The 72089-nt window shown below is 45.3% G+C and overlaps 1 protein-coding gene across 2 annotated transcripts; it reads left to right on the top strand.

Annotated features, from left to right (window-relative positions):
- The first annotated feature begins 15451 nt into the window (after positions 1-15451).
- Positions 15452-54073, top strand: VSTM2B (V-set and transmembrane domain containing 2B). Of its 2 annotated transcripts, none has more exons than XM_082233015.1 (6): positions 15452-15879; positions 16746-17590; positions 18614-18798; positions 26388-26417; positions 31351-31837; positions 53305-54073. In XM_082233015.1, the coding sequence occupies exons 2-6, from the start codon at positions 17518-17520 to the stop codon at positions 53391-53393; spliced, it is 864 nt and encodes a 287-aa protein (XP_082089141.1). In that variant the 5' UTR covers positions 15452-15879; positions 16746-17517; the 3' UTR covers positions 53394-54073. The 2 variants fall into 2 exon arrangements, with proteins under 2 accessions (XP_082089141.1, XP_082089140.1); XM_082233014.1 differs by lacking the exon at positions 15452-15879 and adding an exon at positions 15987-16203.
- The last annotated feature ends 18016 nt before the right edge of the window (positions 54074-72089 follow it).

Raw genomic sequence — 72089 nt, forward strand, 5'->3', positions numbered from 1 at the left:
TGTAGGATTTTTTATTTTAAAAAACCTTTAAGCTTTTAACTTTTTTAAAAAATTCTTCTGCTGTGCTTTAACAACAACAACATCCAGAGAGCTCTTCAGTGTGTTGCAGCCAATATTTTGGACAGCCTCACTTCTTGAAAAGTCCACGGATCTTGAAAAATATAGAGATATACAAGAAAGCATAGAGCTGTGCATGGCACAAGAATAAAGAAGCAGAACAACATAATTTGAAGCCAGAACACACTCAGCTTTCCCCTGTGAATTTCAGGGGAAGACTGGTTGCAGCAACCAAGCTCATTGTCTCATTGAAAAGTCCTGATGGGCTTCCAATGAATCCCAGAGTTTCCCAGAACATAGTCTGAAAGTCACCAGTTGAGAGTAACATAAGCTTTCACACAGCATTCTCTGGTTCTGCTACCTGCTCAAGCAAAGGACACTGCAGCAGGAATATTCAATAGATCTTTATTTTTTTCCTGTGTTGGGCTTCTGTGTAAATTGATAGAAGTAAAATGTTAGCAGAAAAGAAGCAGGGATCTCCACGGCCATAACACAAATACTCATTTTGCACAGTCAGAAACCTCTGATAACTCGCCTCTTTCGATTTCCGCATGTCGAGTTCACCTGCTGAATAATATCACAACCACTGGGTTAATTCTGGTTATCTTAGCTGTCAGTGTCTTCATCAACTACATTCTGGTTTTCTCCTCTTGTCTTCACTCCCGAACAACTGTACCACAGTCACTGCAGGATGTACCCCTGAGCAACATCAGGAGTAGCAACGGCTCAGTAGAAGAAAAATGTACATCTGCCAAGCTACGCCATTCCCACATTTTAGTGCAGGTTAATTTGCTACACCCTGATTCCCCTGGGAATCATCATATCTTTATGATAATGTAAATGGATGTTTGCTTGATCCTATGAAATGGATTTGCCAGTGTGTGTAGATCAGCCTCTCTCAACCTGGTTCCCTCCAGATATTTTGGATTACAAATCCCATAATACCCACAATTGGCTGTGCTGGCTGGAGCTAATGGGAGTTGAAGTCCAAAAGATCTGGAGGGTCCCATTCTGGTTACCCCTGCCTTAGGCAGAGACATTTTAGCCAAAGATATCCAGTGAGCGCACAGCAAAGTCATGGATTTTGAATGCAGATTTTCATCCAAGAAGTCATCAACATTACAAATAGGATGCTGTTTTATATCCCGTCCATCTAGCCCAGGGGTCTGCAACCTTTAAGACAAAAAGAGCCACTTGGACCCGTTTCCGAAGGAAAAAAAACATGGGAGCCGCAAAACCATTGCGACATTTAAAACAAATATATCTCCAGAGCCGCGATCTGACAGCGGGCAGGAAGGTGACGTCGGGACTAACGCACGCACTGCCCCCATGCGACGTCACAGCCAGTACAGCGCCCGCCACAGTGGGGAGTGTCGGGGTGCACAATGCGCCTCCTCCCCTCGCTACTATCCGCCCCGGAGCCGCGGCAAAGGTGTAAAAGAGCCACATGCGGCTCCGGAGCCACGGGTTGCAGACCCCTGATCTAGCCCATTGTGTGAGGCAGGAATGCTTTTGAATACCAGTTGCTGGAAGCCACAAGAGGGAAGAGGGCTCTTGTGCTCAGGCCCTGCTTGTAGGTTTCCAAGAGGCATCTGGTTGGCACATAGAGGACACCTTTAGAAGAGTGGCTATCATAATGCCATTATACGAATCTATAGTGCGACTTGGTTTAGAATACTGTGCATAGTTCTGGTCACCTCACCGCAAAAAGGATATTGTCAAGTTGGAGAAGGTTCAAAAATGGGCAACAATGAGACCAGGGCCCTGCAGGATTTCACTTCCTTCCGCAGGGCCTGTAAGACAGAGTTATTCTGCCTGGCTTCAATTTGAACTTAGCCTGATCTTTTATTCCCCTTCCTTCCTTCCCTCCCCCTTCCCTTTTTATAAAGATTACCCGCTCTGGGATCCCACAGCTAATTCTCCCCTGGTCTCCTCGCTGGCCCAAATAGGACTAATTTAGCCAGCTAGCCCTGGTGGTCATCTAATGTTTATTGGATAGATTTCCCCTCTAAACTGATTTTTGAATTCTGAATTTATTCTTATTCATATTTTAAACTGTATTTTATGCTTTTTTTGTTGCATCAATTAAGTGTTTTAAATTTGTTGTTAACTGCCCTGAGCCCGGTTTTCTGAACCAGGAAGGGTGGGGTGTAAATAAAAAAAAAATATTATTTATTTATTATAACAAAAATGATGAAGGGGATGGAGCAACTCCCCTGTGAGGAAAGGTGGCGGTATTCTGGACTTGTCAGTGTAGAGAAAAGGCCAGTAAGAGGTGGCATGATAGAAGTTTATAAAATTAAGCATGCTGTGGAGAAAGTAGACAAAGGAAGGTCTTTCTCTCTCTCCCATATCACAAGAACTTGGGGACATCCAACAAAACTGAAGACTCAGAACAGATAAAAGAAAGTACTTTTTCATGCAATGCATAGTTTAACTATGGACCTTGCTCCTGCAGGAGTCAGTAATCACCACCAATGCTTTGAAAGAGGATGGAGCTGGGCCTCCAGCAAAGTTGATGGAATGAGCCTTCTGCTTCCCATCTTCCCCACTGATGGAATGGCTGCCCCCAGGTGACAGCCGAGGGGAGAAGAGGCCTGGTGGAGATGCCTTCTCAGATCGCATGCACATGCTGGCCGATTGAACAGTTGGCACATGCTGTCTGATTGCGCCATTTCCGAAGCCATGCTTCACCTGGATGACATCAGTGCTGTAAGATTCCTCTTTAAGGGATTCTCCCCCCCTCACTTTCCTACTCTTGCTGTCTCTGCCGCTACCCCCAGAGACAAGCAGCAGCATTAATTAAGACATTGCCATGCTAATGCTCAGCCACAGGCTTTGCCGTATACTCAAATCCCAAAATAGACCATGGTTGCAATAATCCCCATGCATTTACATTGTGTGTGTGTGTGTTTTCCCCAAACCGCTCTCAGCCCCACCATCACTCACGCTGCATTTATTTAAGGCACATTAAAAATTAAAGGACAAGGAATGGTAGAAAGACCACTGGAAACCTCCAAGGCACTCCAGAGGGTTGTGAGGCTTTGATAGGAGAACAGAAAAAAGAAAAGGCAAGCACACACCACCTGTAGGCCAGAAATCTAAGACATGCAACCACTGCTGATGAAGGTGCTTCATACTGTCAATTTTATGGCTTAGCCAGAATCCTTATGATGGCAACTGTATCATAGAATAAGAGCTGGAAGGGACCCTGAGGATCATCTAGTCCAGCCCCCTGCTCTAGTCAGACCTCACCTGGAGTACTGTGTCCAATTCTGGGCACTTGTCAAGAAGGACACTGACAACCTGGAACGTGTCCAGAGGAGGGCAACCAAAATGGTCAAAGGCCTGGAAACGATGCCTTATGAGGAACGGCTAAGGGACCTGGGCATGTTTAGCCTGGAGAAGAGGAGGTTAAGGGGTGATATGATAGCCATGTTCAAATATATAAAAGGATGTCACATAGAGGAGGGAGAAAGGTTGTTTTCTGCTGCTCCAGAGAAGTGGACACAGAGCAATGGATCCAAACTACAAGAAAGAAGATTCCACCTAAACATTAGGAAGAACTTCCTGACAGTAAGAGCTGTTCGACAGTGGAATTTGCTGCCAAGGAGTGTGGTGGAGTCTCCTTCTTTGGAGGTCTTTAAGCAGAGGCTTGACAACCATATGTCAGGAGTGCTCTGATGGTGTTTCCTGCTTGGCAGGGGGTTGGACTTGATGGCCCTTGTGGTCTCTTCCAACTCTATGATTCTATGATTCTATGATTCTATGAACACAGGTATATGCAGCTTCCCATACGGGGATTAAGCCTGCAAACTTGGCATTATCAGCACCATGTTCTAACCAACTGAGCTATCTGGGCTGAGTAGTTCAGACTAGTTCAGAGACATCAAGGGCCTGGAAACCAAGCCTTATGAGGAACAATTGAGGGAGCTGGATTTGTTTAGCCTGGAGAAGAAATGACTGAAATGAGATATGATAGCCATTTTAAAATACCTAAAGGGCTGTCCCGTGAAAGATGGAGGAATCTTGTTTTCTGCTGTTCTGGAGGGCGGGACCCAATGGAGTCAAACAACAAGAAAGGGGATTCCAACTAAACATTAGAAAGAACTTTCTGACGGTAAGAGCTATTCAATAGTAGAACAGACAATCTTGGCAGTGGTGGACTCTCCTTCATTAGATATTTTTAAACAGAGGCTGGATAGCCACCTGCCAGGGAATCTTTAGCTGTGCTTCCTGCAGTGCAGGGGGTCGAACTGGATTGCCCTCAGTCCCTTCCAGCGCCACAATTCTATGATTCTACAATCCTTCTCAGTCCACAGAGACGTCCCCTTCTATTGCCTGCAAACAGCAGTGAGAGGAAGAATGAGGGATGGGGAGGGGAGTGTATATTAAAAACAACGGTGACCCTTTTGAACTTCCTGCATTGATGACCTTTTACCAGCTTCTTATGGGAATACAAATACCCCCATCACACTGGTTTGGGCTTGATTGGAATTGAAATCCCCCAGAAGGGTGGGGAAAGATGGTGATGCAATAAAACCTCCCAATTTCATGTTAAACCACTGACATTTTAGAAAGAGAACTAAACTGACACTTGCCAGTCTATTGTTGTGAGCTACACTGAAGCAGAAACTCCTTGGTGAAGGTCGCAGTGCAGGCAGCAAAGATGGGTCTTTTAGCAACGCCTGGCATGATCTTTTTTTCTGTCCAAGGGCCACATTGCTTCATGAACAAACTCCCAGAGACCAGAATGCCAGCAGTGGGCGGGGCGGGACCAGAGGAAAAAGTGGGCAGAGCAACAGACATGAATCTTACCTGGGGACAGTGGTCTGCATTCCAATCACACACAAGTCAAAGGTTTCTACATGTGCACACGCACCTCTCTCCATCCAGGTAAGCAAGAGACATGAACATGTATTCAAAGATAGCACTCAATAAGAAAATCATTGAACATAGACTCATAGAGGTGGGATGGATTTGGATGCCCCCCCCCCGCCACTTAATAGATCCAAATGGTTTCCAGAGAGTGGTAGGGGGTCCTTTATCCCATGTTGATGGCCTTTCAGCCGATTCCCTGGTGGCCCGCTGGAATGTGGAGTTAACCAGGGCTATTGACTGTTTTGCTCCGAAGTGTCCTCTCCAATTGCATGGAGCCTGGACAGCCTCGTGGTTTTCCATGGATCTGAGGGCAATGAAACAATCGCTGAAACGGCTAAAGTGCCAGTGGTGGATAACTCATTCTGAAGCTGACCGGACACGGGTTAGAGTTCAGTGTCGAGCCTACCAAGTGGCAGTAGTGACGGCGAAGAAGACTTTCTTCACCACATCTATTACATCTGCAGAAAACAGCAACAGGAGACTCTTTCAGGTGGTTTGCAATTTAGCGGAACCACCTACTCCATCGGGGCCCAGTACAGGCCACATGATCTCCTGCAATGATTTTGCAAAGTTTTTTGCAGATAAAGTCGCTCAGATTCGGGAAGAGGTAGACTCCACTGTGGGAGCAGGGCCGGGGCGGGAGAGTGCTAGAGTCCTGTCTAGTCAGGTTGCGTGGGATCAGTTCCAATCTATTACCACCGAGGATGTGGACAGGCTGCTTGGACAAGTGAAACCAATCACCTGTCTCCTTGATCCTTGCCCATCCTGGCTTATAAAAGCTAGCCAGGAAGGGCTGGGCGATGGGCTTCGCAGGGTGGTGAATGCTTCTCTCTGTGAGGGAGCCTTCCCAGACCCACTGAAAGAGGCGGTTATCAGCCTTGCAGGGTTGCTGTGTGGTTTGAGAGGATGGGGAGAACCACATACACCACTTTGAGCTCCTTGGAGAAAAGGTTCGGGGTATAAATGCAATAATTCAATAAATTGGTAGATTTGCTTTTAAATGCAAACTGAATTGCATTTCTTCCCAGTCTCTAGCAGGTGCCATTTTGCCTTTTGCCTCAGGCAGCGGAATGCCTTGAGCTAACTTCCCAGTTTTCACATGCACCCTGGAATTTTTCTCTGCTCTAACTTGCAAAGGCAAAGGTTTTGGTCTGAAAACTTCCAGTTCAGTCAAGTTCATAACCGAAAGCATGCCTTAATCTGCCGGTGCTTGTTAATCTGCCTGCTGACTCTTGCTTGACCGCAGTAACTCCCCTCCTTTTAAACCTGACAGAGCCAGCCTGTTGGCCACAAACCTGCACCTCAGCATTTTCTTGCTTGACAGCCAGGCTCTGATATTTATGGAGATGCTCTCAAGTAGCTGCGTTCCCCCTGTTACTCCATGCTTGAAGGGTTATTTTTGCATAGCTGCTAGTCAATACATTCCCCTCTGGTGATATAGTAAGTATAAAGAAGCAAATAACTACAGACGAGTGCCTATAATAACTTGGGTAATGACAATATCTTTGGCTAAAACAAAACAAAAAACCCACCTCTAGCCTGGAGCGTATTGCTTAACTGCTGCTGTTAAGCAAAGAAGAAGAAGGATTTCCACAGTGCTAAGATCAGACCCACATTTCTAATTAAATTGCTGAGAACAGGAAGGGATGAACTTGATGGGACGTGGGGCATGGAACAGAATGGGCTGGCGACAACAGGCTAAAATACAAAACAAAACTCTGTCCAAGAGAGAGGCGGTGGAGGGGATTTTATTTTATGGAGCATCCAGAGAAGGTGAAAGTTGGAAGATCCAAGACAGATGAAAGGAAGTAATCCTTCACACGGCACATCGTTAAACTATGGAACTCACTCCCACAGGAGGCATCAATGGCCACCAACCTGGGAGGCTGTAAAAGAGGATCAGATGAATTCATGGAGGAGAGGGCAATCACCAATGAGTTGCCGTGATGGCTATGCTTTGTCTCCATGGTTGAAGGTGGTATCCTTCTGAACACAAGTTGTGGGAGAGTGCTCTTGTGTTTGGGTCCTACTCCAGACAGACCTAGAATCAGCTGGAAGGAACCCTAACCCCCTGCAGTGCAGGCATATGCAACTGTCCCTTATGGGAATCGAACCTGTGACCTTGGCGTTATCAGCACCACGCTCTAACCAACAGAGCTATCCATACTTGTGGGTTTCCCACAGGCATCTGGCAAGCCACTGTGAGAACAGAATACTGGACTAGACAGGCAGATCCAGCAGACTCTTCTTACGCATGCTCTTACTTGTGCTCACAATTTTATCAGGGTGGTTATACGTATATACAATTACACTTTCAATGACATTTGTGCCTACAAAACAGGCATCCTACTTCATTTGGAATAGGTGTGCATCCCATGCATTGCAAGGAATGCATAGCATAATCTATGTATTTTCCTCCTCACCTCCTACAGCTTCCACCCGAAGCCACAACCAGGACATGAACACCATAGGAGCCAACTCCTAGGGGTTGAGGGGGCTTTGGCCCCCACAATAAAATATTTGAGGGGGCTGGGCCCCCGCAAAATTGATGGGTATTCCCATTCAAATGGTGTGTGTGAACTGTGACATGTGATCAGTTATGCAGGGTGGGGCTTACCTGGGCCCCCACAATATTTTATTCAAGTTGGCATCCCTGATGAGTACAATAGGCTTCTCTCACTCTTGTTCCCCAGTGACTGACGTTCAGAGGCAAAACTACCCCTCATCCTAGAGATAGCATATACCCATTATGACTTCTTATTTATTTAATGGGGAACCTATGGCCCTCCAGATGTTGTTGGATTACAACTCCCATCTGCCTCAGCCAGCAAGGCCAATGGTCAGGGATGATGGGAGTTGTAGTCCAGATTATTATCATCTTTATCATCATTATTTATTGAATTTATATACCGCCCTATACCCAGAGGTCTCAGGGCAATTCACAGAACAAAATATAAAACCACAAAATATATAATCAAAATAAAAACAACAACCCAGTAACACCCCCCAATGCATGTGACAGGCCATAATTTCCCCTTCCCAGGTTTAACAGACATGTTCTGTTTTTCTGTATGTCACCCAAAGTGGTTTATAAACTCTCTGTGTGTGTGTCTCAGTGCACATAAGAGAAATCAAATATTTAAGCCATTGTAAAGAACAGTCCTAAGGGGCAAACACAGCAATGGCCTCAGAGCATATGGCTGCCTTCCTTGTAAGATTCTCAAAATAACAACAACAACAACAACAACAACAACAACAACAACAGGGTTGGGACATTCTGTTTTGCTATTGAGGCAGAATGGGAAGTGCTGCTTTGCCCATTGCCACCATGTGTCCTGACACTGGTGGAGAAACACCACCACTACTGGTGCCAATTTGGGGCACACTAGCACCAATTTCAGGAAAGGACAGGGCAGGCAGGGCACCCAGGAAGCTTGGGAAGCTTCTGCCGCCTGTAGCAGTGACCTCATCCTGCCTAATGGCTGGGCCGGTTCTGTAAAGGGCCATAATTTATTCTGAGAGCAGAATTTATATTTGCTGTTGCCCGGGTTAAAATTTATTTACTTAACACTCTGCTTAGCGGGTATCACACAGCAATTGCTCTCTCGGAGACACAAAAACATAATTGAATTCACTTTAACACCACTAGTGCACATCCGTCAACTTTTCTGCACAACAGTGCAATCAGAGAAAAATCACAAATCATAGCAAGCATTAATTAATCCAGGAAAGCTGAAAAGAAAGAAAAGAAAAACCCATCAGGTGAGCAGTCCCATTAAAGACACATCAAAAAGCTAGATATTAGGGGCATGTAATTAAGAATAGACAAAAGGTCTTGACGCTAGGTGACAATGGGTAGTATGCGCTCTAACAGACGACACTGTTGTTACTGCTCTCCAAAAAAGTCCTGGAGCTGTGCTCCCCTGCGCCTCTAGCTCCAAGGAACCTCAGGTTACCACTCTTGCAGCCATACCAGAGCTTCTGGGCCATCTCTGGTGGTTGTTAGATTAATGTTACCAGACATCCCTGTTTCCCAGGGACAGTCCCCAGATTTACAAATCAGTCCCCTGACAAAATCCATTGAAGTTGAAAAGTGTCCCTGGATTCATTGAAAAAAATCTGGTAACCTTATGTTAGATTAGGGCATGGGTAGGCAAACTAAGGCCCAAGGGCCAGATCCGGCCCAATCACCTTCTCAATCTGGCCCGCAGATGGTCCAGGAATCAGCATGGTTTACATGAGTAGAATGTGCCCTTTTATTTAAAATGCATCTCCCGGTTATTTGTGGGGCATATGAATTCGTTCATTTTTTTTCTTCAAAATATAGTCCGCCCCACACAAGGTCTGAGGGACAGTGGACTGGCCCGCTGCTGAAAAAGTTTGCTGACCCCTGGATTAGGGTCATTGAAGCCCAGCTACCTCCATCCAAGTAGGCTTGGGGTATCAGCACCCCACAGAGAACTCTTATGCCTCTGATGACAAAGATGGGTCATTGAGCACGCCTAATTACAAACCTGATTCTTTGGGACAGGTGTGTGAAAGCTTTGGACCTCCAGATGTGGCTCCCATCATGCTCCCCGGTGCTGATCAGAGTTGTAGACCAGCAAAATCTGGAGTTGCAAATGGACCCGCAGCCCTGTTTTTTTTGGGGGGGGGAGCACAAGGCTCTCCAGAACAGGTTGAAAGCCCACTCTCCCGAACAGATGAGCCACCCGCTCTCAACACTTCCATCTGGGTCTGGACTGAGTTTCCGTGTGTTGGCCCTCATCCAGCCCGTTACTGCAGCCAGGCACTGTTGCAATGGAACATATGGAGAGCATTTGTTGATCCGACACAAGGCGTAAAGCAGGATTGAGGAGAAAGAATGCACCGCGCGCGCGCACCGTCTCTGCATTACCCCCTTTTGATTCATTCACAATTTGTGGCACTTATTGCCGACTATAAACTCGGAGGTGAAGACGTTTTCCTTTTCCCTCCCCTTCTCCCAGAAAAGCATCAGAACTGCAGACTTAAGCAAGTGGTGTTTTAAGCCGACTGCAGCAACATAATATACAAACTACACAGCCTAAGAACATGTAGCGGAGCGAGGGGCGGGGGGGGAGAGAGAGAGAGAGAGAGAGAGAGAGAGAGAGAGAGAGAGAGAGAGAGAGAGAGAAATCCCTAACATGGAATCTTTACAGTGTGTGAAAATATTCTTTTGTCTCTCCCTCGGCCAATCTCCTTGCAAAAGCGTCTTTTGCCCCATCTCGGTGGCTGGGAGGATCTTAGTTAAAGAAACATCACTAACTCCCGTTGGAGCCCGTTGGGGTCCACTGCACTTTATGAAAAGCACAGGGAATCACATAATGAACAACACAAGCAGCAACCGGCAGCATCCCTCCCGCGCTTTCATTTACCTGCCCCAAGGCCAGTGAAATATAAGCTCCGTGCAAGGACGTGCTCAGGGTACCAATGGCTGAGATGCCGAACGTGACATGATGGGGCATAGGGGAACTGCCAGAGGAAAAGCCATCAAGGGCCCGCTCCCTCCGTGCGGAGCAGCCATCCATTGCTGGAGTTAATGAAAACTCCCACGCAGATCCGGCTCCGTCGCATCGTGTGCGCGACTGGTCCTTGTTGGCAGTTCCCCCGGGGGGCCAAGCCAGAGGCAGTTCCCCACGTGCAGCTTGCCAGCTGGGTTCTGAGGCCCTGACTTGGTTGCGTGCACTGGGCAGGGGCTGTAAAAGCACCCGAGATCTTTGCTGCCTCTTCTGAATTGCAGCCTGGCAGTTCCTTTCAGGAGAAAGTGAAGGGGGGGTGACGTGTCAGCCGGCTGAACCTGTGTTGTGCACCTCCTGTGAACACCCCCCCACACACACACACACACATGAGCATTGATTTGTGAAAGCTAGGGGGCAACTATACAGGAGGATCAAGTCTTAAGGTCGCAGGGTTTGGAACTTTTTTTAGCTTAGGACAGGTTGGTTGGCATCCATCTGTCTCTGGAGAAAATGGAAGAGTGTGTCTTTGAGGGTGAAGTCAAACTGTTGGAAGGTTACAGCATCTGTTGTGGAGAGTGATATGGGAGAGACATGTTTTGTTGCAGCTGGAGCAGATGAAGGCATCCGTTATGCTGGTGATGATGCACCATGGCGTCTCCTCTCTCTGCACTCTTCAGAACAGTCCTTCCTCCTCTGGCCACTGCTGTGGATACAGGACTGTGTCTCCAGGCACTGTGATCATCTGCAAGGGATTCCCACCTGGCGGGGTTGCTGTTGCCAGCCTTCATGTCACGTGTGCAGACATCATTGTGACACAAAGTTGGTCTTCCAATGGGCCTAGTGCCTGAAGCTTATTCCCTGCAGAACACCTTGGGGTGTTCTCAAAACAGGGAGAGGCAAAATATGCTTTCCAGGTGTTTTGGATTATTATCATCTTCATCATTAGCATCTATACCCCACCTTTTCTCCAAAGAGCTCAAGCTGGCATGCAAGGTTCTCTTCTTCCCCTTTCTTTTTTCTCCACAACAACCCTGCGAAGTAGGTCAGAGGTTACATGGACCATGGGCCTGATCCACTTTTGAAGCCACCCAGGTTGGTGGCCATCACTGCCTCCTGTGGGAGTGAGTTCCACAGTTTAACAATGTGCTGCATGTAGACATGTTTTTCTTTCTCTCTCAGACAAAAGTACTCTTTCATACAGCATAAGGGGTGCCCAAAGAGGGCCATTTGATGAAGTGAACATGAGTGAGGGCTGACCGAAGTTCTTCAGCTTTTTTTTAGGATTGTTGTTGAGCTTTTTTTACAATTTTACCCCAGAGTTGTTGAGCTTTATTAGGATTGAAGTTGATGAGGTTTTTTTAGGATTTTACCCCAGTACATATACTACCACAGGGGCCGTGTTAAATTGACCAGCAGGCTGGATTAGGCCCCTGAAATGGACTTTGGACATGCCTGGGCCATAAACTATGGAATTCACTGCTACAGGGGGATCCCACAAATTCATGGAGAATAAGTTATCTGTTGCTAATAGTTCAGTGATGGTCATGTTGCCTCCAGAGGCAAAGGCAGTATGCCTCTGGATATTAGTTGCTGGAGGTCAGATAAAAGACAGCCCCGTCGTGCTCATACCCTCCTTGTGAGTCTCCCATATGCATCCGGTTGGCCACTGTGAGCAGCGAATGCTGGACTAGATGCGTCAAGGGATCTAAATCCAGCAGGGTGTTTCTTATGCTCTTATGTTCACAATGTTAAGAGGCAAAGCACGTTTTGCACGCAGAAGGTCCCAAGATTAATCCTCAGCATCTCCAATTTAAAGAGGATCTCAGGTACCAGAGCTGGAAAGCAATCCAGAGGCCAACTTCTCTAATAAAACAAAACAAAATAGTAAAACAAACTCAGCAAGTACACAGGCTGCAGGTTTTAGTTGTTTGTTTATTTGTTTGTTTGTTTGTTTGTTTCAGAATTTATAAACTCTCAAGCAGTGTACACAAAACTAAAAAAAACCAACAAGAGTTTAAAACTGCAGAAATAAAGTAGAAAACCTTTGGGAAGGTTTTCAAGAAAAGAAATTAAAAGGTGGATAATAAGACTCCGAAAACCTAGAAATCTTGGGTTACGTTCAATGTAAGTTCTACTCATTGAGTAGACCCACTGAAATAAATGGACATTACTCACTTAGGTCCATTAATGTAAATGGGTCTACTCTGAGTAGAACTTAGTTGGATGCTGCCTGCTGTCTTCTTGTCCTCCCGCATCACAATCTGGTGTGGCATGTCTAAGACAAGCAACCACAAGCTGTCAGCCTAAAGTGGCTGAAGTCTACAGGACTATTATTATTATTAGCATTTATTTACCGCTTGGTCATTAGCATTTCTAAGCCGTGTGCATAAAAAATAAACTATGCAGAAAACGAAGTAATCAAAATTCATCATAAAACCATTGGAAACCCAAACACTGCCTTAAAATGAGAAGAAATTATTGGCCGTGTACCTGAAGTTCAGCTAGGAAGACAGCCTGTCCAAAACTCAGTACGGTGGTACCTCGGGTTAAGTACAGTACTTAATTTGTTCTGGAGGTCCGTTCTTAACCTGAAACTGTTCTTAACCTGAAGCACCACTTTAGCTAATGGGGCCTCCTGCTGCCGCCGCGCCGCTGGAGCACGGTTTCTGTTCTCATCCTGAAGCAAAGTTCTTAACCAGAGGTACTATTTCTGGGTTAGCGGAGTCTGTAACCTGAGGCGTCTGTAACCCAAGGTACAGAGAGGGTTCCACAGGTTTCTATGGCTATGCTGTTGTAAGGCTCCGTTTATGAGGGGTGGTCAGCAAAATGTCATCGGGATCTGCACCCCCATCATATTTTTGCCCTCCCCCCAAATTAGCGTTTATGGTCAGGGTGAGCAGCAGGCAGGTGCCATACATCAGCCACTGCATCAGGTGGCTGTGAGCCAACTGCCTTTTAAATTACCCATCATGCCCCAACAACAGGATCTCTCTGGGACTCCAGGTGAGACTTTAAACCAGGGATAAGCAAACTTTTTCAGCAGGGGGCCGGTCCACTATTCCCCCTCAGACCTTGTGGGGGGCTGGACTATATTTTGGAAGAAAAGAATGAACGAATTCCTATGCCCCACAAATAGCCCAGAGATGCATTTTAAATAAAAGGGCACATTCTACTCATTTAAAAACATGCTGATTCCCGCACCGTCTGCCGGCCGGATTTAGAAGGCGATTGGCCCGGATCCAGCCCCTGGGCCTTAGTTTGCCTACCCATGCTTTAAACAGCAGGTGGATTGGCAGGCCTATTGGCCACAGCCATAAACATGCAGCTAGGAGTGCCCAGAATTGGTCCAGTGAACACACCAAGGGAGCCTGGGCTCCAGCAGGTACCCAGGGGGTGATGGGTTCTGCAGCTGTGATCCCTGCATAGCAGGGGCTTGGACTGAATGACCATTCCAACTCTACAATAGTAATTCTGATAGCACTGCCATTGATTGCTGCTTCTTTAGAAGCAGGGATTGGATGTGAAATTATGTGAAGATTTCCAAATGCCATTATCAGTGTTTAGAATGATTCTTCTACTGATGGTGACTGTGACCTATTTGTATGCGTGTACAACTGAGTTTTTGCTTTGCTGCATTGTGTTGTATGCATATGTTTATTTATTTGCTTATTTGTTTCTTTCTTTGTTTATTCTAAGTGTTGGTGCCTTGCTCTTCAGTGGAAAAGTCTCCCAGGATGGCTTACATAGAAGACAATCTCTGCCCGCAGGCTTCCAATCTAAAAAATAAAAATAAAATAAAAAGACACACAAGGGAAAGGGGACATGGAGGGAAGAGGAAAATCAAAATCAAAACTCAGGCACTGATTTATAAACAGTTGTTCCTTCTGACCAGCTGGCACGCAGACATGCCTGATGTTGTTCATGTTTTTGGTTTATTGTTTATGGTCTGTAGACCAAATAAACTGAGACTGACTGATCAGTAGATAGACAGATAGATAGAAGATAGATCTGCATACATCCGAACCACAATTTGGACCCAAACACACTCAAACTGTTGCACAACATATTTAACGCACAACAGAATTTACCATAAAATAAAATGTCACCAGTTAATCATCAATCAAAATGATATAAGACTGTGAAATAACATCATGGAGGAAGGAAGCCTTCACATACTTGAGGATTAAAAAGTGCTGTCACCAGCCCTACATTTCTTGTACTTAAGGACTAGAAACCTGAACAGACCATGAGAAATTATGTTTTGCTTTAAAACAGCTTATCTCAGTAAATGTGCTCTCACGTGATGAAACAAACTGGCCCCCACCCCCGCAATATTTCTCATTGTTCAGGTTTCTAGTCCCTAAATGTATGGAATGCAGGAACTAGAAACCTGAGCAGACAATGTGAAATGCAGTACTAAACAACTTCCAATACAAATCCCTGCTTATTTTTCATTCGTGGAGATCCGGGTTGCGGGGGGGGGGGGAATGTGAGGGGTGCACAGAAGGGGGAAAGCGCATTTTGGGGGAGGGGCGAGCTTCACCTGTTGGAATTCCGAGAGCAATCCCGTCAAGGCATCTCGCCTTCTCCCTCCCCGTCCTGAAGACCCTTTCTTCTCGGAAGCCCTCCTCGTTTCGAAGCGGTTAGTTTCCGTAGGAATCCGCGCCGCTCAGCCAAGCGCAACCCCCATCCCGAGCTGAGGATGCAGCGCCTTCCCTCCGAGGAACCGGCCATGTGGGCGGTGGGGGGGGGTGAACTATTGGGGGGAGACCTGCCAGGACTCCCCCACATCCCTCCAACAGGCACCACCCCTATCCGGAATCGAGGCAGGAGGAGGGAAGCATAAAGCTTGTGTTTCTGACACACAGACCCCCGCTCCCTTTACAGAGGATGGGCACCGCACGCTCTAACCGCAACACACACACACAGCGGCCCACCCCCAATCCCAAACCGGAAATCGAACTCGCTCTGAATCAACTAGTCTGTCCCCAGCTCCCCCTCCCCCTCTGGTCCCCTCCCCCGCCACCACATCTGCCCCTGCATCCAGTCCAGGCACCTGCCGGCTCTCGCGCGCCCCATCGCTCTCGCGCGCCCCTCCCTTTCGACATCACTTCTTCACGGTCTCCATTGCGGACTTTTAGCCGGGAGGGGGCTTTCCCCCCCCCCATCACTGTCTATTTGCAAGGGACGCCTCTCCCCCCCCCCCCACCATTTTTCTCTCTAAGGACTCTGGCTGGCGTGTTGCTTTTTTTAAGGGAGGGAGCTCATCATCTCCCTAGATTTTATTTCCTTTTAAATCCGAACGCCTCTCCTCCTTTTCGACCAGCGCCGGTCTTCTTCCTTTTCTTCTTCTTCTTCTTCTTCTTCTTCTTCTTCTTCTTCTTCTTCTTCTTCCTCCTCCTCCTCCTCCTCCTCCTCCTCCTCCTCCTCCTCCTCAGAAAGGCTGGACAGAAGAACCAAGGTAAGATATTTGGGAAAGTGAGACTTCCAGACCGGGGGCTGTGGTGGCTTCCGAGTGGGCTGTGTGTGTGCGCGCAGTCAGAATCGTTTTGCGGCTGGGGGGGGGGGAGAGGGCGAGAGAGAAGGACTGTTTCCACGCCCTGTGGACGCCGCCGGAATGTTAAACGCGGTGCGTGTGCGAGTGTGTGTGTGGGATTCGAATCCAGCTCTTGGCTCGGGGACAGCAGCGTCTCACTTCCTGGGCACTTGGAAGCCCAGCTGCGCGTTTGCGGGGAAGTGGGGACCAGCTGGAGACGGCGCCAGCCTCTGTCTGTCTGTTTAGGATGTGAGTAAATTTCCCTTAAGAAGAAGAAAAACTCGATGGGAAGGGAACTAGTTTCGGGAAACGATGTGGAGGCGGCTTTCTCCCTCCCTCCCACCCTCCCTCCCCCCAATCTCTGCCACCCCCTCCACCCCCTCTCTCTCTCTTTCTGCCACCCATTCTCTGTCTCTCTCGCTCTACCATCCCCTTCTCTCACCCCGCCCCAGTCCCCCAGTTTGGGAAATATCGGTCGCGATGAACGAGGGGAATTGCACTTTGGGGGACTTAAGTCTGTCATAGAAGGCGTTCTTCCTCTCCCAGACGCGCAAGCAAACGCCTTCAAAGCAGATAGCAATTGACAACGTGCCTCCTCTGCTTGGGCGACTTGCTCCGTCCTCTGCCTGTCTGCGTGTGTGCAGCTTTAAAATCCAACCATTTGATCTCAGGGAAACACAACTTAATTTTTCCTCTCTCTCTCTCTCTGTCTCTCTCTCGGTCCCTCCCTCCCTCCCTCCGTCTCCTGGACTGGTCTCTCTCCCACCGCTGCCTCCTCGCCGGAACGTCAGATGGTGAAATTTCCTCTTATAGGTTGAGCAAAGCATCTTGATTTGAGAGTGGGTTAAAAAAAATAAGAGAAGGATCCAACCCTTCGAATCCTGCGCCTGATTTGGACCCTACACACCACCACAAGGGAGAAGGAAGCTCTTCCTCCTCGCTGTGTCAGGAAGAAGGAAGGAGGGAGGGAAATCCCTTGGAAATAACGCGGGGGGAGACTGGGAATCGCTCTCTCGGCTTCTTCACTCTCCCTTGGAAGAGGAGAGCCCAGATGGGTCTGGGCAGGAAACCTGGGATTGCTTCCTCGTTTGGGGGCTCCAGAAAACCCCGTTCAGACCAAGGAAGTTGAATTGTGGTTGCCGCAGAGTTGTTAGAGGAGGAGGAGGAGGAGGAAGAAGAAGAGGATTCTGGCTGGTGGGAATTAATAATTACAATCAAACCGGCAGATTTACGCTTTGGCTTCTCAGGATCAATTTCTTCCAACGTCACGACAGCAATCTTTTTTTTCTCCCTTGGACCAACTGGCTGTGGATTTTATATGTGCTTCCAAAGAGAGAGAAGAGAGAGAAGAGAGAAGTGGGGGAGGAAAGAAATCGAGCTCGGTGGCTATTTATTTCATTTCAATTTTTAAAGTATTCCTCTTCGTATTGATCCTATCTCTGGACCAGGCTCTCCAATGCCTTGGCACTGCCATGGGATGTGAAGATCTCTTAGCCTGGTTGTTTTGACCACCCCCTCCGATTCCCTCGCTTTGCCCTGTACTCCAAAGTCCACATATATGAGATGGAAAATCGAGGGCTTCTAGGCTCCCTTTGTTACCTGATGCTCAATGCCCCCTTGCTCTTCATGGTCCAGGGTAAGTCCCAAACTTCTCCCCCCACCCCCCGCGCTTGTTTTAATTTTGGTAGCAAAATCAAGGATCTGGTTCTCAGTCTGCAGCAAGTGTCTGTATTTTAACTGCCTTTCACTTCTGTTTCCATAATCTGTGCAGACAGCTGGCTATAGATGCATAACTGATCTGATGTCTGGAAGCCAGGCAAATTGATATGTGCACCATTATATATTTTTGTGTGTGTGAGAGAGAGAGAGATGCTGCACTGTTTGAGTGGTTTGTGGGTTGCTTGTATCAGAAAGAGGCAAGTGAGCTCATGCCGTTGGAAATGCAGGGGTCTGGGGAATGATGCTGAAGAGAAGAAGAGGGTGCAGGCAAGAGAACACAGCCCGGGCTGCAGGACTGAGGGATGCCTGCACTCTTGCTGCAGAGGAGAAGCCAGAGCAAAAGGGGGGGTGAAAACAGTAGGGGGTGGGTACCACCATGTCCCAGACACACAGCCCTTGAAATGTGGTGGTCCCTAGAAAGTGGAGAGGGTGGGGAAATGTGTCTCCCTGCAGGCTTTTGTTTTTGCTGGGGGGGGATTTATCCGGCAAACTTTTACATTCTCTCCTCTGACACTTGTCTGATATGGATGGGTGCCCAGACTGCAGTGATCACCAGGGGGTGCCAGAGGGTGGGGGTGGGGGGCATGGCGGCCATCCCTTGTCAACAAGCAAAGATGGGTGGAGAACCTCGCCCGTTGTGATACACCATAATTGGGGTCTGACAGATGAGTCCATTTCCAGGCACTTGAGGGGATAGATGGACTCGACAACATGACCTCTGGGTTCCCCCCTCCTGGTCCCTGCCACCCTTCAGTTCCATGTAGCGTGGGCGGCATCCATGGCATGTTGGCTAGTTCAGGAAAGCTGATAAAAGCCCCTCCTTCTGCAACGTTTTGCTGTGAATTTTGGACTCTTAGCAGAACAGCTCTGTTGTGTCTTTTTCCATCTCTCCCTGTTTGCCACCCTATCCTTCTCCCCCCTTTTTATTTTTGGTCTCCAGCTACATTTACAGAAGTTCCTAAAGATGTGACTGTTAGAGAGGGGGATGATATTGAGATGCCTTGTGCTTTCCGGGCCAGCGGATCCACCTCTTACTCCTTGGAAATCCAATGGTGGTATCTTAAGGAACCAGCACGAGAGCTTGCTCACGAATTAGCCATCAGTGGCCCCGGCAGCAGGACCAAGGTAATAAATCCTCACAAATAGAGATATATATCCACCCATGCATAGACCATTAATTAGCAAGGTTTGATCCAGACCACGGGAGGTAGGAACAGAAACCCAATACATGGGTTTTTTGAAAGAAAGAAAGAAAGAAAGAAAGAAAGAAAGAAAGAAAGAAAGAAAGAAAGAAAGAAAGGCGGTCCGGCAACATGCATCAAGAAAGCGGTATTTCTGGGGTTGCTTCTGCTTATCTCCATCTCTGCCGCACGTAACAGAGTGGATTCAGACAAATAAGTGGGGCATGCAGTCCACTAGGGGGTGTAACATTTGCCACAGAGGGGGCACTTGCAGGGACATTCAGGAATGTGATGGATCCATGGCTGGTTCACAGATGGGACTTGGTGGCTTCAGAATCAAGGGGACATAGGGAGATAGGATGCTGCCTTTTACAGAGTGAAACCATTGTTTCATCAAGCTCAGTACTGTCTACACTGATGGGAGCAGCTCTGCAGGGTTCCTCCACAGCCCTAAACTGGAGATGCCAGGGATCAAACCTCAGACCTTCTGCTTGCAAATCAAATTTTCCACCACTGAGCTACAGGCCTTCCCCTTCAAGCGGTGGCGAGCCTATGTGAGCAATGACCAATGATCAGAGCTCACTTGTGGAGCTCACATCTTGCCACACATCCAGGGTGCAGGATTCTTCAGCACATCCAGCCACTCTGCTGCGAGTTCTCCAATGACAAGGAGTCAAGAGGTGTACGTGCATGTGTGAACAGGCCTTCAGTGGTGCATTTCCAATGCACCACCCCTAGGTTCATCGGTTTATATATTTTTTTTTAAAAAACGGTTGCAGGGTGAGCCACAACCTTTGCATTTTGATGATGATGCATCATAGCAGCCACATAGGAAGTCGGAACTCAAAAGCAAGAATCAGCCCATGAGGACATCAACTGGTTGTCTGAATGGGAGGCGAGATGGACTGACAGCAGAAAGGAGCAGAGCATTTTTGGTTCAGAGCAGGTGGGGAACAGGTGGGGGACTTGAGCATGTTTCCTGGGCTGGTGATAATTACAGTAGTTATCTGCAACATGACAAATGTTGCTGAAGGGTATTTATGATGCACAGTTAAGATTAGATGACAAGGACTCTCTCGGCACAGGGAAACGGACACACAAAATGCAAGCTACCTTCATGGGGTGAATGTTTATAAGTCCCCATATCAGCGCTTTCTGAGGCCCACTGAATCAAGTTGTAAATCTGCCCTTGATGAAAGGTGGGGAAGGATATGGGTAGAATTATTATTATTATTATTATTATTATTATTATTATTATTATTTGTTGTGAATGGTAATTGTTGGTGAACTTCCCTTTCATTCTTGGCTTAGAGATGAATAAGCCAGTGCAGTGTAGTGGTTAGAGTGTCAGACTAGGACCTGGAAGACCAGGGTTCAAATCCCTACTCGGCCATGAAGCTCCCTGGGTGACCTTGGGCCTGTCACTCAATCACAGATGTAGCCAACCTCACAAGCTTGTTGTGAGGATAAAAATGGGATGGGGGGATGATGGACACTGCTTTGAGCTCCTCAGAGGAAAGGTGGGATATCAATGCTATACTTAAAATATCACAATGTGGCCTGGGTGCTGCTGTGCCGCTGTGCCTCTGCTTACCCAGCTATCCTTCCACCCTTTGTGCCACCTTTGACCTTCCCTCTCTCCCCGCTTATATAGACACCAGTGAAGGTTGTTCCATGGGACATTGCCTTCAGCTGGTTCTCATCTGCCTGCCTTCTTACTTGCACAAAAGTTCCAGTAGGTGGCACTGACGGTCACCCTTGTTTCAGTGTTGCCCTGGAAGGACCTGAAGGCAGGCCGGGAGGGTGGGAACAAAGCTGGAATTAGTTGGCTCTGCCTGTCATTGGCTCTGGCGCCACCTACTGTTGGTCTCCCTGCCGTCCACCCCACCAGTCCCAAGGAGCACCAGCAACCACTGATCATAATCATAGGAAGAGCCCATGATGGTCCAACAATGCAGGAAACTTTTGCCCAACATGGGGCTCCAACCCTCAGATTAAGAGTCTCATGCTCTACTGGCTGAGCTATCTCCTGATGAGCACTCAGAGTTAAGAGGTAGGAGGCTGATCCACATTAGAAAATGCAGAGTTCATAAGGGGTGCATTGAGTGATTGTGGTGAACTAGACATGGACTGGGAAGACTCAGATGTGAAGTTCTCCTTGGGCAAGCTGCTAAATCTCAGTCTTACTGTACAGCTGCCTTCCCCAACCTAGTGCCCTCCAGATCTTTTGCACTACCACTCCCATCAGCCCCAGCCAGCATGGCCAATGGGCAGGGGTGATGGGAGATGTAGTTTAATGACATCTGCCTCACAGGCTTGTTGAGAGGACAAAATGTGAGGATGACTAGGTAAGCTACCCCAAGACTATGGAGAAATGAAAATGCCATTAATTTAATAGGACTGGGGCCTGATTATGTTAATTTCAGTTCATTAATTGCATGGGAATTAATTTGTTAAATTTGCATATCAGGAGAAGAGCAATTGTTCTGAAGGAGAAAGGGGGCTTGCTTTGTTTTCAAGTGATGTACGACTCTCCTTGCAGACGACTTTATCTTAGAAGATGCGTCCTCCTCTCATACACAGGAGGGAATGCCTCTTTTAAGGTAGCCCTTGCCATCTGTAATTTGTATAAGTATTTGTGCTGAAAACTTTTTAATAAAAAAATTAAGTAGGGACCTGGTTGATTAAGGCACCACTTTTTTATGGCAAAATTCATGAATCTCTGCTGAGAAGGAATTTCTATTGCGTTCCCATGTAATTGTGCATAGGACTGCAGTCTAAGTTACCCCTCAAAAATTTAACAGTTATTGATTAAATGTTGCAGTCCTTGGAAAATTATTATTATTATTCATTCTCGTAAGAGTAGAGCTAGTAACAGAATTACTACTGATTTGCCTTTTTCTTTGGTAATCAGATGCATATAAGATTTGCCAGTCACTGCTACATCCATAACCTGCTTTACTTAATGGCGAGATAAACGGATCACACCAAACAATTAAATATGAACAGACAGGATTCTGCTGAAACACTGGTGAATGGTATACCACTTTTTTTGGGGGGGGTGTACATCTAAGATGATGCCAGTGTAATGCATGAATATGCCTCACATGCTTGCAGAATAGGTGCATTATCTAGGTTCACTTGTGAAAAAATACAGGTTTAGCTATGGCTCTCTGTTGAGGGCATCCAATTTTGTCTCCACGGTCATGTGTGAAACACCCCTTATTCCACCGGCACTTGGTGCCCATCTGGACTGGTGGGGCAGAGAGCTGGGAGCTCAACAGTAGGTGGCGCCAGAGCCAATGACAGGGAAAGCTGACTAATTCTGGTTTTGTCCCCATCCTTCCACCCCAATGAGACTTAGGAAGGAGGACGCTGGTGGGCAGGGCCACCTCCTGTACTGGATGTAGGCAAGCAGCCAGGCGGCTGGCAGAGGACAGGCTAAGGCTGGTGGTGCTGTTCCTCATTCTCCCCAATGGACCAGCCTCCACTGCCTTATTCTCATCACAGACTCACTGCTCCACTGCTGTCAAGTGAACAGTCCATTTCCTTCTATCCAACAGCCAAGTAAACAAATCTAGGAGGTGGGTTGTTTGGCACAGGGAACTTTTTCTCTGCCGATGATTCATAGTTGTTAGCTTTTTTCTTTCTTCTTCCAATCCTCCTCCGGTGGGATGTGACCTGTACATATGTCCACCCCCCTGGAGAAGCTGCGGGATAACTCTGCAGCGGAATGATTTATCTTTGCTCTGACTCGTAATAATTAAAATGTAGAAGAGAACCTGGGTTGGGGGATGTCCCATGGCTAAAGCCCACACCAACATCGGCTAAAACTGTGCAACCCACTTACTGGGGCTTCAGCTGGTGAATTGGTACTAGCAAAAATACCCGTAAGTTATGAGTGCATGCCTGCGTGTGCACAAGTGCACACTCAGTTGGAGAGAAGGCTTGTATACAGCAGGGAAGAGCATAAGGTGGCTCTCTGAATGGAGACAAATTGCACTCCCGCATGTTGATCCTGTTGGCCAAGGGCAAGGCATCCACTGTAGGGGTGCAGAGCATGCCTTACCCCCACTACAAATCTGAATCCTTGTAGGAATAAATGGTGCACGTTCACTTAAAAAGGAGGACAGAAAGGGACCACTCGGAATAACCATTGGAGTGGAAATGAACCTACTCCCCTGCAAAGGAAGGTTGCAGTGTTTGGGATTTTTTTTAGTTTAGGGAAAAGGCAAGGAAGAGGTGACATGATGGCAGTTCATAAAATTAGGCATGGCATGGAGAAAGTGAATGGGATAGGTTTCTCTTCCTGCTTCACCCAGTGCCTAGTTAAACTATGGAACTCACTCCCACAAGAGGCAGTGATGGCCACCACCTTGAATGGCTTTGAAAGAAAATTGGACACATTCAAGGAAGAGAGCTATCTGTGGCTACTAGACACAGTAGGCAGAAACCTTTCTGAATAACAGTTGCTGGAAGCCACAGAAGGGGTTAGAGCTCTTCTGCTCAGGTCCTGCTTCCAGGTTTTCCACAGGCATTTGGTTGGCCACAGCAAGGCCAGGATTCTAAACTAGATATGCCATTGGCCTCTTTCAGCAGGTTCTTCTTAAGTTTTTAGGGAGGGTGTTGCACTGCTCCCAGGGACTTGCATAAGGAAGACATGCAGCCTCCTTCCAGCTGCATCCCAAATTGCAACCATTTCCTATGAAACCTAGCTGGAGCCGCTGATAACCAAGCCTGTTCTCATTTGTGAAGCCCCATGTAGCCATCTGCATAGCTCTGCCCTGGGTTGTGTTCCTTTGTCACAGTAAAGTCTGGCAGATTATTGGCTTTTACATGCGATCAAGGCGACCTGCAACAAAATGTTGCAGTGGAGAGCCCTATCAATCAAAATTCCAGGCACTCTATTCCACAGAAATACACACAATTCACCAGCACCACCAATAAGTCAACCAGCATTTCATGGCCAGTGACCATGTTTCATAGACACATAGAATGGCAGAGTTGGAAGGGACACTAAGGGTTTGGTCTCATGTTTGGTGTCTCCACTGCCCTGAAGGTATTTTCATTTCTGGAAGGGTTTCCTCAAATCTTCTGAAGCCTCCTTCTTGTGCTTGGATGGTGCTATTTTAGGCACAAAAAGAACAGCACTCACCACTGGAACATCGGAAATAGATGTAATGATAGAACCAGAGGCAGGAGCTGTAAAACAGTGTTTCTTGTTAGAGTGTCCTTTCCAGGTCACAAAGCTATTGCTGAAAATCTGCTTCTTTTGAATGTATAGCATGCTAGCTCTGCTCAAATGGAGTTGCAAAACATGCACTCACCCAGCGATATTGGCTGGGGTGGCAACGGAGAGGAAAATATATAGATGAGCTTTACATGTTGCCTTTAGCCTTTTAATAAAAGTCAAAGACAAACTGGACAATACGTGGGAGATCTGAGACAGGGCTCCATCCACCCCATCTCATTTTCTTCTAATAAAACCACAACAACATAGGGAAGGGACTGCTTGGATTGCTGGTCCCATCTTCAATCTAACTATCACCACCATCATTATATCCTGCTCTTCCACCCCAAGGAGCCCAGGGCACCAAACACATCCGCTAAAAAGCAATAAAAACAAAAAGATGTTTTAAACATGTAAAAAAACAACAACTCTAAAAGCAAATTGAAACATCAAAAAAATTCTAAAACAATAATATACTTTCACAGCTAGTAATTCTAAGGTCGCCATGAATAGCATCCTTTTGCCATCAAATGCCTGGGTGAAAATAGTTATGTTTGTAAATTCCTCCTGAAAGTTAATAATGGGAGAGACAGATATACCTCACCAGGCAGGGCATTCCAGAAACAGGGAACCACCACTGAGAAGGTCCTGTTGTGGGTCAATGCCAACAGGCACCACTGCTAAGGGCCTCCTTTGTCAACCGTTGAGCCTGAGATGTTCGATAGCTTTTTTTACCTGCAGCGTTGATCCACATTGCACCATAAGTTTAAAGCAACGTCATACCACTTTAAACTGCCATGGCTTCCTCCAAGGAATCCTGGGGACTGTGGTTCATTAAGGACACTGAAAGTTGTTAGAAAACCCCTCACAGAGCTGCAATTCCCAGCACCCTTAACAAACGTCACTTCTTAGGATCCTTTGCAGGGAGCCACAGCTGTTAAAGTAGCATAAAAGGGCCTTAAATGGATGGTGTAAATGAAGAGGCCCAGCTGAAGTATCCTATTTCTAACAATGGCAGAGCTGTTTGCAAACTGCACTCTAGGTGCCATGTTAAAAACCTATTTCTTCAAATACCATGTGGAAGATGGAGCAAGCTTGTTTTCTGCTGCCCCAGAGGGTAGGACCCAAACCAGTAGATTCAAGCTACAATAAATGAGATTCCGACTAAACATTAAGAAGAACTTCCTGATGGTATGAGCTGCTCAACAGTTGAACAGATGACCTCTGGAAGTGGTGAACTGGAGGTTTTTAAGCAGAGGTTGGATGGCCATCTGTCAGGGTTTCTTTAGCTGTGATTCTTCTCTTGCAGGAGATTGGATGAGATGACTCTTTGGGTCCCTTCCAACTCTACAATTCTGTGATTCAATATGCTACCATATTGGGTTCTTGTAATCCATCAGCTACAGCATTCTATGATCCCCTGTTGTAGAGCTAGGCTTGACAAGGTGATTTTCTCAGCATGGCAATCTGCCCTGATCAGAACATTTCTCCATGTTCCCCTACCATCAGTAGTGCAGTGGGCAGCTGCCAGGAGATGGACTTTTCAGTGGTGGCTTTGAAATGTCTTCTCCAGAAAACCTCACCTAGCACCCACTCTGATGCCTCTCCAGTGCCAGGCAAAGACTTAAAAAAAAATCCTATGCCTTTTTAGCTTTTTAACATCAATTGAGGTTTTATTTTGATGTTGCTTTTATAAGTCGCTGCTTATTTTAATATCAATCCTAACCCCACTCCCGTAGGAATAGGACTTACTTCTGAGTAGATTTGATTAAGACTGTTAATATGACATTGTCAGATACCTTTACCATGCATTTGAAGGTCAGGATAATGGATAATAATGGATAATAAATAACAAGAAAGACTTGTGTGGAAATACAATGGATCAAAACCCACTACCCCAGGCCAGTTCACCAAGTTCCCTTTCTTTCTTCTGCCATTGCTTTTCCGCGTTACAAGGTTGCCTTTGGAATTGCAGCTGCTTGTGATATATGTCAGTTAACCGACTTGTGGCCATCCCTGCCCTCAAATGCTGTTATCAAATAGCAAAATGTGAGAACTGTTTTACTACCACCCAGTCAACCCGATTGTCTTTCACCCAAACCACATACGCAGTAAGTTAAGAAGCAATTGAGTGTATCCCCAGTCCAGGAAAGGTGGTCTGCCATTAACCCTGTTTGAGGAAGAGAACTGTCTGCTTAATGGGTGCATGTGAGGTGGGGAGGGGGAGGGAGAATGGTGAGAGAGAAATATTGTTCTGATGCATCCATTCTCCCTGTTTAATTTCTCCCTCTTTTCTTTTTCAGGTAACAAATAAGGATGCAACAAAGATCAGTGTAAGTGTGTCTCAGTACATTCTGCTTTTCTGTAGGCATCTAGCTGGAGTAGGGGTAGGAGTAGCCACAGCCTGAGCACATAGGAAAAACAAGTCCCTGTCGATTCCAGCTTAAAGAATCTCAGGGAGCAGGGATTGGAGGAGCCCTCCTGTTCCTGAGTCCTTGGAGAGGGGCTGCGCATGAGACCTCACAAAGATGGGGCCTTGATTCGTCGTGGTATGCAGCCAAATTCTTGGATGTCCTCCTTGCCCACATCATGTCAACCCTCCAGAGCAGGGATGGGGAAACCTGTGACCCTATTTGGACTACAATGCCCATCATTCCCAGCCAGCACCACCCATGTTTTAAAAAATGATGGGAGTTGTGGTCCAACAACATCTGAAGGGCCACAGGTCTGTCCCCCCACTGCACTGGATTATGGTAGGGAACATCCCCAGCCCTGTGTGGAGATGCCAGGGACTGAACCTGGGACATCAAGAGGAAGGACAGATGTTCTACCACTGAGCTATATCCCTTTCCATGAAAGGAATGCAACAAGGGAGCTTTTCTCATGGCAGAACTTGCAAACATATAGACCCCCCGACTGCAGTGTCACAGTCTAGGACAGTGGCTCTCAAACTTTTTTCTCTGGGCCACACTTTCAGAATGAAAATTTGCCGGTGCCACACCAACCTGTTTAATTGATAAGAGATGTATTGGAAAACACAACTAGGATTGTCCTCAGTATCATTCGATGCTCTTTCTCTCATCTTGAAAATATATCTACCCATATTCTGGAGAGAAAAACCATTATACTACATTACACTACACTGAAATGTTTGCCTTGAAACTTCCTTCCATATTTGCCATCCTCTCCTGCCACATCAGTGTGGCATACTTCATATACCCTTCGAGAATCACTGGTCTAGGAGCTTTGCCACTTCCTTTGCCTAACTATGTACTCAGAACTTAATTCCAAGTATATATCTGCGCTGTAGTCAATATTCTTACTTCCCCCATCCCAAAGAACCCAGGGTCTGTGGAAGGGGGAGTCATTAATAGATTATGCCCTGCCCCATCACCAAGCTACAGTTCCCAGAATTCATCAGAGGTTGTGACTGTTAAATTGGCACAAGAGACCAAAATTAAGTTTTCTATCTTCATACATCACACATTGTGACATCTTGCAGAAGTCGTTTCACCCCTACCCAAATGAGGTGACGCACACACTTTCCCACCTGCTACATTGTTTTTTGTTTTTAGATTATTTGGATTGATTGCATCTTAAGCTTTGGAGGCAAAGCCATCCTGGCCTGCCTCTATGAAATTTGTTTATTGCAAACGGGAGGTTGCCTTAGATCTGGAGCACCCACCTGTAATTGGTTTCTCTACAATCTGTTTGCTGGTGTGTGGAACGTAGATCAATAGGAAATGGAATCTTTGGGGTTTCTTTGATGAAGCACTTTGGAGCTGAGCTTTATTTAAATAAGGGTCAAGCTCAGGGATCCCTGATGATAACAGGCATGTTGGCAATCCTACTATTATTTCTGGTGACAAAAAAGGAATAATTAAAATATAGAAAACAGAACAATAGGAGTGTGTGTGTGTGTGTGTGTGAGTGAGTGAGAGAGAGAATATGCATGTCTAAATATGGACAAGATCAGAGGAGAGGGAAATTGATAAAGTGTTTGGAGACAGAATTTCAGAGGCAGATGTTGCGGGCTGCATTTCAGACGGGGGAACGGGAGGGAAAGGGAAAAATATATTAGTCCCAATGCATCTATTTTTGGAAGATGATTTGGACTCACTCATGGCAACATGGCTGCGTTCAACTTTGAGGGACCTGGTGCATCTTTTTTCTCTCTCCCCTTTCTCTGACCAGGATTTTGTGTGCTTTGCAGAGGATTAAATGCAGAAGCTGTTTTCTGTTGTTATTATTATTAGGTGAGGGGTATGAAGGGCTGCATTTGTTTTGGGGAATCAGAGATGAAGCATGAATGGCTGGATGCTGTTGGCTGCACTTGTTTCTGCAAGAGTACGAGGGCAGGATTAGAGAGAGCCAGCACAGTGAGGTTGCTTTTGGACAGATGATACATTTTAAATGCATTATTGCTGGAAGCAGAGGGGGGAGCAAGGAGGATTAGTGGCTAGCTGTTGACTGCAATGGAGAAATGCATTTAATTAAGGGAAGGAGGAGATGGAATTAGTGGCCAGCATTTGATTTCGGATGAGTGACCCCATGCTTGGAAGTATTCCTTGGTGCAGGGGGCGGATAGAAATGGCCAAAAGCAATGACTTGCAGCAGTGCAATATTTGATTTTGGAGAGGAAGACAAATTGAATTTTTAAGACAAGAGGGAAAGAGGCTTTTTTTGTTGTTGTTTAATTCCACAGAGCTTCTTTGCAAGGAGTTGTCCCTCTAACACTATGTCAAGCATGCTGTCCATACATTGTCTATTTTTGACAAAGGGAGGGGGCAGGATTACATTAGGAATCCTAAACATTAGGAAGAACTTCCTGACAGTAAGAGCTGTTCGACAGTGGAATTTGCTGCCAAGGAGTGTGGTGGAGTCTCCTTCTTTGGAGGTCTTTAAGCAGAGACTTGACAACCATATGTCAGGAGTGCTCTGATGGTGTTTCCTGCTTGGCAGGGGGTTGGACTCGATGGCCCTTGTGGTCTATTCCAACTCTATGATTCTATGATTCAAGTTCCTTGAGGAGCTGCCTCAGGTCCCCTACAAGTCCAGATCCATGATCCCTCAGGTGTGAGGACCTGCAAAGAAAGATGCTCTGCACATGCTCAGGGACACTCTCATTTAATGCATTACAATGTAAATTCTGTATTTCTAGGTTCGAGGACTGGTTAGCTGAGGCTCCAAACTGAGCTCTGGTTTAACCTACAAAGCACCCTTTTGCTTGTAATCTGATTACCTTCAACTTCTTCCCTATGTATCTTAATGGGGCATTAGAATCAACTAGAGTGCTTTTGCAGCCAGTTTCAATATTTTGTCTCCAGGGAGTTGGAGGCAGACTTTTTTTCTGCTTACAGCCAATGTGCTTGAAGCCAGATTTACAGAGTTTTATTGTGCTTTTCACAATAACTTATTGGTGGTGGTATTGCCGTTATGGGGGGGTGCAATCACAAAAAATACAGTGGGTCCCGAAAACATACATCTCATGTTTCAAAAACAGAGGAATAGGAGATGAAGCAGATTTCAGAATGCAGATGAGAAACCTGGATTTCAGAGCAAACTATTGTGTGCGTTTTTTCTACAGAAGGGACAAGGGAGCTGTAGACCTCCAGATGTTGCTGGGCTCCATTTCCCATCTGCTCTTGCCAGTTGGCAGGGACAGTGGTAGCTGTAGCCCATGGATAGGAAATTGCTTCCAGCCAGAGGTCCAGAACTGGAAGTCGCCAGCCCTCCACAAGCCATTCTGACAGATCATTGAGATGGGAAGGGTTCAAAATAGAGGAGGAGCTGGTGATGCTGATGATGATTTCATGAGACACGTGCATTTCATGGGAGGTATCATAGCTCAGTGGTAGAACAGCTGCTTTGCATACAGAAGATCTCAAGTTCAATCCCCTGGCATCTCCAGTTATTGAGGTTTTTTTAAAAAAGGATTGTGGGGAAAGGTGAAAGGAATGACTTCTGCCTTAGACCCTGAACAGCCACTGCCTGCTAGACTAGGCAATGCTGGGCTAGATAGACAAGGTGCTCTATACCTGCCCTTCCCCTGCAGATCATCATTTGCGATATACAATTTTATAATAGCCAACCAACTAAAAGTAATCACATGGTTTGTTTCTGGCATTTTCCTGAGAAACATGGGCAGCTTTGAGACTTCTTGTGCATGCAAGAAAAACATGTATGCACATAATCAGACTTGGGTTCAGATTAATTCCCCGCTGGTACTGTACCTCCTATGTGCAAAGCAGCTTCAAGTGTGTGTTTGTCCATACAGTGTGACCAGAGACTGGTTTATCTTCAGCGTGCATATTGACCAAATCCTGCACAGCCACCTAGTGTACCATTGGCAGACACTATGTAAACATGAAACATGTAAACACTATGGCACTCGATGTTGTACAATGCAAAGCCCATCTGTAGTTACCGAAGATAGCTTCGTTGTGCAGGAGGGACTTTGTCCTCAATTTTACCTTGTGGACCACCTTCATCTTTTGATGGAGGACAGTATATAAATCTAATAAATAAAAAATATATGTCAGAATTGCAGTATTAAGGCTGCAAACGTACACACACTTACTTAGGAATTGGGGGGGGGGGAGGTTGAAATACAAGAGAGGGATAGTTTCCCCAAACTCCCAGTGACTACAAGCTCTAGGCAGTTCTGCATACGTGTATTTAGAAACATAGTGTGCATGTAAATCAGTCATAGCTGGAAATCTGGTATGTGAGCACATTGCATAAGAGAAGGTCTGGTGTGCGCCCACAGTTGCTTGTTCGCCATATAGCCGTAAGCTGTGGGTGGCAAGGGATTGAGGGTTCATGTGAACACACCTCTATGGAGAGGAGGGTATTTTATTAAAATTATACAGCTTTGCTTGTTTGCACCTAACAGGCCAATCCTTTGCACACCTCCTTACAAACTTTACACCCAGGAAAGTTTGCAGCTTCGATCTTGACTTTTCAGTGGTGGCACCGGCGAGACGGGGACGGGAAATGAGGGGGGATACAGAAGGCATATAGGATATTTCTAGAGGGGCGAGTTGTCTCTCACATGTTCAGCTCTCCAAAAGAAAAATATGTTCATGGCAGGAGTCCAGCAAGTGGAGGGTGGGGACGAGTGGGAGGCAAGCGCCTTATATACATCGCGAGTCTTTTTCAAGCTGTGCGCTGGAACAGACCCCAAGCTCCTTCCTCATCCCGGGAAACCAATCCTACTGGACGGCTAAGGCGCCTCTCTCTCGCTCTCTCTCGCTCTCTTTGCAGACGGTGCGCGTCCAGGGCAACGACATCTCCCACCGGCTCCGGCTGTCCGGTGTGCGGCGACAGGACGAGGGCGTGTACGAGTGCCGCGTGTCGGACTACGGCGACGAGGACACTCAGGAGCACAAGGCCCAGGCGCAGCTGCGCGTCCTGGCGCGCTTCTCCCCGCCCGACGTGCAGGCGGCCGAGGCGGTCTCGCACATCCAGAGCAGCGGCCCGCGCAGGAGTAGCCCGCCCGGGCGAGCCACGGCCGAGCCGCGCCTGGGGGACAAGCGTCTCCTGCCGGCGCAGGGCGAAGCAGCAGCCTCTTCTTCCTCCTCCTCCTCGTCAGCAGCCTCCATCCCTGCCGCGGCTTCCTCGTCGTCGTCCTCTTCCTCCTCCAACTCCAGCACCACGACTATCGTGGCGGCGGCGGCAGCAGCAGCAGCAGCGTCGTCGGCCTCGCCTCCGCCGGGCAAAGCCACCATCCTCCGCCAGCAGCACGGATCAGGTAGGTGGAAGCGCAGCGACACCCGACGGGGCGCGGCGAGAAGCGCAGGGATCTTCCCGCGGCGCTGCTGGAAGACCTTATCTGGCAGCCGGCGAATGTGGACCATGTCGAGGCCTTGCCAAAAAGTGAGCCGGCGGCGGGACACGGCTGGGTGTATGTAGCAGCATCTCCCGGGAAATGGAAATGTTGGGCTCCCTTGTCTGCTTGGGAGAAGGCGATTGCCAGTTTGGAGTCCGCTTTGGGTCTCCTTTCCCAGCTTGTTCCTGCTAATCCTTTTAACAAAAGCATATGGTGTGATTGGAGGAAAAAGCCAAATCCTTGTTCACCTCTTCTTCCTTGAGAAAATATTTCCCGACTATGTCGGGCTAAATTGTCAGAAGTATTACGTGAGCGAAAAGATAACAAAATGTACACACGGAATGAGAATTCTGCTGTTGGGACTTAATTTTTTCTGAGTTTTTAAAATCTCATTTTGGTGGCTCAGATGAATTTAATCACCCTCCAACAGAGGGAGGAAATAGATAGATGATAGATAGATAGATAGATAGATAGATAGATAGATAGATAGATGATAGATAGATAGGTGAACACTTTACTACTTAGATTTGCAACATTTCTTGGTTTGTGTAACATTTCTGAGAATTGAGTCTCATGTAGGCAGAAATAACTTAACGGATAGAAAATTGTCATTTCCCCAACACATTCATTTTTGCTCATGCCTATTTAGTATTCTCTGGTCTGTTTTTTTATTTAATTCCCCCACCACACCACCACCATTTATTATTTTTGTAAGAGTTCAGATATATTTCTGAGCAACTTCTCACAGAATTGTAGAAAAGTAGAGTTGGAAGGCCCCCCAAGGGTCATCTAGTCCAACCCCCTGCAATGCAGGAATAATAGCTAAAGAACCCCTGGCAGATGGCCATCAAACCTCTGTCTAAAAAAAAACCAATGAAGAAGAGTCCACCACCTTCTGAGGGAGTCCGTTCCACTGTCAAATAGCTCTTAATGATTCTCAGAATGATTCGTGCTCTGAATAGGGCAGTTGAAAAGCTGACACCTTTTCATAGGAACTATTTTTTTACTGCTCAGTACTAGAAAGTGGTTGTAATACACCACTGAAAATGTGGGCTCCATGCAATTTTTGCCTCACTGGGTGCCATTCAGTCTACATGATGGGGATAATAGGTTTATACTATCTTACAATGTTATTATAATGATTATAGGGATAATTTATGTGAATTTTTTTCAGTCCTGTAAAGTACACTATTGTCAATTGCAATTTGGCAGAAGCAAAAATGTTTCCTCACACAAGCCTTCGGTGACAGTTTTAAAGAGTTCTGTCCCGCTGCAAAAATTAGCACTGGGAAAATGTTTGTAATAGGGATCCTGCTGAAGCCGCCTTGACTCTTTCTGTGATATGTTTTGTTTTGTTGCGACACCCGTGCTGGAACTGACTCCCTTGGCAGCAGGGCCTGCTGATTTCAAAGAAGCTTATTTCCAGGTGTGATTGAGAATGTAAGAATTTGATAGCAATTCCACAAGACTGTTTGCTTGTGGGAAAGGTAGCAGGCATGGGGAAGTGGGTGCTTAGAGCAGATAGTAAACAAGCTCTGTACATGTCAACAAAAAAGAAGATATATGTGCTTCTGAAGATCAAACTATCACCTATCCCTTGTTTATTGGTCTGCCGCATGAGAGCATATTCTTCCTCAACCTGGTGGTCTCCAGATGTTGTTGAACTACAGCTCCTATAATACCTAGAACATAGGAAGCTTCCTTATCCTTATGAGTCAGACCATTGACCCCTCAAGGGGGTGGCATGCATTTTGGGACTTTTTAGTTTAGAGGAGCATGACAGAAGTTTATAAAATGAGAGAAATAGAGAAAGGGGATGAAGAAAAGTCCCCTCTCCACTCATGACGCTAAAATGCATGGACTTCTGTCCAATGAAGTTGAACATTGGAATTCAGAAAAGATAAAAGGAAGCATCTTCACACAGCCTATGGTTAAACTATGGAATTCTCTCCCACGGGAGGCAGTGATAGCCACCAACTTAGATGGCTTTCAGAGAGGATTAGTCAAATTCATGGAGGAGGAGAAAACTATTGATGGCTACTTGCCATGGTTGGTATGCGCTGCTTCCACAGTTGGAGGCAGCAAGGCTTCTGAATACTGATTGCTGAAAACCACGGGATGGGAGGGTGCTCTTGGGCTTGAATCCTGCTTGCTGGTCTCCCACTGGCACCAGCTCAAGTGAGAACAGGCTGTTGGAATAGGTGGGTCACTGACCTGATGATGCTCTGCCCCTGAGTTGCAGCCTTTTCCCCGACCACAGGTCATGCCGACTGGAGCTGATAGAAGAGCATTTTGGAGGGTAAAAGTATGTGTGCTCTGAACTAGAAAATCCTCCATTATGAATGCTCATAGCCATTCCTTTTCAAGCCTTGGTTTCATCTGTGAAGTGGTAACAATAATGCTGAACTTTCCTAAAAAGTGCTGTTGTAAGAAATTCTTGGACATTGGAAGGTTGTGACATTAGAACAATAGAACACTGCCTCCATTTTCCAACACTTTTCTCCACCTTGGAGAGAAAAGTGTTGTTGCACTCAGGTCCTGCTTGTGTGCTTTCCATAAACATCCATTGTGGATGTTGGGCGAAATGGACTACTGGCCTGATCCAGAAATGATTTTGTTATGTTTTTAAACTCTGAACGATAATATGATGTATAGTGTAGAGCAGAGTGTCCCCAGATGTTGTTGGACTACAACTCCCATCATCTCTGACCATTGGCCATGTTTACCGGGGCTGATGGGAGTCCAATAATATATGGATGGCACCATGCTGCCACCCCCACCCCCCGATTAAGAGTACTAGATGTCCAAAACAAACATCCCAGGAAAAAAACTTCCAGCAAGATGAAAGAGAGTACATTCTAAGTCAACATCACATTTCTTACTGCATTAATTTCAGTGCTTAGCAGAGTTCAGTACTGGTCACACTATGTTTAACAGAGACAGATCTGACATGCTATGCTCAGAGGGTTACAGCTGTATGTTGTCATAAACTGTCACAACAAATTTTTGCTGGGCTTTATTCATGCCTCGGCCACCATTTCCCCTCTACACACAAATATGTAGAGCAAGAGGTCATTTCTGTCTGTATCAAGACTGGTTCATGTTGCTGTTTATGATAGATGAGCTGACTCCAGAGAGAGCTGTGAAGGAGTATGTGGTACTTTTTTGCCCGCTGGTTCCTATCAATGTGGCATAGATCCTAGAAGTAGAGTAACTGTGTCTGCTTGATACAATGAGAAAAACCTCTCCTTCCAGGAAGGAAGGAGGAAAATCACCCACTGGGGAAGCGGACTCCATGAAGGTTGTTAACTTCATGCTTTAGAGGGGAGCTTCCCTTAAGCATTTTGCTTAAGTGTTGGAAATAGTGGTGGTCAATTCCTAGTGCTAGTTTTGACCTATAAAGCCTCATGTCGCTCAGGGCCCCAGTAAGTTAGGGACCACCTTTCCCTGCATGAACCCACCTAGATCCTGCATTCATCATCTGAGCCCCTTCTCCATTTGCCCCCTCCAAGGGAGCTGCAGAGGGTAGTAATAGGAGAACAGACCTTTTTAGTGGTGACTCCCCAATTGTGGAATGCTCTTCAAAGAGAAATGTGCTTGGTTGTGCTTGGTAAAGGCCATCATTAACAACTTTTAGGTGCCAGGCAAAGACATTCCTGTTCACCCAGTCGTTTGACTCTCAATTGCTGTTCATATGGAATGATGATATCCTAATCTGCATTGGCGTTCATCTTTTAGTAGGATGGAGTTGGATTTCCCCCCTCTTTTTATGGTATTGCAGGATGAGCACTTTCAGTCAATTAATGTTTTTTTGTCTTTTGGATGAATTTTAAATTCTGTATCGTGTATGCCATTAGAATTGTAAGTAATTTTTAAACATTTTTGTTGTAAGCCACAAATAAATGATGATAGTGGTGGTGGTGGTGGTGATCGGTAGACCCCTTGAAACTGATGGTTATTGCTAAGTCCATTAACTTCAGTGTGTCTGATCTAAGTAGAACACGGATGGAAAGAACCCAGTAATGAAAACAAGATGGTGATGATGGTCATGGTGCTGGTGGTAGCGGACTAGACCAACCCTTCTAGACCAATCCAGCAGGGCTGTTCTTTTGCTGCATCAATGGAGGTTGCCCCATTAGGATAGCACTGCCCCACCAACCTCAATATGACCCACTGGCCTGCCTTACTACTTGCAATAAATCTAAGCGGTTCAGCTTCCTCCTCTTTAGTCTTTCTATTGCCCTTGTAGACCTCAGCAGGGAACAGAATGGCAACCAAATTAGTAGGCTCCGCCTGACTTTGGCACCACCTACTGTTGGCCTCCCTGCATTTCACCTTTACCAGTCACAATGGGCACCAGGTACTGCTGATGCAAAGATTTAGGGCCGCCATAGCAGGTAATCAATTTGAATCAGAGTAGACATATTGAAATGAATGGCACTTAGTCCATGTTGTCCATGTATTTTAATGGGTCTACTTCTGAGTAAAACTGAGTTGATGCCTCTTTTGGACTCTGCTGCCTGCACTCATCCTGCTAGATTCAGAGCCGGTATTTAGTGCAGCTTGCATGCCTCAAATATGGAAATTTATGCTTGAAAACTGTTCCATCTAGAGGTGCCTTTAGGAGATGAAAGCATGGGACTGTATTCAATGTCAGCCATGCTCTGAAGAGATCTATTGCAAGTAATGAACAAAATGAACTTATGACCTTTAATTTTAATAGGTCTACTCTGAGTAAAGGTTACTTAGATACAGTCCATGTTCTCTATGCTCACCATGGGTAAGCAGTGGCTGAGAGGCAGATGCAGGAATCTACATTCCTGCACGCAACTGAAAGCAACTTTTCTTCACTTTTTAAAAGGTTATTTTGTGTTTAGTTTTTGCACAAGGGATGAGCAGGTGTAAACAATGCATGAATTCAGAAAATTACATTGTGTGGTATGGCTTATTTTTAAAATAAGAGGAATGGAGTAAATCTTGTATGAAAATCATACTTGGGTCCTCTTACATGGAAGCTCTTTCCCTGCCCATAGAAGTGCAGACATTAACTGATAGTGGGGTAGAGACAAGGAGACAAGGGCACTCTCTGTGTGTGTAATGGCATACTTTTCTAAATAAGTGTTGGGCAGAACCTCTTGTGATGAAAAAATTGCATCCCTCCCAAGTAAATTGTTACTAGCCGCCACTGTGCCTTCCAACCTTCAGCACCCTTAACAAACCACAGCTCCCATGATTATTTGGGAGGAAGCCGTTACTGCTTTTATTTTTTTATTTTTAAGATGACTATACCACCCTTCATCCTGAGGATCGCAGGGTGGTTTACAATATAAAAACATGAAAATGCATAACATAATAACAAACACAAAGAGTGAACAAAACCCCACCATTTAAAATGTCATAGATGGTTGGTTTAGTCCAAGGCCTGGGAGAAGAGGAATGTTTTTATCCGGCGCCTAAAGAGATGTAACGAAGGCACCAGGTGAGCCTCCCTGGGGAGAGTGTTCCACAAGGAGGGAGCCACCACAGAAAAGGCCCATTCCCGAGTTGCCAAACCCCAAAACTCTTGCGAAGGAGGCACATGAAGAATGGCCTCAGATGACGATGGCACGGTCTGGGTTGGTTCATATGGGGAGAGGCAGTATGATACTGCTTTGAATTTACAGTGCAGATGGGGCCTGAGCCTTCCGACTATCAAAGAGAAAAATCAAGCTTCCTGCACAGCTGATTTATTTAGTCTTGCGTAGACTGCCTGTGGGTTGTGAAGTGCATATGCCCTAATGAAACAGCCAGATCAGATTGTAATGGGCACAAAGCCACGCTAACAGATGGGCATAAACATTTGCAGCTAAAAGAGCATGTCAGATATGTCTGTTAGGGCAAAGATCCCCTGCCCCTGATAATCTGGCCTTATCTTTTCTATCTGCTCTATATCTCTGGTGGTTGGACATGTTCCTGAATAGGGGACACCATGTTAACAAACCATTTGAAGCCTCCTGCACTGATGATTGGGCAGGAAATGTTGCAGCCAGTTAATGGAGAGGCAATCTTAGAGCACAAGAGAATTCAGTACAAAGTGGGAGGGTGTGTGATGGGTGGAGCCAGTCCCAGAATGTGTTCTGAAGGCACAGCTTTGCAGGTCTGGGTCTGGTTAGTGCCTTCATGAGGCATCTTCTGGGGAGGAAGCCCTATTATGAGGCGATCTCAACAGGCATCAGGAGGATGCTGCCAGTGTTCCAGAGCAATATGAAAAGGCAACATCCAGGAAGAGTCAGTTTCAGTCCTCAGCAAGAAGCAGGAGGAGAAGAAGGAGGGGAAAACAGGAGTGAAAGAGGAGTGACACTGAAAGGACAAGGAAAAAGAGGCAGGTGAAGGGAGACGGAGGTGGAGGCAGAAGAGACAGACAGTGAAGCGATACCTCAAAGGGAAAAGTGCAGGAGGGAAAGAGCAAAAGTGAAAGAGTAAAAAGCAGGAGGCCAGCGGCAGGGAGGGAATGAAGGAGGGAGGGGAAAGAGCTGACAGGAAAATTATTTGTTTATTTATATCCCCCCCCATTTCCCCCTGGCTGGGACTCAAAAACAGAGGGGTATCCAGTGATGCAAAGGGGTAACTAAACTCTAAGAGCAAAGCCTCTTCCATGACGTTCTCTGCAAAGATGAGGCCTTCTGAGGCTCTGAGGACTCTTGGAACAGGGAAAACATGGCAACTTCCCTGAGTTCCATCATGGTGAAATGATGGCATGTGAATGGAAGAAACACATAAGCAAACAATGGGAGAGTTCTGGTGCAAGCTCTTAAGCACCGGATTTACGTGCTGATGTCAAGTCTGTCCCCATCAACAGTCTATCCCAGGGCAGTCCACAGGTGGCCCTTGAGACCTTTTCTGGTGGCCCTCAGCAACATTTGACACCCCACCCCACTGGGCTTTGGGAATGAGGCATGACGGCTCTGACATGGTCCTAGAGCCCTCCATCCTCCTTCCCAAAGCCTAGTTAGTGCTTTCCCAGCTTTGGGAAGGGGGTGGGAGGGCTTTAAGACCCTGCCAGAGCCTTGTGCCTCCTTCCCAAAGCCCAGTGCCTTGCTTAGCCAGGGAATGCAGCGCAAAGGGGTGCGTCAAGTTTTGGCCTCTGGAAAAGGTGGAATGAGGAGTGGATGGTTCATTATAAGTGCACCACGAAAGCATCATGGACTTGTTTGTGGACTGCTGTCCCCAGGGAGGCTCACTTGGCACCATCATTACATATCTGCAGGAGCTGGGGGGGGGAGAGAACATTTCTTTTCCACTAGGCCTTTGTGCCTAGTGGAAGTCTCTGTATTGGAGGGTGAAGGGAGTTTCCAGGAGGTCTTCAGTTTTGTGATGTACTAGCAGATGTTTGCGGTACATTTTCTATCCTTGCCTAATTACTGAAGCATTAATAGCACCTCTGCATTTGTTTGATTTAACCTTTCTGATCCTGAGGTTAATAAAATGTGTGTTTTTCGCAGACACTCTGTGAATAATGTGTTTAAAAGCATCTGTACAAGAAATAGATGCTCAAAACTAAACTCATTAAGTGTTTTAATGCATTTGCCTAAGATAATGTGGTGATATGTGTGTGTGTGTGTGTGCGCGCGTGCGTGCGTGCGTGCGTGCGTGCGTGCATCCCAGTTTATTTTGGGATGGAGGGACCTAACAATTTTGGTTGACTCTGCTTCTCCTTTTTCCAATCTGAAATTCAGATCTCCGCCTTTTTGCAGCAATCGGAAGGTTTTTCTTGTATAAAATCCTCATTAAAATCCATCAGCATTTTAGTGAGAATGTCTCTTATAAACACATTTTTAGATGCAGTTTTGACTCATGAACACATCTTTGCAAGCTGTTGTTCCTAATACAATGTGTTCTTGCGTGTTATTTTCACTAATATCTTCAATCAGTACGCACACTTTCCCATAATATATGTGTTTTTTCTAAACATTGGTTGGACAACTGAATTGCAAAATTTGGATAAATGCCAGTTTCAAAGCACTGCTGTGTTTCAGTTTGCATACTGAGAATGTGATTTGGCTTTGCATGTGTCCTGAATTGAATTTCTTCTCCATCCCTATCTCTGACATCTCCAGTCTTAAAAGGATCAGGTAGAAAGTGATGGGAACTTGAGACTCTTAACGAGCTGCTGCCATTCAAAGCTGATAACAGTGGGCTCTAGTCACTCAAGTTAATTTTGCATAGCCAAAGACCTTTACAAAATACAAAATTTGCAAAGCAACACAAGAATTAGAGGAAAATATTGTTATGGAAGCTCACAGGACAACTGTTAATAGCTGTGTATACCATCCTAGGGGTAACAAAGCATGGAATTAAAATTGATAATACATTATTGATATGGCTAGGGCTGTGAGATGGCCGGGGAAAATATTTGGGCCTGGTGTAAGGCAACTTCCCATGTTGTTAATATTGTTCTTCCCCAATTATCCTAGTCAATAGACTTTGGATGTGGAACCTGATACCCTACAGCTCCTATCAGGCTGAGCCAGCATGTGAATGATATGGGGTGATGAGTGTTGTAGTCCAACAGTACTAAACTAGACGAACCAATGGTCTGGCTCGATATAAGGCAGCTTCCTATGATAGGAGGCGCCTGTGTGGTTGCTAGACTCCAGTTCCCATCAGTCCCAGCCAACATGACAAATGGTCAAGGATGATGGGAATTGTAGTCCAGCAGTGTCCAGCCAGTGTGGATTTCAACCACATTGGCTACCCCTGGTACATACAGTACTGTCACTTCACTAACAGACCCTCCAAGTGTCTCTGTTTTCCAGGGACCGTTCTGGGTTTACAGAAGCTGTCCCTGGTTTCTGATTTGATCCCGGAATATCCCACTTCTCCTTAGGATGTCCCTATTTTCATCGGAGAAATGCTGGTGGGAATAGAGTTATGCAACTCCCAAACCAAGGAGATAAGTAACTATACAACCTTTAGAAGACATCTGAAGGCAGCCCTGTATAGGGAAGTTTTTTGATGTTTAATGTTTTATTATGTTTTTATATATGTTGGGAGCCATCCAGAGTGACTGGGGCAGCCCAGTCAGATAGGTGGGGTATAAATATGATGATGATGATGATGATGATGAAATAGGACATTCTTCTTTTCATCAGAGAAATGTGGGAGGGTGTGCACTAACTTTGCCCATTTTAACAACTAAGGGCTACAGCCTTGTTTCCTGATGTAGAAGAGATCTGGGTCCAGCAGCTAGTCTACTTATCCTAGGGATATTAAATAACACAAAGGATATTTGCCGTAATTGAAACCAGGGTTCTTAAATGTCACTAGGCAAGAAACATGCAAAAGGAACTTTTTATTAAACATGCATCACTAGAGTTTTTAAAGCCAGGCTTATTAAGCACTCCCTTGAATCAAGGGGTTGTTGTTTTTTTGTAATGGGATGTTGATTAATTCCTAGAGTATGAAAAATGTCCTTAGAGTCCACCAGAGGAAACAGATAGGTGGTTGAACTTCTTCATTTGGAAAGTTTGTGATGGTCGAGAGCTATATGTGTCAGTGCTTAATTCTTAAAATAAGGGATCAGACATGCCTGGAATGTGGAGTCCCTGCTATGAACACACACTCTTTTTTTAAAAAAAGTAAGAGTCTCCAAGCACCTTAAGGACTAGTAGATTTATTGTGGTGGCTGTTTTCCTAGATTAGAGCTCATCTCGTCTGATGCATGCCTGGAACATTGTTCTCAGATGGCTGATGTACAGACAGGAATGCAAAAAGAGGAGTCCCCAAAGGTACACAGGTACACAGAATATTTGCCTCTTAAAGATGGAGGTGGATCTGCATGAGAGCTGGATTTTATCTTTCCCAAAATAGGGGATTGGCTTTTGTATGTTTCATCTTTCCAGCAACCCTGGGTGCTACATGAAACCTGCAAAGGTTGTAGTTTAGGGCTCCTCCAAGTTTACAGAGAGGTTAGACTCTATTCAGGCTTTACTGAGCATTGATCCTGATTTGTTCGTGCAGAGGTCAGTGCTGGATTGCCGAATAGGTAGACTAAGCATGTGTTTAAGGCTCCAGCAAAACAGGAGCACCCAACTAATTGAGGATTTTGTTTTAATTAAAAAAGAAGAATTTGACATTTTATTTTATTTTTAATCATCAAAGTAGTCTTCATTTCTTCTAATGTTGATTATTACTAAATGCTCCGCAGATCACTCTTTTTCTTGGCTGAAATGAAAAAATCTTCAGATAACAACAATGTGTAAGGACAGACTTGATTCACTTTCTCCACTGTGTCTGGAAGCAAGCCTGCTTTGTTGAGTCAGCTTCAATGAACTTTTCAAGAATTTTGCCATCAGAAAACTAGAAAGAAGCCGTTTTAATTTCAGCATGCATGGTAGATTTGTCTCATTTTTAAAAAAAAAAAAATTCTTTCCATTTTACAGTTTCGTGTTGTTTTTATTTAGAATTATGTATGGAGGGGCACCACCATCTTTTCAGTGTTTAGGCCCTCTAAAGGTTTTAATCTGGCCCTGGGAGAGATTATACGACAATGAGCATTCGTCGTGAATTCATCAAGATTTGTTTGTATGGTGATTTCAGTTCATTTTCCTAACCACAAAGGTACCATTTAAAAACAAAAACAAACAAAAAACATGGATTTGTTGCAGCAGGGCAGCAGATCCACTTTAATTATCCAAACCTAGATTTCTAACCTGCACTTAACTTCCCCCTTGCAAAAGCCTGGAGGTAGCCGGAGTCTTACTTGAATTCTTGCTACCTATTTCCACAGAGGCACCTGGAGAATGGCCTACATTTAAAGCAGTAGTATGCCACTTTAAACAGCCATAGCATCTCCCAAAGGATCCTGGGAACTGTAGTTTGTTACGGGTTCTGAGAGTTGCTAGGAGACTCCTATTCCTATCACAGATTGCTATATCAATCTGTATAGCAATCAAAGAGTAGTTCTGTAAGTGGCATAGGGGGTCTCCTAACAGTTTGCAACAGAAACAAATTAAGTTATAAGGCTCCTTTTGTGGGGTGTTTGCAGTAATAGAATAACATTTACGCCTTTAGGGTTTGTCATTATCTGATGGGGCAGGTCTTTCCTCTAATCCAGATGTGTGTGGGATGACTTACAGATATATAATTATGTGTAGTAGGTGGGAGAGGCACCCTGTAAAAACTTCTCTCCTTTAAAAAAAAAAATACAAGAAGATACAACCAATATAGTCATTAACTGTGAAATGTCTAAGAAAAGAGACTGTTCCTGCTGAGAGTTCACAAACCCAAGATTTGCTTGTAAATACATCCATCAATGCTGTGAGTCTACCCCAAAAAACAAAAGTTTTGCTAGCACAGTCGCTTTCATATACCTATAGTAGTCACTGATAGTATGTTAGCAGCTTGGAATCTGAAGCCCCAGGATCATAATTGTCCATGGGCTAACGACAGTGGACAACAGCATCCGTCTCTAAGGCCACTACCTTGAAATGTGCTGCCCTCAAGAAAGCTGCCAATTTAGGACACCCTCACTGCTCTCACTGCCCAAAATCCCTGGGACAACAGGAGCAGCATTGAGGCCAAGTGGATACCCAAACCAGGAAGTTCAGTGACTATCTGGCAACACAAGGTCTCCAATATTGAGTTCTATGTGGGAAGATGACTTCAGAATCATGCTCTGTATCATGGCTATGCTGATGCTCTAGAAAGCGGTGAGACAACTAAAAAAAATGTTCAGGTGAGGCTTAGCTACTGCTAATGCAACACCCCTTCTTTCCCATTTCCTAGTTCTGCTTTCCTGCTTAGCTCAGGGGTAGAGAACCCTGTGACCCTTAAGATATAGTTTGGATTCCCAACATTTGATCACTCTGGCTGAAGTTGATGGGAGTTGGAGCACAACAATATTTGGAGGGCCACAGGTTTCTCATCCTTGCTTTAGCTGGAAAAGTCCTGTTTTTTAAAAAAAACCTTCTTCCTGATCTGCTGGACAGCTCCTTTCATAATACAGCAACGGTAGCAGGAACTGCAACAGTAAATAGGTGTTTAACAGGGCAGTTTTATACAGTGGTACCTCGGGTTAAGAACTTAATTCGTTCTGGGGGTCCATTCTTAACCTGAAACTGTTCTTAACCTGAGGTACCACTTTAGCTAATGGGGCCTCCCGCTGCCGCCGCGCCGCCAGAGCACAATTTCTGTTCTCATCCTGAAGCAAAGTTCCTAACCCAAGGTACTATTTCTGGGTTAGCAGAGTCTGTAACCTGAAGCGTCTGTAACCCGAGGTACCACTGTATATGCCTTCCCAGGCATAAGCCCCCTTGGCCTGCTGGATCAGACCATCTAGTCCAGCATCCTGTTCTCACAGTGGCCAAACAGCTGCCTGTGAAAAAACAGCAAGCAGGATTTGAACTCAAGAGCCTTCTCCCCTTCTGTGGTTCCCAGCAACTGGAAGCCTTGCTGCCTCTAACTCTGGAGGCAGAGCATGGTGGCTAGTAGTCATTGATAATCCTCTCCTCCATGAATTGGTCCATTCCTCTTTTAAATCCATCTCTGCCTCCGGTGGGAGTGAGTTCCATAGTCTAACTATGTGCTATGTAAAGAAGTCCTTCCTTTCATCTGCCATGAATCAACCTTAGTTAAGAATATAAGAAGAGCCTGCTGGTCTGTCTAGTCCACCATCCTGTTTTCAAAGTAGCCAGTCAGATGCCTGTGGGAAGCCTGCAGGACAAGAGCACCCTGCTCACCTGCGAATCTCAGCCACAAATATACATAGGCAAGATGTCTCTGACACTGGAGTTGGTTCCATGCTGGAGTCTTTTTCCTTCTTTCTTTTCTGTGAAGCAAAGCCAACGTTTTTGTTAACAAGGGCCAAAAAGGTCTGGAAGTAGAGAAGAAAAGCACAGCAATTGTGAATATTTTGAAAGGACCCGGTTTGTGTTGTTGCTGTTGTTTCCCCCCCCCCACCGTACAAATCTCTGACAGCATTGTATTAGGAGGAAGATGAATTGATTATAGGTTTTTAATTTAAGGAGTGCGTCTTGTGGCAAGTGCACAATGCCTGTATGTACCACTGCACTCCTGCGAGCAAGGCAGGAACAAAGCAACTGTGTGCATCAATATTAAACAGCTCCTGTTGGTTTTTGCATTGGTAAAAGCCAGGGTGTCAGTGAAACGGGGGGTTATTTGTCACAACAGTCCTTAGCAACCGTTATTTTTGCATTGCTGGGCTGTTACCAACGGGGAGGCAAATTGCTGTCATCGGAGAAGTGGAGCACTTTAGCAGAACAGTGGAATCTGTATCTTGTGAATATGGCTCTGGGCAAGGAAAGGATGTCACCATTCAGTCCGGCACATTTTCTGACTTCAAAAGGACAAATCTTAGTAGGGAGAGAATGATGGTTGGGAGGCATGCGATGCACCAGCCCTTGCTGAACACGCGGAGGTACAAGGGAGACTGGCTGGAAACCTGAGGCCGCACTGAATTCCATGAAGGAATGGCTCCGATCTGGTGGAATGCTCTGTCACAAGAGACTAGGGCCCTGTGGGACTTGACACCTTTCCGCAGGGCCTGCAAGACAGAGCTGTTCCACCAGGCCTTTGGACAGGGCACAGCCTGACTCCCTCCTTTGGTAATGCTCACAGAACTCTAGCCCAGTGGTTGCCATTAATTTGATTTGAATTAATTTTATAATGAAATGATTTTAGAATGTTGTATTATTTTATTGTTGTTAGCCGCCCTGAGCCCGGCTTCGGCTGTGGAGGGCGGGATATAAATAAAAATTATTATTATTATTATTATTATTATTATTATTATTATGGAAGAGAGGCAGGGCAGAGATCTTCCAGCCACCCAGCCAGCCATGCCCTGCTGAAATGATACTCCATTCCACCTCCTCCCTCAACTGGTTTTACATCCCCCACCCCACCCCAAACAGTTGGCATTCTGTAGCAGCTACAAAGCACACTCTGTCTTCATATGGCTGTTTTTGAAGTTTTTCCTTCCCCCAATAATAATAATAAAATGCCTCTGTACTTCTGCAGACTCCTGTCTTAAACCATGGACAGCAGCTGTAAGTCACTGTCGACAATACTGAGATAGATCAGCTAAGATCTGACTTGGTCCAAGGCAGCTTCCTATGCTCCTAGGTCTATAAAATTGGGCATAGTGGCTATAGAGATGTTTTCCTCCACTTCTTGATGATTGGGAGATTCAGGACAGGCAAGGAAGGAACTACTTCTTCACGCCATGTGTAGTTAACCTGTGGAACTCACTGCCACAAGACACACTGATGGCTGCAGACTTTAGGCGGCTTTATTTTTTATTATTTCACAAAATGCACATACTGTTAGATTGTTATTTTTTTAAGACCTCAAAAAGAACAACACAGCAAAATTACCAGTTAAAAAACAGTGACATAAAACATCTGCTTCAATCTGCACTTCTAACCGTTGAGGCTACCTGGGCCTCCAGTGACGAAACTGGATGCAGAAGCACCCACCCGAGATTGCAGACTTGCTCCTTCAGGGAGAGGGAATCCCATCCAGGTTAGGCAATTGTACCAATTTCTTGGTCATGGGAACTACTGGCTTTGTTTTGCCAGGATTCAAGCTCAGCTTCCTTTTCGCCATCCCTCTCACCTCTGCATCCAAACATGGATACAGGGACTGCACAGCTCTCCTAACTCAGATGTTCTGGAGAAACAGAGCTGAGTGTCAACAGCATAATGATGGCACATTGGCCCCAAATTCCTCAAGACTGCTCCCAGCTTTCAACAGGCATTATACAAATTAGCCTATCAAATGGCTGTGTGCTGCTACCTCCAGGAGTATGCTTCTGAATACCTGTGGTTCATGAGCGACACTGGGAGTGGGTTATTGCCCTCAGGTCCTGCTTGTGGGTTTTCTAGAGGCACCTTTCTGTCCAGTGAGAAACGGAATACTGGCCTAAATACTGGCCTTTGATCTGATCCATCTCTTTTCGCATTCTCATGAAGTATTCTAAGCAATGGAAAGTGCTGTAGAAATATTAAGCATCGTTGCACCACACATCTAAGAGATCCACACAGGCATACGGAAGAAGCAAATTCAACTCAGTTTGACCCACTGGTCTGCAAAAACTGACCAAGTGTTGAACTATGATGCTAAGCCTAACGTTTTATAGGGTTATGACCTGATCCCTTTAAAGATTAATTATCTAGCACTTTGCTGTCCTACTCACAAGACAGATCAGAGATTATTCTCAAAAGACAGGGAAATATCCCTGGGGATTCCACAAGCCATCTGTTGTAAACCAACATTTGCCCTGCATTTTTAAACTTCCGCAGTTTGCATGCAGGAAAAGATTAATATGCATTGAGTGGTTTAACAATCAACTCTTCTTCCCAGGGAACTCTGAGAAATGTAGCTCTGTGAGCGGAATAGGAGGCCTGCGAACAACTCTCAGCACCCATAACAAACTACAGATCCCAGAATTCTTTGGGGGGAGCCGAGACTGATTAAAGTGTGAGGCAGAAACTATCCCACACCCTCCCCCTTTGTGTTTCCCAGCAACTGGTATTCAGAGTAGGGCTGAGCGATATATCAACATATCGTCCAAAACCAGTTTGAGGTCCATATCATGATACAGTGGTACCTCGGGTTACATACGCTTCAGGTTACAGAGCTGAAATAACCCAGAAATATTACCTCGGGTTAAGAATTTTGCTTCAAGATGAGCGGCAGCAGGAGGCCCCATTAGCTAAAGTGGTGCTTCAGGTTAAGAACAGTTTCAGGTTAAGAACAGACCTCCAGAATGAATTAAGTTCTTAACCCAAGGTACCACTGTACTGGTTTCATAATTTTTGACCTGGCAATTTATTGCAAATCGGGAGGGGGGGGTGTTATGCAAAAATCACAATATAGAGGGGGGGAACCATGAACCTAGCCAGTTCCTCTTCATAATTCCATCCTTATTTCATATATTAGTATATTGCAATGTTTAGCTGGTGATATATCACAAAGCTGAAAACCAGATATCACCCAACCCTGCTGTTCACTTCTACATAGTTCCATCCTTATTTCAAACATCGTGGTATATCGTGATGTTGAAAATCAGGTATCACTCAGCCCTAAATCAGTGTCAAAGTATCTCTTTGATTTGGGAGGTAATGAAGCCATTTTAACTAACAGCCGCTGGAGATTGCACATCCCCAGTGGCGTAGCGTGGGGGGTGCCAGGGGTGCCGGCCGCACCGGGCGCAACATTGGGGGGGGCGCGTTTGGCCGGCCCTTCGCAAGACGGAAGTCCATAGGGAAATCTCCGGGACAGCGGGGAAGCACAGTGCGTCTTCCCCACTGTCCTCGGACCTCCTCCGAAGGCTGGCGGTGGGGCGGAGAGACCTCCTCCCGCCGCCAGCCTTCGGAAGGCTGCTCCGAAGCCTGGCGGTGGGGCGGAGAGACCTTCTCCCCGCGCCAGCCTTCGGATGGCTGTCCTGAAGACTTGTGGTGGGAGCAGTGGCGTAGTGTGGGGGGTGCACCTGGCACAACATCTGGGGGGGGCGCGGAAGAGACTCGAGTGCTAAAATCCACGGGTTAGGGGGCGCAAATTACTTGCCTTGCCCCGGGTGCTGAGAACCCACGCTACGCCACTGCACATCCCTGAGAGTTGTGCTTCTGTAAAGCAGCCACGAATTTTGTGCCATGTCATTGTCAGTTCTTTCAGAATGCTGCTTCTATCTAGTGGGCTGGAAGCCATGACATTTGAACTGGCTTTAAGCTTATTTAAATAAACTTAGAATGCAGATGTGTCAAGCAGATGGCCATTGTCTGCTCACAGCAAAGTGAAAAGAAAGCTACAGTCTGGGGTTAGATCAGCTCTGAAACGGACTGGTTGCAGCAGCTGTGCCTGTACTAAATGCTCTTCCATCAGCTCCTTTTGGGATAGTCCAAATGGCAAAGGTTAAAGGTGGTATATAGGGACATAGGAAGCTGTCTTATACCCAGACCATCAGTAGAACTTGTTCAGTGTTGTCTACAATGGCTGGCAGAGGCTCTCCAGGGTATCAGGCAGAAACCCTACCTGGAGATGCCAGGGATTGAACCTGAGACCTTCTGCACACAAAGCAGGTGTTCTGCCACTGAGCTACATCCTGTCCCATGGTCGATCTAGGTGATCTGTGCTGATTTTTGTCTTCATTGAACTTGACAGGCATAGGAAATGGTCTTATCCCAAGCCAGACCACTGGTCCATCTATTGCCTACATGCTGCCTGGCAGTGGGTGCTTTCAGAGCTTTTGACTCTTCCCCAACAGTACCGTGTTTCTAAGAGAGTCTTGATGGAGACGCTTGGTGAACCACTGGATTTGCGGCAACTCCCAAGCCACATAATTTGCAAAGCAATTCTGCAAATAATTGCTTTTCCATCATCATGAATTCATTTTTATATTTGTTGCAGATTTTATTGCAGAAGGGTAGCTGGGTAGCAGAGAAGCTGAAATGTTTGAATCCCATTGGTACAAGTGGGACTTAGCAAAGCATCCCCATATATGTTTATTCAGACATAAGCCTTTTTAATTGCAGTGGGGCTTGCTCCCCAAGTGAACATTGGATTGCAGGCACACACAATTTTAAGCTGCAAAAGCAATAGATACTTGCTTGGGGGCAAACCCAAATAATGGCTTGCATCCGCTCCTGATTTGCACCACAGACAGCATTTTTTATTCCACTCTGCATCGTCTGCAATGCAAGTCAGAGGAGTTGTTAGTTCCTATGTGCAGCTGCCAATCATCCAGAATTGCAGTCACTGAGGGACCTGTGTGCCTGTGTGAAATGGAGTGTAACTTTTCCTGGATCATACTCAGGTTTGATCAGTCTTTCAGGGATGATATATATTTAATGAATAGCACATCTTGGAAATAAGTTCAGGTTGTAGTGAAGGGTGGTGTTCTTTTTAAGGGTGTATGATTTGAGCTTCTATCATAATAGCCTTGACATTTTAAGCATCTCAAAGTATCATCTTCTTCGGCGATCACTCGTAGCTGAGTAAGATTGTCTTCCATAAACACGGTTTTAACAATGAGTCCGTAGGTGACTGTGGAGGCCAATTCTGGATCCACACGTCCTTCACAGTGGGGACACTGGTTTCCAGGTGGGAGCTGATCACATTGTGGATTTGCCAAGCATGCCTTCCTTGTAGCATGTTTCTCCCTTGCGTCCTGAGTTCGAGTGTCTTCAAACTATATTTAGGCTGCAGTTAACTATTGATTTAAGTGGATCTGCTGCACAGTGTCTGGTCATTTAATCTAAGACCTGCAGGGGCTGTTTGCGAATTACCCAGCAGTGAGTGAAAGGCACCGCATGCACAGAGGCACTCCTTCTACTGTTTACGTTTTGCAGAGCTCAGGCCTGGAACTCTCTAGAAATACATCATGCTGCAGGGATTTCCATGTGTACTCATGGCATTGCTGGGGGGTCAGAAAGCAATTTTGCTCCAAGCCATGTTGGTTAGAGGCTCTGCAAGCTATCACATCCTCTCCTCCATGAGGTTGTATGATTGCTTCCCAAATTTTGGGGGGGTGGAATCTGTAGCACTATGTGTATTTTACATGTAATTACATACCACTGTGTGAAGATATTTTCTTTCAAAGTGGGATATAAATGTGCTTAATAAATTAAATTAAATAACTTTTGGGTTTCCAAATACATCACTATGGCCAGTAGCTTAGACTGCTTTTTTTTAAAAAAAAAAAAACAGGATTAGACAAACTGAAGGATCAGTGGAACTGATTCCCACAGGAGGCAGTGATGGCCACCAACATAGATGGCTTTAAAAGAAGAGTCGACAATTTCATGGCAGATGAAGCTGCTATTGGTTACTAGCTGTGGTGGCCATGCTCTACCTCCCCAGTTGGAGGCAGTAATGCTTCTGAATACCAGTTGATGGAAACCACAGGAGGGGAGGGTGCTCTTGAGTTCGAATCCTGCTTGTGGGTTTCCCACAGGCATTTCTCTTTCTAAGTTCCGTTCTCCACATTTCCTTATCAGCGAGCAAATCATGAAAATTCATCTGCATTTTTGTGCACTTTCTCCCTATCATGCACTTTTTTGCAAACTATATCTGCTGATGCAATGCATATTTTCGTACATTATTGCCATGAATGGGACGTGGGTGGTGCTGTGGGTAAAACCTCAGTGCCTAGGGCTTGCTGATCGCATGGTCAGTGGTTTGAATCCCTGCGGCGGGGTGAGCTCCCGTCTTTCGGTCCCAGCTCCTGCCCACCTAGCAGTTCGAAAGCACCCTCAAGTGCAAGTAGATAAATAGGTACCGCTTTATAGCGGGAAGGTAAACAGCGTTTCCGTGCGCTGCGCTGGTGCTGGCTCGCCAGAGCAGCTTCGTCACGCTGGCCATGTGACCCGGAAGTGTCTCCAGACAGCACTGGCCCCCGGCCTCTTAAATGAGATGGGCACACAACCCTAGAGTCGGACACGACTGGCTCGTACGGGCAGAGGTACCTTTACCTTTACTATTGCCATGAATGTATGGATTCTTATACACACACTCCCCCACCCCATACACTTTTTAGTATACATCACTCGGTTGAAGAAACACATTGCAAAATTTGGAGGTGTGCAATCTTGGAGAGAGAACCAAGTTTTGATGCACAGAGGGGTTTTTTTGCAAAAAGTGTGAATTGTGTCATTTCTCAGTGAAGCATGAAAAGAACCCAGTTTCTCTCCATCCCTAGAAAGGAGAAGAAGCTTCTTCTGATTCCCCTCTTCATCCATCTACACAGCATCAGTATTGTTCTGCTTTAAGGGAGCAGTATATGTGCCTTTCGGGACACGGGTGGCGCTCTGGGTTAAACCACAGAGCCTAGGACTTGCCGATCAGAAGGTCGGCGGTTCGAATCCCCGTGACAGGGGTGAGCTCCCGTTGCTCAGTCCCTGCTCCTGCCAACCTAGCAGTTTGAAACCATGTCAAAGTGCAAGTAGATAAATAGGTACCACTCTGGCGGGAAGGTAAACGGTGTTTCCATACGCTGCTCTGGTTTCGCCAGAAGTGGCTTAGTCATGCTGGCCACATGACCCAGAAGCTGTACGCCGGCTCCCTTGACCAATAAAGATAGATGAGCGCCGCAACCCCAGAGTCGGCCACGACTGGACCTAATGGTCAGGGGTCCCTTTACCTTTTATATGTGTCTTTACATTGGCTGGTGTTTCGCTTGGCTGGTATTTTGCTTGTACACACACAGCTAATCCATGGTGATGCAACCCTACACAAATATTTATGCAGAGCTTTTAATTACAATTGCGTATGAACAGTGGAGGCCAGCCATATTCCTGCAAGGTGGCTTCTTGGAACGCTCTTTGGGGCTCTCCAAATTGGATTGCACTGAAATCTAATAGCAGGGATGCAGACAGGGGGATGAGTGTTATCGATTGATAGAGGCAGAGAAGAGTGCACCTTTTTGCTTGCTTTTTATCCCTTTTCATCATCTAGGCAATAAGATATTTTATTGTTTCGATCCACGCAAGCTGTAATCAACCGTAGAATTTATGTTCCAAGTATGCCTTTATTTATTTTCAAATAAATAAGGCAGGGGGAAAATAAGATTTCTTTTAAAAGAATATCTTTGAAGCTCTAAACATTGAATGGAGTTCAGCGTCTTCATGCTCACAATCAGCATGCATTAGACAACAACATTGACTATGGAGCCAGCCAGCTCTATCTCAGTTGTTAGCATAGATCAGTCCAGAAAGATTTGTAGTGGTTAGAGCAGGGGTTGTCAACCTGGTCCCTACCGCCCACTAGTGGGCGTTTCAGGATTCTAGGTGGGCGGTAGGAGGTTCTACGGCACAAGCTGAATCCTCCTTCCATCGAGCACTGGTGGGTGGCAAGGAAATTTTACCATAAAGAAAGATGCATTTGTGGGCGGTAGCTATAAAAATGTTGACTACCCCTGGACTAGACAGAACAATCCAAGAGTTCCCTTCGCCTATATACAGATTAGGAATGACACCCAGCCTGGACAATGAACATGGGATGTGTTGTATTTATGGGCATACACTTCTAAAAATGGTCCTTGCATTATTGGTCCATCATCTAACCGGCTACTGCCACAGGTTGCACACCTCTGCTCTAAACTGCCTGAACTGAAGGCATTCTCTGTGGGGTATGTGGGGAGCCTGTGGCCCTCCAGATGTTACTGAAGCACAACTCCCATCAGCCCCAGAAGAAATGGCCAAGGCTGATGGGAGTTGTAGTTCAGCAACACCTGACAGGTCAAAGGTTCCCCATGTCTGCACTGTGACCACTCAGTGCTTCACCAAAACACTAAAGTTATCAATGATTCTGAACTGCTGCAAAAATTAAACCTTTCTCTTCTTTCTTTCTCTCTCCCTCCCTCCTTCATTTTTCTTCCTCTTGTTCCCTCCTAGGTACTGAGCCAATTTACGTGACAGATCCTTTCCTCTATTCGTTCCTGTTGATGTTCCATAAGCTTGTACACTTATTCTTAGACCACTGATGGACTTCTTTATCTGATAATCCTCAGCCAAATGAGAAGGAAACTATTTAAAACAAAAACAAAAAACACACGGAAAAAGAACCCTCAATGAGAACTAGAATCTTAAAGATGGACAGAAAGAGACTGGAAAAGAAGCATGAACACATTCAACAAGGGGAGGGGTAAAGCATATTTTTGGGACATTACACAAAGGTCAGTCACCTGAAATAATGCATCTAGTTTCGAGATTCTATGGTATCAATGCCCTGTTCCACACAAGGTAGCTATTATTTCTCTCTTTTCCAACGTCTTTTTTTTCTAAACCTTTCCTCTGACAATTAATTTTGCACGAACTGTTGAACAGTTGCTTTTATGATGATATGTAAAGACATGGGGGGGGGGCAAAGCCCTTCTAAGGAAGGGTCCTATTTTTTAGTAGATTATTGTGGTTAGGCTTTTTATTTTTATTATTATTATTTCCTTTCTCTTCCTCCCTTCCCCTCCCCCTCTTTTTTAATTAAATTATTTCTTTTGGGGGGAACTATTGATTTTTTAAAAAGGCACATCTTACCATAATGGATATTCACTGTCGATAATATTTATTTTTAAATATAAAAAAGAGAAAGATTGGAAACAAGGTAAGACATTTGTTTATAAACCGTATTGTATATTGCTGAATAACAGTTGAATTAAAAAAAAGAGATTTTGAAATAACATTTCTGCATTGAGGTATAAATTTCCACCCAAAAAAAAAAAAACAACCCATGAAAAATCCAACATTGTGCTGCTAGATTTCTTAGAGCAGGGATGTTTCCTATAGGTTTTTTTCCTCATGTAAAGATCACGCATAAATACCATTAATCTTTAGACCTAATGCTCATTCTCCCCTGCTTTCAGCTGGGTCCATAAAGGGAATTGTTCGTTATTCCTATCCAGATGTGAGGGGCTTGTGTCCCTCCAGCTGTTGTAGAACTACGACTCCCATCAGTCCTGGAAAACATGGCCAATGGCCAGGAGTGATGGGAGTTGCAGCCCAGCAACATCTGGGGGGCCAAAGTTTCCCCACATCTGTTCTAAGCATAACCAGCAGTTGCTCGCAAACCAGTTCTCTGGAATCTACCAGCATCTGTCACTGAACAGAAATCCATGGGGCAGGATGAGATGACCTGCTTGCTGAAGGACATTGCAAGGCAGTGGAGAAGGTGTAGGTGATGTGAATGATGGAGGGAACATGACCTCAGCAACCGACACAGGGCTCTGCCAACCATTCAGCAACCACACACCTGCACAGTGCTAAGTTTGGAGCCCACCATCCCATGAACCCCTCCATTCGAGGCGAGGGACCTCCCCTGTACAAAAGTGGGTGTTGGTATGTTCCTATAATCCTATAAGCAAGAGTCTTCTATGCAGCCCCATACTGTGTGAGCACATTGCTCCTGCACGAGCAGCCTTTCCCATTCACTTCACCTACATTCTGGAAGGGTATACTCAATTCTGGCCAAACTAAGCCTCCCAGAGCACAATATACATGCAGAGATGCTGCCTGAGTTAATGCTAAATATATTACTTCTGGTGCACAGCTGCTAGAGGGCTGTGAAAATTGGTGTCCCCAGCTTTGAAGACTCATCTACCCATGTACTATCTGAAACCAAGGGGGCACCTTGGTTGCCAGATGTGAAATATATTGGAAATATTCTTAGCTCTCATATGCCACTACTAGGTACATCCGGGGACCCAGTCATCTTCGACTCTGGAGCTCTTCCCCGACCAAGGAGGATACAGCTCTGTCTCTGTGGCGCAATGGTTTGGTGTGTCTGGCTGCTAGCTAGAAGGTGGGTGGTTTGAGCCCACCCAGGGATGGCTGTAGGCAAGATTCCAGCATCACAGGGGCCATTGGAATGGATGACCTTCAGGGTCCCTTCCAATTCTACAGTTCATAATTGAGGTGCTGGACCACATCATGCAAATCCAAGTGGCCATCTCACGCAGCTGATTTTTATATGCACGTCAAGGTGTCAGATTGTGAACTATTGGTGATATATAGAGAGAGCGGGGGGAGAGAGAAGATGATAGATGATAGCTAGATAGATGATAGATAATGATAGATAGATGATAGATAGATTGATAGATAGATATAGATAGATGATAGATGATAGATGATAGATAGATAGATAGATAGATAGATAGATAGATAGATAGATAGATGATAGATAGATGATAGATAGATGATAGATAGATGTGCCACTAAGGGGAGGGGCGCATCATGTGAACTTTCAGGCACTCCAAACTGACTTGGACTATCTCTTCTGATATTTGCCTGCAGCTGGTGGCTTTTGGCCTTCCAGCAGAGAATCTGTCCGCTCGCTATTTGATCACTGCATCGTAAGAACTGAATGAATGGATCTTACCCTGCTGGCACAGCAGCCTGAATATCAGAGCAATGAGGGTGTGTTTTTTTATTCCTTTGTCTGGAGCCTCCGGGGAGCTCCAAGCCCCCACCAAGATGCAGTTCCCTGAGTGCCATTTCAAGAGGTTGAAAACCCTGAAACAGATGTGAGAGTCCTTGGCAGAATGCATCTCTCTCTCTCTCTAATATACCTCAACAAAGCACTTAATTAAGGAGTTGCTGAGGCTGCCGCTGTACAATGGGCAACCTGGCTGATTGTTTCCACAAACAAAGCAATCTGAAGATGGCAGAATCTACAGGACCAGTGCTTTAAAAGGATGCCAGCAACTTGCAGTCAAAGCACTGACAGATTCACACTATGATTAACTGCCTCCTCCTCTCTCGGAAGCATAGCGTAGAGCTGGAGAGCTGTTTCAGAGCCACAACTGCTCAGAATCCTCTCTTCAAACTAGTGGTTGCAGCGAGGGAATTTTGAGTACTGGACTTGGTAGTTGAGCTCAGCGCTTGGAATGAACTAGTTCCCTTTCACAAAGTTCACTGAATCTTGGAACTGCACCAGCTAGTAGTTCCCGGAATTGATGGGCGAAATGAACATGAATTAAATTTGTTTGGTGGTGGAGCGTTGAATGATTTCATTTTATTATTAGCTGTTTTATTTATAGCATTTATGTCCCACCTTTTCCTCCAAGGATCTCAAGGTGCTGTGCATAGGTCTTTCCTTCTGCATTTAATCCCAACAACAAGCCTGTGAGGTGGGTTAGGCTAAGAGGCAGTGACTGGCCCAAGATGAGCTTCATGGCCAAGCGGGGATTTGAACCATGGTCTGTCCCAGGTCTTAGTCCAACACTTAAACCACTACACCACACTGGCTCTCTTCAACTGCATTCTCTTCCATGTGGTTCTTTTCACTCTTTAGACTATTTAGGCTTTGAAATAAATTAAACTCCTGTTCCGCTGAGTGTGCATGTCTGTGTTGATGTTTCCTTAGCCTTCTTAAGTACATTTTATACTTTATCACAGCAGCTTGTAAGATCTGAACTCGGGGCAGGAGGGATGCAATTTTTATAAAAGCGCACAGTTTTGCAAGCTATTTCTCCCAGCACAATGCATTTGTGTATGTCATTTTCAACAACATCTCAGTTCTTGTGCATGTGCTGCCTTAACATAATGCATTTTTATAAATGCTCTTTGCATTGGAAAAAATTGGACAGATTCCAGAGGGATGGCTGTGTTCAGTTAATGAATTGTTTCCGGAAGTGTGAACTGGATCAAACTGGGTTTAAATGCAAACGGAATCGAATTTCCTATCTGTCCCTGCTGTAGAGGAATGCATTCTTGCCATGCCCTTGCAAACTTGGTAGAGGATTTTGAAACAAAAAGATTCTGTCTCCCAAGGCCCCTCTAAATCCAAGCTGCCCTCTGAAATTCTGAGCTCTGGATAAACACCGATTTAGTCCAAATGAATCACATGACTAGAGCTGGCGACATTGCCCTTGACTCCCTGTCTTCCCTCTACATTTACTTGCTACATTTTAGTCATACAATCAATTATCTGTGCGAAGGTTTGACATCAATTAAAGGGTTTTGTGTGTGCTGAGAAACCGTATGTAAAAACCAAGGGATGTTATTCTCCCCCCCCCCCATCTCCCCTGCATGATCCTTTAATCACATTAGAAGAATGGGCTGGGGGGAGCACGAAGGGAAGAATTAGAAGCAGAGGCGGGGGGGTTAATCAACAGTGAAATCAGAATTCATCTGGATGATCCAGCAACTACAAAATTTTAAAAAATGAAAGGAACTGTCTTGGCTCAGTAGCCGAGGACATGCTTTGCATATCAAAGGTCCCATGTTCCATCCTATTCCTCCCCAGGCATCTCCAGGTAAGGCTGCCTACCTGAAAACTTGGACAGCTGCTGCCAGTCAGTGTTGGGAGAACTGCGCTAGATGGACCAATGGTCTGACTCAACAGGAGGCAGCTTTCCTGTGTCTATGGCGGAAGATGTTGTGTCCTCGCTCTGGAACTACGACAGGGATGAAACATTGCATCAGGTTATTGGGGACATAATTACCTCCCCCCCCCCCACTGGATTATTCCTTTTCTTTAGGGCTAGCACAGCTGAGGAAAGCAGGTCTTGCATGTTGCTGTACCCCTTTCCTCCCAACTCACAAAATCAGTCCTCACTCTAAAAAGTTGATCTTCCTATCATCCATATTGACTTCAACCTTCTTTTTTTATTTATCTATTACAGTTATGTCCTGCCTTTCCTCTAACAAGCTCAAGGTGGTGTGCGTGGGTTTCTGTCTAACCCATTTTTATCCTCACAACAAGGTGGGCTGGGCTGGGAGATGGCGGCTGGCCATTGAGGTCACCCAGTGAGATTCATGGCTAAGTGGGGATTTCGATCTTGGTCTCTCCCGAGTCCTAGTCCAGCACCCTAACCATCACAAGAGTTTATCCATGTGATGAAAGACGGGAGAGAGTGATGTGAGCCTCCCCAAGTGGTGAAAACTACCTTTCTATACATACCTGCTTTCGGTGAGGTTAATTCCAGCTTTTCACAGCTCGTCAAGTGTAGCAGTGAATTTCCTGATTTGGATTAGATTTACTTCTTATTACTTCATAACATTTATATACCATTTGAATGTAAAAAAAAAAAAAAGCCCTCGAAGCAATTTACAGAAAAAGAAGATACAACAATAAAATTACCAATAAGAAGAATTAACAACAATCATTTAAGACTTTTGAAAAGTTAAAAATAACAATAGATTAAAACTTGCATCTACTTCCTAAACATTTGGGTAGGCTTGTCTAAACAAAAATGTTTTGAACTGGCACCAAAAAGTTTACAGTGAAGGCACCCTCGTGATATCAATAGGCAAGGAGTTCCAAAGTGTAGGTGCTGCCACACTTAAAGATCCAATTATGATCGAGTTCTTATGCAACACTTAGAATAGTGCTAAAGTGGTCGAGTGGGCGCATGTCATAGGCAGAGGAGCTTTGAAATCCTCCCCCCCCCCCCGTGGTGCTTTGAGAGTCCTACTTTTTTTTTAATGATCATGTTTGCAAAGGGCGAGAGTTGGGCATAGTGCATCTGCCGTGGCTTTGATCGACAGAGGCCTGGGGCAAGCCTTACTCCTTCAGAAGAAGTCTATGTTCTTTCCAGTGCAGGCTGTCATGGTGGATTAGAAATGGACACTGGCCTAGCTGTACAAAGGCTTTGTGGTTTGGGGTGTGGGTGTGTGTGTGTGTGTGTGTGTGTGCATCCTCCCCAAACCTAATCTCCTTCAGTTCTGAAGCCTTTCGGCATCTAACAATGAGTTAACTGAACCTTTGATGTGCTACATTAAATCAAAGTGCCATCTGGGTGCTGTGGACGGTTTCTAACTTGTACGTACAGTGTGCATCAAAACAGGTCACAAACTCTGGCTGTGCCACAGCACCGAGCAGCGCAGGGTTAAAGGACATAGCAGGCAACCCAACAGCCTGCATCTTGATGAGAGTGTCTATTTTAAGCACATTGCACCAGTGCTCTGGAATCTACATTGACTTCTTCTAAGCATTCTAAGCACAAAGCAATGGCCTCTTCTTAACCAGCAGACCCCTATGTGGCTTGGGGCATAAGATACTCAGGACAATGACATAGATATCCTTTAAAAAGCGAGAGAAGTAGATGGGAAGCAACTTCACTGCCCTGCAATGCACTTACATGTGGGGGGGGGTTCTGTCCTGGAGAGCTCAGCTGTGGAGAGGGGGAATGGTGCCACCGTTTTCTAGCATGTCGAGGAAAAGCCAGTTATGCTGAGCATGCATTGGCTAGCACACATGACGTCACCAACTCCAGTCTCTAATCTCATCCCAGCCTTGCAACTGTTCTTAAAATGTCTGCAAATTGGGAATTATGAACGTGACGTTGCATGCCACCCCGGTCTCCAAGTTGTGAGAGATTTCAGGGATTCTGTTTCCATGAAACGAAAGTGAGCAGAGACTGTGATGTCTTTAGAATATATGGTTTTATTAGCATATATATAAAACCTGAGTTTAAAATGGAGATGCTCCCAGCCTCAACACCCCAAGAGATCTGGCTTCTCTATTTGGCACCACTTTGGATCCTGCACAGAGTGAGCATGTTTCTGCTGTCTCTTGCTTCCAACCTGCTTCCTGCTTAGCTTGCACAAACTACTCTGGCTTTTGTTCTCCTACCTAGCAGCAGGTGTGTGGAGGAAAGGCCCACCCATTACCCTATACGGCACCATCATTTAGTTGTATCTCTTGCAACCTAGCTCATTCTTTGGGGAAACTGATGAGGACATTGTCATACCAAAAAAAATAATGTTTGACCAGCAAGCTCCTCTGTTAGATGCAAACCCTCACTGGGAATTAGAAGGGTCTCAAAACACAATGATAAATTAATGTTAATGCTTAAACAAGTGTGGAACCTCTAGAAGCTGAATGTGTTCCTACCTGGACTCCTCCCAGCTTAAGTGTGTGTGTGTGTTTGTCTCTGTTTCCTCCCTGTTAGTGGTGAAGTGGGTGACAGCTAGAGAGATCGTTTTGGCTTTGGCCTTCTGTCTATGGAAGGGGCAGAGAACCTCTGGCCAGCAGGCTGGATTCAGCTCAGACCTGCGCCTGTTCATCCCCATCCTGCCAACATCAACTGGGTGGTGAGCTTCCATTAGTGCAAATGGGACCTCCCCCATCCCAAGCCTAAATGCCTTGTATGGGGGCAGCTGCAGAAGGAAGAGTTAGCCCTCTGCATGCCCTCTTCAAAAACTGGGGGAGGGACACCCTGAGAGGGTAGCAGCTGGATGAGAAAGGGTTAACTTTATCCTCTTTGTCTAATGCCACCAATGTTCCCAAATGCTTTGTTTTCGAGCATGCAGAACAACAACTCCTTGGAGTTCTTCCCCTGCACCTGCTCCAGAGGGACCTTAGGAGCCCATCCTCAGTGGCCAACTCGCCTCTTTTCACTCCGATTGGCTCCTATTGGCATGAAAGGTAGAAGACATATTCTCATTGGCTAAGAAGCTCCCCTTTCATGTTAAGTGGGTGGCTCTTGGATGCTGGAGAAAGGGACCCTGCTACTGAAAGAATAACCTACACACACACACACACACACACACACACACACACAATCCTATACCACTGCATCTCTACTTGTGAGGAATGATTGCAAGAGCAGGGCATGCTTAGCCTGGAAAAGAGAAGATTAAGAGAGGAGGGCACAATGGAGTTCTTCATGCAGGAGGTGGTACAGACTAGTGGTTAACATGCAAGCTCGTATCCACAGCATCTCAAGGACTCAATATATTTCAGGCTCAACCAGAGGTTCGTCAAGTTCATTTTTCATTATCCCTGAAATTCAGGCAGTTATTATTGCAAGTCCCTCAGTACTTCTGTTTAATAAAAAAGGAACTGAAAAATTTGATGGGATCAAAAATGTTAATGTCTTAATTAATGCTTTTAGCCAAGAGAAGATTGGTGGAGGGTAACTGTGAGAATATTAATTCAAAAAGTATGATGCAGCGCAGTTAAAAAAGGAAAAAGTAATGGACAAGCTGCAACCAATGCCTATAGCATGCTCCTATTCCTGTCCACTCAGAAGCAAGTTTAATTCAGGTAAGTGGATACAGGGTGGCCACCTTAATTTATTTTTATTCATTTACTTAAAATGCCCTTCATCAAAACAGATCCCATGGCCTCTTTCAACGATAATGTGAACAACAGCATTATAGAAAATAAATTAGCTTAAACCTAATGATAATACAATAAAACACTAGCAGCCGTAATGAAAGACAGTGGATAAAAATTAAAAAGCAGGCTCGAGGGTTTAAGGGGTTTCGTCAGCCAGAAAGAGCAATGGTGAGAACACATATCCCTTCAGTACTTTTATATCCCACTGATTTCAGTAGGAGAGTTGAACATGCAGTCCTCCCATGGAAATCAGTAGAGTTCTGACTGTGTACCAGTATGCCCTTTTACTTTGTTCCACTTTGTTCAATGGTGCTTATTCCCAAGTTGGGCTAGGCAAAGCTGTCCAATTCATGGCTGGAGAACCTGCAGTCCTCTGGATGTTGTTGGACCACAGCTCCAAACACTTGTCAATTATATCATTATAACTGCATCATAAACATGAGACACCAGGTGGTCCTGTAGGGCAGTGATCCATCACCAATGGGATTTTGCACTGAGAACTTTTATAGCGCTTTTTTCTATAGCGGGTTTTGTTTTTGTTTTTAATCAGTATAGATCCAGCCTGGGTTTCTCAATCTCTGATGAAGCTTTGGGAGGGCAATCCTATACCTGCTTGCCTGGAAGTAAGCCCTGTTGCAATCAATGGGACTTACTTCTGAGTAGACCTGTACAAGATTGCACTGTTAAGTATACTTATATGAAAGTATCTTGGCTACCTGATTCATCAAAAAGTGATCAAAAAGATCTGAACTGAACTGGCTAATTAATTGCCTGAATACCATAGTCTTACTCCCAGTTATTGCTGAGTTAGCGGAATAATCAGGGCGTTTGCTGAACATGCAATGCCTTGCTCAGCAGGGGCTGAAGGACCACACCACCGTCTACTGCAGGGGATGTTATCCCCCTTCTGGCTAACACTTCAGTTCAGGATAATTGAGGCCTGTGGGCAAACGGTACTCAGTAGCTCCTGCCCCTGTGTGTTTGTCTGTTTGAAGTCAGCTGGAGGAATAACTATTCTGGGCAACGATCCAGAACAAGCATTGCCTGAGAACAAGCATTGCCTGTTGTGGCTATTGATCAACCTGTTGGAACAACAGGAGGCCATAAGCACTCTGCGGGGACAAGCAGTGTAGGATTCTGAGGGAATGCCAGCTAACATGAATCAAAGAAGGATGCTTTGCCTTGGATCAAGGTAACATCACATACACTACCAAATTTTGCCAGATTTGTTCCATATTGATAGTTCAGCTTTAGTTACAGTATTTCAACATGCAGGTTTTAGTTTATTTCATTTATTTTTACCGGTACTGGCAAAACCAGATGTTACTTTACCTAGCGATGAATCAAATAGGTCCATTAAAATTAACAGCGCTTCTTACGGGGCTTGTTTACATGATCACTCGTCGCGAAAGGGCTTTCAAAATCCACCCAAAGTTTCCCCCTTGTCTTCTTTATGCATTTATTTAAATCATTCCTATACTGCATCACATTTCCTGATGAAAATCACGCACTCACAAACCAATACTGCTTTTGTGGGAGGGAAGTTGCTAATTGCATCTTATTATTCAGGCTGCAACATCAACAGATCATATTTTTAAAATATATGTATATAAATAAAAATAATCTTGCATGTCACATGTCCTACCCTGTTTGGACATCCCTTCATAGCTTCAGTAATTTAATTTAGTTTTTAAAGGTATGTTGGATACAGTCATGCATTTAACATAACATTTCATTTGGCCCTGAGAACTTGCAGAGGTGTCAGAGAAAGCAGCCCTGGGCAACGTAGGCCAAGGTTACATACAGATTAGTGGCTTGAAACACAGCAAGGTCAGTCTCCCACCACCCCTGCTGTACTTCAAGACACATTTTTACATTGCTGTACACGCCAGAGAAGGGATGGGGATGTCTTCACCCAACACCCTTTACTTAATTTGTTTCTCCAAGCCAAACTCCACTGAAGCTGTCATGTGTGCAATGGCTGTCTGGAGTGTAGACACCTCAGCTTAACCATAGCTGCAGTTTCAAAATCGAATGGAAGACACATCAACCAGCAGTATTTCTCAAGAAATTACAGGATAGATTGTGACTAATATCAAGCGTCCTTGGCTTCAAACACCAGCGGAAGAAACACTCTGGAGCCAAAGTAAACAGTAATGCAAACACAAGCCAAGAGTCTGACTCAGTAGAACGCATATATTTATATACAGTAGCTGTGTTGGTAGTGCATGAAAAAAAATTGGATAGGGGTACGAATTGGGATCTTGGTTCAGTGCCATTGCCCTTCCCTGTCATGCAATGCAATGCTACATACCTTTACTCAGAAGTAAGTCCTACTAGGCTTGCTCCCAGATAAGTATGCCTAAGACTACAACCTTCAAAGATGGAAACAATCCCAGGACTCCTGAAATTGTAGGCACTGAGATTTAACAGGCTTTCAGTGACTTCATTCATCCAAAAACTCAAACTCTGTTTTTAAAAGATGTGATTATTATCAGTCTCTTTAGGGTGTCTCATTTTCTTGTGCAACGGCTCAGAGCTTGTACAGAGGCAAACTTTTGCAAAGGAAACATCCAGCGGTTTTCTGTTTTGCAAAAAAAGAAGAAGAATTTGTCAACACGATCATAAATGCGCATGGGTGATTCCAGCAAGTTTAGGGATCATTACCCAGGGATAATTTAAACCTCGCTGCAGTGGTGTGGTGCCAGGAAGTGTACAGCTCATGCTCACTGCCATGAAAAGGCCATGTGTCTCACACTGCGCGTCTCACTCCATTCGGCGATCATCTGCTGTTGCTGCTGCTGCTGCTACCACCACCGCCACCGGTGGCATTTGCAGAGCTGGAGACAAAGCAGCCACCTGATTTGTTGCTTACAATGGAAAAGCCAATTAAATCATGAAACAGGGAGCACAGGAGCTGTTTACCTGGATGCAGCACAGCATCTGACAGCCGCAAATGGGAAGAGAGAGCACAATAAAACTTGGTATTTGAAATTAGTTGGTTCCCTTAAGTAGGCCTGCTGAGATTACCGTACATCCTTACACAGCCACTTCCTGCTTATGAGCTAGCTTGAAGGGGAGACGAGGAATATACAGTAATTGGCATAGTGAAGGACGGTGCAGCACAGCAGTTGTAACCCTTTTTAGACAGTCAATGCAGACTGACACACACACACACACACACACACACACACACACGGAGCAGGATCACAGCAGTAGCTTCTCCCCTAGGCCCTAGTATACATGCATTCAGTGCGTTGCAGTGAATAGACCCAACACACATGCTTGACATTCCATTGGAAACCTTGCAAAAGGTACACACGTGTGCAGTTTGTGTAAGGTCTGTTCACACAATCCACTAGGCGGTGCACCTAGTTCACAAGGGAAGTGTATGGCCACAATCCTGATTTTGCCTTCGCACCACCAACCCAAGTAAGTGAATGAGCAGAAGGACGAGTGGATGCTACTAATAAGCACAGTGACGAAATTCATAGAAGCATCACCGTCACCATCCCCACCATTATTAACCATCCTTGAGCAACTTCAGCTGGAGGTGGCGCTGGAGGAGACTTGAGGAGACGAAGGCACGGGCACATTCCGGAGGGACGTAAAAGTTGCAAACTTGTATGCTTGGTACAAGAGAGCACAACCTATTGCCCTTATGGAAAAATTGACTCACCAATTAAGATTGGCAAGAGGAACAAAGCACAAAGACACCTTTGCGGGAGAATTCTCCAGAAAACCACAGACTTATACTAATTTGTGGGCTGTGTAATAAGAATGTGTTTTACAGATGTATAGAGTTATAAATAGTGGCGTATGTATGGAGATACAGGTTTTCATAATAATTTTTTTTTGGGGGGGTCTCCGGGGAAATTTAAAGAACTAATGGCACCTCCTGTCTCCCAGCTCAGCCTATGCCTCCACCACCCACCCTTGTCTCTTTCCTACCTTATCAAGCCTTTCAAAACCAAGGTCTAATCCTTAGAATCATAGAATCATAGAGTTGGAATAGACCACAAGGGCCATCGAGTCCAACCCCCTGCCAAGCAGGAGGGTTGTTTAGTCGTGTCCGACTCTTCGTGACACCATGGACCAGAGCATGCTAGGCACTCCTGTCTTCCACTTCCTCCCGCAGTTTGGTCAGACTCATGTTTGTAGCTTCGAAGACACTGTCCAACCATCTCGTCCTCTGTCATCCCCTTCTCCTTGTGCCCCCAATCTTTCCCAGCATTAGGGTCTTTTCCAGGGAGTCTTCTCTTCTCATGAGGTGGCCAAAGTACTGGAGCCTCAGCTTCACGATCTGTCCTTCCAGTGAGCACTCAGGGCTGATTTCTTAAGAATCGATAGGTTTGATCTTCTTGCAGTCCATGGGACTCTCAAGAGTCTCCTCCAGCACCACAATTCAAAGCATCAATTCTTCGGCAGTCAGCTTTCTTTATAGTCCAGCTCTCACTTCCATACATCATTACTGGGAAAACCATGCTTTAACTATACAGACCTTTGTTGGCAAGGTGATGTCTCTGCTTTTTAAGATGCTGTCTAGGTTTGTCATTGCTTTTCTCCCAAGAAGCAGGCATCTTTTAATTTTGTGTCTGCTGTCACCAACTGCAGTGATTATGGAGCTCAAGAAAGTAAAATCTCTCACTGCCTCCATTTCTTCCCCTTCTGTTTGCTAGGAGGTGATGGGACTAGTGGCCATGATCTTAGTTTTTTTGATGTAGGTCTAATCCTACCCTGTTACAATGGAGCCAACTCCTAGGGCCTGACAGGGCTTCAGCCCTCCCTATAAAATATTTGAGGGGGCTGGGCCCCCCAAAGTTGATTGGCATTGCTGTTCAAATGGTGTGTGTGCACCACATCATTTAGAATCATAGAATCATAGAGTTGGAAGAGACCACAAGGGCCATCGAGTCCAACCCCCTGCCAAGCAGGAAACACCATCAGAGCACTCCTGACATATGGTTGTCAAGCCTCTGCTTAAAGACCTCCAAAGTAGGAGACTCCACCACACTCCTTGGCAGCAAATTCCACTGTCGAACAGCTCTTACTGTCAGGAAGTTCTTCCTAATGTTTAGGTGGAATCTTCTTTCTTGTAGTTTGGATCCATTGCTCCGTGTCCGCTTCTCCGGAGCAGCAGAAAACAACCTTTCTCCCTCCTCTATGTGACATCCTTTTATATATTTGAACATGGCTATCATATCACCCCTTAACCTCCTCTTCTCCAGGCTAAACATGCCCAGCTCCCTTAGCCGTTCCTCATAAGGCATCGTTTCCAGGCCTTTGACCATTTTGGTTGCCCTCCTCTGGACACGTTCCAGTTTGTCAGTGTCCTTCTTGAATTGTGGTGCCCAGAACTGGACACAGTACTCCAGGTGTGGTCTGACCAGAGCAGAATACATTTCGAGACTTTCTAAACATTTGATTGATTATGCAAGGCAGGGCTTACCTGCCCCCCCCCCGAAAAAAATATTATATTCAAGTTGGCATCCCTGCCCTGTTAAGAATTCTGCTTTACTGTAAAGGGGTTGGGTGCAAACAAGGCCCAGAAAGTTTGAAAAGAATACTTTGTGCTCATCTCAAAAGGGCCTGATGTAATCACAAGAGTCGCTTAGCAAATGTTTAGAAAGTCTCGAAATGTTTTCAACCCAATATAAACCATGGCACTTCCATGAATGATTCCCACTGGTAAATCATTTACACTGCTCATTCCCACCTAATTGGGGTTCAATGAAGTGGGTAATTCAAATGCTGCAGAGCTTGAAGATCTAAAGAAAGGTTTAACCACCCATACAAAACAGCGAATGGGAGAGAAAAGTAGACCAAGGAACCTGGGAAGCTGCTTTATACTGAGTCAGATCCATTGGTCCATCTAGCTCAGTATTGTCCACAATGACTGGCAGTGACTCTCCAGAGTTTAGGGCAGGAATCTTTTCTAGCCCTGCCTGGAAATGCTGGGGGCTGAACTTTGGACCTCTTTGGTCAAACCTGCATATAAAAATGTGTTTATTAGGGATATTTCACAGTAAAATGCTGATGAAGTTTCACGAATATTTTTAAAATAAATAAATAAATCACAAATCGCAGCAAAAATATCAAGAACTGAATTTAAGAAGGGAAGATAACCAAAATTGGCAGATCCTTCGATCTCTTGATGTCAGTATGTTGTGCTACATTTTGATGAAAATCTATAAATATATTTTTATAAATGGTGGGGGGCAAGGATCCCCTAAATTCCTGGGTGCCAGATCCTCCTCATAATTCCTAGATTTAGTAAACGTTAGAACTTAACCAATACTTGGGGTATTACGAGAACGTGCTAGATGTTGAATTTAGCAGTATCAAAAAAAAACCAGGCCAAACCGGTTTTTCTCTGCTCAGGAAATCAACTGGCAGAAGTGTCATCATGTAGAATAAAAGAAAGGTAATGGGTGATTATCAAAACAGTTACTCTCTGCTGGACGCCCTTCCAGATATGTCAGAGTCTGCAGAGTCATGTTTAGAGTTGCAGGTTGCCTGGTGTGGCGGGAGACCCTTTGAGTCTGTTAGCAGTGAAAGCAAAAGGTGGGTGGTCTGCTTTGTGCTGCATAGAGGGTCAGACATAATATTTGGGGGGCTCTTTGGAATCCAAGGCTACAGCAATGGGAGGAAAAGGACCCTCTCAGTATGCAAATGTTTAGGCTGTTTATATGTGTAAATAAGCCATATATCATAAAAACAGCACAGGCTCTACTGTGCCTCATTTCCAACTGAAACACAGACCCATAAGTGTCTGGAACCCCTGGAATCTCACACCGCTCAGTGATAACAATATTCTCAAGAAAGAAGTGAAAATTACAATATTCATCTTGAAGACCAACTTGCAAACACCATTCCCACATGTGCTAATTTAAACTTTCCGGAATTAAAGTCAAAAAATTGTGATCTATATCTGCAAGTGCTAATTGCTGCATATGTTTGTATCTGTGAAACCTAGCATACTCAGGAAGAGATATCCACTTGGGGTACATGGGGTTTATGGCACCAAATTATTTCCCATTCATTGAAGAGTGATCTAGCCATTGGCTATGAGAAAGCCAGAGTAACAATTCTCCAACGAATCTGGGATGTAGAACTTCAGTGTCACGTGAGCGAGATGAATAAGCATCCAGCAAACAAAGATAATTGGAGAGGATTTACCCCAGTGGCATATTTGTCAAAATTACAAATACCTAAATATAGATGGTCATTTACCCTCGCTAGATTCAAAGTGCTGCCATCCACCTTGTTGCAGTGGAGATACGCGGGCAAACCATACTTGGAACAAGTCTGCCCCTGTGGCTTGATAGAAGTGGAAACCGTCTCTCATGTCCTGCTACAATGCCATTTTTACAGGGATGTTGTTGTTGTTTAGTCGTTTAGTCGTGTCCAACTCTTCGTGACCCCATGGACCAGAGCACGCCAGGCACTTCTGTCTTCCACTGCCTCCCGCAGTTTGGTCAGACTCATGTTTGTAGCTTCGAAGACACTATCCAACCATCTCGTCCTCTGTCGTCCCCTTCTCCTTGTGCCCTCCATCTTTCCCAGCATCAGGGTCTTTTCCATGGAGTCTTCTCTTCTCATGAGGTGGCCAAAGTATTGGAGCCTCAGCTTCACGATCTGTCCTTCCAGTGAGCACTCAGGGCTGATTTCCTTAAGAATCGATAGGTTTGATCTTCTTGCAGTCCATGGGACTCTCAAGAGTCTCCTCCAGCACCATAATTCAAAAGCATCAATTCTTCGGCAATCAGCCTTCTTGATGGTCCAGCTCTCACTTCCATACATCACTACTGGGAAAACCATAGCTTTTACTATACGGACCTTTGTTGGCAAGGTGATGTCTCTACTTTTTAAGATGCTGTCTAGGTTGGTCATTGCTTTCCTCCCAAGAAGCAGGCGTCTCTTAATTTCATGGCTGCTGTCACCATCTGCAGTGATTTACAGGGATATACACTCGGTTTTTATCACCCCTGTTATACAAAAAATTCCAAGTGGGCACGAACCTCAATGTCTAAAATCTTTGATAGAGGACAAGGATGGAGATCATGTTAAAAGTGGCCAAATTTTGAGCGGTTGCCATAAAACTTAGAGAACAAGCTGTGCTATTATAAAGACTGTGGCCTTAGAAGCAAATTTTAGATAATATTGCAAAACTAAGACTTAAACCATATTTTAACTGCTTCCATAATTGTATTGTCTATCGTTATACTGATTGTTAATTCAAACTTAATTTTATTGTGTCTCAGTTTTGTTTAATATGGTATGTGAGTCTGGTCAGGGACTGTAATAAATTCAATTCAATTCAGTTGAAGAGTGATGGTGGTATAGTTACTGCCATGTTCCCTGCCTCAGGGTCTCAGCGTTACCCAAGTGCACAAGCCACCCTGCTCAGCATCCCTTTCTACACTGACCCAGCCTAAGGACATGATTCTTTTATGATCCTTATTGATTCCACCGCACTCTTTCCTGCTCCACCTCCATACAGATGGATACAATGGCAGAAGAGGCCATAGTCCCTTCAAAAATGGCAAGCAGATCTCCCTTGAAGGCCAAGCTACTGGAAGGCCAAATCATGTTAGGATTACTCTAAGTCAGCAGTAGGAACCTCCAAATGTTGCTAAACTACAGCTCCCATCAACCCCAGCAATCATGGCCAATGGCCAGGGATGATGAGAGTTGTAATTCAGCAATGTCTGGCGAGCCAAAGGTTGCCCACACCTGCTATATGCCTTTACTGACAACTTTGCAACTTCAGCTAGAACTGGCAGCTGTCCAGGGTCCTGAATTGTTTTACCCTGGAAAAGGCCCTGGTATTCACTACCACTTCCCCTGTGGCCCCCAAACCCCAGCAATTTTGCTGAGAACTGGCTTTTTAAACGAAACGTACATAATGCATGGAGATATTGACAACTCGTCTCATTTTTCATTGTCTCAAAGACTGTTACGTCTTCTTGTCTAAGAACATACAACGGAAGGCATCTCCTAATTTGTATTAGTTGGCAATTCCTTACCAAAAGCTTTCCATTAAATTTCTATCTTCTTGCATTACAATTAGCCTCGAAGTTGGCTAATATAATTCTTTTTTTTTTCTATAATGAATGCACAGTATTGCGAGACTAAATGCCATCATTTCAACCCATCTCATTCTACAGTCTATTTAGCTGCAATAATTAGAATGATTTATAAGGTCAGACCAGTGACTTAAGGGATTAAGTAAATCATCCCGCAATGGAAGAGGCTCCAGCTGCTCTTGAACTTGTGACATCAAGGGACAAAAGCAAAATTGACATCCCAAGTAATGGGCAATTTGTGATAACCAGAAACTGAATGTTGTGGTTCTTGGTAGGGGGGCAGAACTTGCAAAACAAGCAATTGCTCACAAAACACAAGCCACATATATTCTATGCAATGCAATTACATCAGACCTAGATACACTACAAATTTATGCTGGTTTGACACCAGTTTAGCTGTCATGGCCTTGCCACTACACCACTGCTGCCTGCAGAGTTTGGAGGAAGCTCAACTTTTACACTGAGAGCTTCTTGTCTGAGGTTTTGTTCCATTGCATAACATGATTGAGAAAAGGTACTGACAAGCGGACGAGAAGGAAGCCAAGTGCCCTTATGGAGACATTAAATTTTAAAATGTTTTGCTAGATGCCCTTTGGAGACAATGTTACAGCCTTCCCTCTTGACCTTAACCTGCCTTCATCGTATTCAACTTAAAATGGGAGCATATTTCCCCTCCCATTGGGGAAATTCAGCTGGAACTAATTGCTTTATTAAATAATATTTTATTTGGGACCAATTGCTCCTGGCACCAGCAGGGAGAGAGGGAGAGGAGAGAATGGCTTCTTGTTATGTCACTTGCAAATCTAGGTCAGACATTCAGAGAGAAGTGTTTAGCAAATGGGCTGTAATCAAATTGAAAGACAAGAGGACATTCTTCCTCAAAGGTGAAGGAGGAAAGAAGGGAAGGTGACCTCTGCTTAAATACCAAAACTTTTTGGAAGTACAAAAGGAAAAGAATATAACTGATCCCTTTCACAAAACTAAGGCAAGATTTTCTCCACCCCAACTTCTATTATTTTCAAAGGAAGCACTGAAGTTTCCGAAATGGGATGACTACAGTTATCTACACCAGGTCCACTTAAGACTAGGCAATTAAAACAGAGGACGTTCCAAACTTTAAAAAAAATACTCACATTCCTTACTCTTTCCATAAATATTGGTTGCTAGACATTTGAAATTTAAGCAGGAAATGCCAAACAGAATGTGGAGAGTCATGGCAGAAGCACACTAGATGGAATCTGAAGCATTGGAGGCAGATCAAGGGCAAAAACTGGCTGGCTGATGCATTTTTATTGCTTCTTTTATTTGTAATGTATTATGCAATAAAACACAATGCAAGAAATAAAAGAAGGAATAAAATACAATGTGTAAATTCAATGTGAATATTTAACATAATGGGTGCGCTGCCTCCCACCTTCCAATCCCCAGACACTCCATGGACCACCTGAATGAAGCTCACAGACCACTAGTGGCCCACAGATTCCAGTTCAGGATCCCATGGAATGGATAACCCCAATGAATTGTCTAAT

This window comes from Podarcis vaucheri, assembly GCF_965113315.1.
Source record: "Podarcis vaucheri genome assembly, chromosome: 7".
Classification (NCBI taxonomy): Eukaryota; Metazoa; Chordata; class Lepidosauria; order Squamata; family Lacertidae; genus Podarcis; species Podarcis vaucheri.

What these genes read in the sequence shown, in the direction of transcription:
- VSTM2B (XM_082233015.1), top strand. Translation starts at nt 17,518, where the DNA reads ATGGAAAATCGAGGGCTTCTAGGCTCCCTTTGTTACCTGATGCTCAAT. An exon ending in GCCCCGGCAGCAGGACCAAG is followed by an intron (nt 18,799 to 26,387) that starts GTAATAAATCCT and finishes TTTCTTTTTCAG; the next exon opens with GTAACAAATAAGGATGCAAC. An exon ending in AGGATGCAACAAAGATCAGT is followed by an intron (nt 26,418 to 31,350) that starts GTAAGTGTGTCT and finishes CTCTCTTTGCAG; the next exon opens with ACGGTGCGCGTCCAGGGCAA.